General features: G+C 42.6%; 1 protein-coding gene across 3 annotated transcripts; it reads left to right on the top strand.

Moving 5' to 3' along the window:
* Positions 1-1,951: 1,951 nt before the first annotated feature.
* On the top strand, positions 1,952-59,401 carry BEND2 (BEN domain containing 2). 3 transcript variants are annotated; one of them, XM_070067226.1, is made up of 18 exons: positions 1,952-2,083; positions 6,328-6,474; positions 8,226-8,371; positions 19,725-19,820; positions 20,710-21,058; positions 27,488-27,616; positions 29,079-29,228; positions 31,952-32,101; positions 34,115-34,264; positions 36,636-36,761; positions 42,267-42,389; positions 43,856-43,954; positions 45,853-45,993; positions 48,698-48,898; positions 49,084-49,205; positions 50,955-51,174; positions 54,136-54,339; positions 56,628-59,401. In XM_070067226.1, the coding sequence occupies exons 1-18, from the start codon at positions 2,068-2,070 to the stop codon at positions 56,801-56,803; spliced, it is 2,745 nt and encodes a 914-aa protein (XP_069923327.1). In that variant the 5' UTR covers positions 1,952-2,067; the 3' UTR covers positions 56,804-59,401. The 3 variants fall into 3 exon arrangements, with proteins under 3 accessions (XP_069923327.1, XP_069923326.1, XP_069923328.1); XM_070067225.1 differs by having other exon boundaries at positions 45,850-45,993; positions 56,628-59,400; XM_070067227.1 differs by lacking the exon at positions 1,952-2,083 and adding an exon at positions 3,384-3,553 and having other exon boundaries at positions 45,850-45,993; positions 56,628-59,400.
* The last annotated feature ends 1,547 nt before the right edge of the window (positions 59,402-60,948 follow it).

The raw sequence follows: 60,948 nt of genomic DNA, 5'->3' as shown, positions 1-60,948 counted from the left end.
GCATTCAATCCCCAGCTCCACCCCTGATTCTGGCTTCTTGCTGTGTACACCCTGGGAAGCAGCGGATGATGGCTCAAGTACTTGGGTTGCTGCAAAACTTTGTGGAAGACCTGCATCGAACACTTGACTCCTGGCTTTCCCCCGCCCCTGCCCCAGTGGTTGTGGGTAATTTGGAGAGTGAGCCAGAGGGTGGAAGCTCTCTTTCTCCTTTTCTGTCTCTCCCTGCCTGTCAAAATAAGTACAAACTAAAAATAAATATTAATTAATTAATAAAAACAAAACGTACCTTTCCTTTGTACAAGTAAAGAAATTGTCACTTTTCTTCCAAAGGAGGAGAGAGACGGTGCTAAGAGTCAGTGTATGGGGCCAGTGTTGTAGCGTACAGGTTAAGCCATGCCTGCAACAACAGTATCCCATGTGGGTGCTGGTTTGAGTCTTGGCTGCTGCACTTTGACCCGGCTCCCTGGTAATGTGCCTGGGAAAGCAGCAGAGGGTGACCTAGGTGCTGGGGCCCCTGCACCCATGTGGGAGACCCAGATGAAGCTCCTGGTTTCTGGCTCCTGGCTGTTGTGGCCATTTGGGGAGTAAAGCAATGGGTGGAAGATTGATGTCTTCCCCCTTCCTGTCTCTCTCTGTAAATCTGCCTTTCAAATAAATAAAATAAATCTTAAAAAAAAAAAAAAGTCAGTGGGGCCAGTGCTGTGGCGTAGTGGGCTAAGCCTCCACTTGTGGTGCCAGAATCCCATGTGAGCGCCGGTTCTAATCCCGGCTGCTCCTCTTCCAATCCAGCTCTCTGCTGTGACCTGGGAACGCTGCTTTCCCAGGCACATTAGCAGGGAGCTGGGTCCGAAGTGAAGCAGCTGGAGCTCGAACCGCTTCCCATATGGGGTGAAGACATGGCAGACAGCGGCTCAATCCCGCCCCTCCCCACCCCGCACCCACTGCTAACAGCACCAGCCTGTGCTTTGTAGTTCGTATCATTTAATTCTTGGGATCTTGTGAGGGGAGTGCTGTTAAACACATATAAGACTTTGTGCTGCTCTGTAGGAACTTAGAAGGAGGGAGGTGTGTTGATTAGGATTTCTATTTGACAAAATAATTTAAGTGCTAAAAGGGATAAAAAGGTATCTTGCTGTGGGGTCCCAGTGGAGTGATTCATCCTTCTCAAGGGGCTGTAGGAAAGTGTCTTGGTGCGAGCATTATTAGACAGACATCCTACTGGAACAGGCCTTGAAGGTTGTAAAGAATTTCCAGATGCAAATGGAACCTGAAGTAGAATAACACAAGGAATATGGCCATGCGCTATGGGGGTTGATAGGCGTGTTGGAATCATAACTCTGCCACTAGCATTGTAGCTTTGAGCTCTCCAAGCCTCAGATTTCTCGTTTTTGAAACGGTTCGCCGAAATCGACTTCTTACGACAGCTTGAATAGGACGCCGGAAATGAGTTGTGGCGAGCGCTCGGTAAATCATAACGGGCATTCCCTTATGGAGGAAGAAAGCACGCCGCTTTTTTTTTGGAAAATGATGTAGCAAGAGAGCAGAGTAGCTGAAGTCTAGGGTGGCATGGAAGAATTAGTAGGAGTGATTAGGGGCACATGTTACGAGCTGTATTATTTTGGATTCTGTTCCTGAAGCCGGCATTGGATGTGCGCGTGCAGCCCTGAACGTTAGTCTGAAGTCAGCTCTCTAACAGAGCATTTTGTGTAGAGGCAAACATATACATAAATATATGCATGTAGGCATACACATAGTATACATTTGTGTACATGCCGCGCAAAAATTACACACACACATACAATCAGTGGAATGTGAAGCGGGCAAGGCGCCACACTTGGAACTCCTCCCCCACGTCTAAGACGTCTAAGACGCCACATTTGAATCCCTACCCCCCAACTTCTAGATCGCGCAAGCGCGCCCTGCACTACTGCGCAGCCGCAGAACCCTGAGCCTAGTAGGTTGGCCCCCCTTCCATTAGGCGTCTCTTTGTCCGCGGACGCCTCGTGGGCGTGACCCAGTAGGTACTCAGACGCCAAGCCTCAGTTGCTCTGGCGCCACCACCTCACGATGTCTGAACTACAGGGTAAGGGTCCCTCTCCTGAGCTACCCCCCGAGTTTCTGCTTCAAACTCTGATGGGATACGGGCGGTGCTGGTAGACGGTCGCCCGGACGGCTGCCGGATTGGCTGGTCTTTGGCGACGGCCGTCAATCGTTCTACGGCGTCGTACTTGGTTGATCAGCTAACTTTTGGGAACCCGGGTTCCAAGGGCGGGGAATGGCCCTGGGTGCAGGACGTCTCAGGGGTGCACGCGGTTCTAGTGGCCCAAAGTGTCTCCTGAGGCTGGAGATGATCACAGGGTTCCTGGCGTCGCGGGGATCGAGTTGGTTTGGGGCATCTCCGGCGCCTGAGGTGAATGAGGGCTCGCGGCGTCATGAGGGGATCGAGCTAATTCTAAGGCGCACGGCGTCCCGGGGCTCGAGGTGATTCTAGAGCTTGTGGCGCCCGGGAAATGGAGTTGGTCCTTGGGCACGAGGTGCCCTCGGGACTTGAGGTGAACCCGGGGCTCGCGGCGTCTCGCCCTAGCCAATCCGAGGGCGTACGGCGCCCCCCGGGCTCTTGAGGTGAATCTAGGGCTCACGTCGTTGCGGGGGCCTGAGGTGATTCTAAGACTCGTGGCGTCCCGGGATCGAGCGACTCCCGGCGTCCTCTCGGTTCGAGGTGATTCTAAGGCTTGCGGCATCCTGGGGCTTGAGGTGACTTTACGGTTCGCGGCGTCGCGGGGGAGCTGAGTGATCCTAGGGCTCGGGCTCGGGACGCCTCGGGGACTGAGGTGATTTTAGAGCTCTTGGTGTCCCTAAGACTCGAGGTGATCTTAGCGCTTGTGGCGTCCCAGGGGATTGAGGTAAATTTAGGGCTCATGGCCTCTAGGGTTCGTGGCGTTCCCCGAGCTTCCAACATAACTGGGGCTCAAGGTGGAACTAGTGCTCCTGGCGGTTTCGTAGCTTGCAGCGTTCAAGGGCTCTAGGTGGCAGGTGGCCTTGGCGTTCTCCGCTAGCGCTCACTGAGAGGCCGCGCCTTCTTCACCGGTATGTGGGCCCGCGCTTTTCAGAGCCTCGCGTGGCCATAAAACTGCAGCGGCGTCGGATCGGGGAAATGGAGGAACCAGCCATTTTGCCACACGTCGTACCGCGTGGCGAGTTCTGGGCGCGCTTGTTACTTTTTTTTTTTTTTTTTTTTTTTTTTTTTGCAGCTGCGGAGCCGGGTCTTAAGCAGGGAAGCGTTGAGACTCTGGGGGGTCTGGGGGGAGGGAGAGTGGGGAGGGGAAGGTGGGGGGCGTGGAGAGAATGTGCTGCGCCCTGCTCTGAAGCAAAATAATTTCTTTAGCTGCGAGAGCGAGTAGGTCCTTCCCAGCGTCAAGTTCAGCAGCGCCACGGTGGGGGGTGGTTTCGGTGGTTCCCACCGCCTCTCGCTGGGCGCCGGGGCTTGTGAGCGTTTGAGATTTGGCCACTTCGTACTGGTGCTGATTTTCAACCTTTCTCTTCCTTGCTGGAGGTGAGTGAGGGTTGAGGAAGGACCTAGACTCTCGGACTTTTAGAGTTTTCAGTTAAAAGAGTTAGGAAACTCAGCAGTTGATCTATAGAACGTGTTTTGGGACTGAGCTGCACATTTCGAAGCCTTGTTGGTTAGCAGTTGAGCTAGCACAGACAGGACGGGGGTGCGTCGGAAAGTTTGTGGGGTACCGAATTGAAGTCGTTTGATTTCGGTGCACCGTTTTCTGAATTCATGCCTTTGAGGAATCTTCCAAAAGTTCATTGAAATGCCCGCTATGGAAAAAAAAACCCTAAGTCTGGGCTTCAGTAGTCTTTCTCGCGTCGGAGTAAGCACGCGTTTGTTTGAATTCTGTTCTTCGACGACCGTTTTGCGGGACCCTCCTGCGCTCTCGCTGTTTTCCTGTAGATGAAGATGCAGGGGTGTTGGGAAGGAATTCGCGCGAATATTTCGAGCCTCGTTCTCTCCTGAAATGCTGCAAAACGCGGGGACCCCTGTAAAGCAGGGGAGCCTTGGGCGCGGGCTCCTGGGCCCGGCCCGTCCGCTGCGGGGCTCGGCGGGTAGAAAAGGCCGCAGCTGGGGCTGCGAGGGTGGCGCCCCTCCCTCTCGCTGCCTGGCTGCCCCTCTCCGGGTTCCGAGTGATCGTGGGTCGCAGGGAACGGGCCTTTGCGAGCCGCTTCTGGGCGCGGGGCCGGGGTGGAACGCGGGGCACCTGCGAGAGTCGTTTCGCGCCTCGCGGCTCCGGCGGGCGGCCGCGGGCGCCGAGCGGTGCGGGGCGCTGTGGGCTGCGTTCCGCGCCTCGCTCTGGCCGACGCGGTGGTCCCTGGAGTCGGCTGCGGACGAGGGCACGGTCGCGTGTGCGGGTCCTGCCCGAACGTGGAGGAAGGGATTGGTCAGCGCGTTGGCGCGGTTTGGCTTTCTCCAAACATTGGAGCGGTCTGGCTGCCGGGAGCGGCCGGGTGTCGCCTTGTGTTCCTCGAAGGGGCGCGGGGCTCAGCCCTCTTCTGGGCGACCCGTGCCCTATGCCGTAGGTCGATGGCAAAGGCAATGCCTGTGCCTTGGGTACGTCACCTTCAGAAAACTTACAAATGGTATAATATCTGTTAAAATGTGTATTATGGAGAGTTTTGTATACCTAAAGGAATTAATTGAAATTTTACACATTTACTGATAAACCGTAGCACAGTTGTGGATAGCTTTACTAGCTGAAGTTTGACGAACCTGTTGATATGCAAAAAGCTGCCTTAAAAAGAAATTTTCAATTTTTTTTTATTTTCGCCTGATGATAAAGTCTAAAATTTATTGTTAAATAAGTCTGGTGAAAATAATTTCCCTACTTAAAGATAGCCACCTAGATAACTACTGATGTTTCCTTTGGATCTCAAAGTTAGGATTATACTGTATTTTTCTATTTAACTCCCCTTTTTCTCTTTAACATTTTTAAAAAAGATTTATTTATTTATTTGAAAGGCAGAGTTACAAAGAGGCAGAGAGAGAGAGAGAGAGCAAGAGATATCTTCCATCCACTGGTTTACTCCCCAAATGGCCGTAATGGCCAGAGCTGGGCTGAAGCCAGGAGCTTCCTCCAGGTCTCCCACGAAGGTGCAGAGGCCCAAGGACTTGGGCCATCTTCCAATGCTTTCCCAGGTGCATTAGCAGGGAGCTGGATCAGAAGTGGAGCAGCCAGGACTTGAACCGGCTCATATAGAATGCCAGTACTGCAGGTGGTGGCTTCACCTGCTACGCCACAGCACCGGCCCCTCTCTTTAACATTATTTCACAAACATTTCTAATATCAATTAATGTTCTTTGAGAACATACTTCTCATTATTATTCCATCTTAGGGAAATGCCATAATTTATATAAGCTTTTCCTTATTTAACCCCCCTTTTTAGATATTTAGGTAGTTCCTAATGTTTTGCTGTTTTTGTTTTTTCCCATGAAGACAGAAGAGTGGATGGTGTTTGACCCACAGGTCAGACCTCTGGATATGGCTGACATCACATGATTTCCTTAGTACCATTTTCACAGTCTCCTCACATTAGCTAATTAATTTATTCTTCTGCTTTGATCTATTTCAAATGAATGCAGTGAGTCCCAATTACATTGTAATGTAGTTGTGATGTGTGAGTAAACACTTGAAGCATGTTCTTGCTTTTCAGACCAAGTTTAAGAAATACAAAAGCTCATTTAGATAGCTAATAGTTTACGTAATGTGTTATTTTTTGTATTCATTAAAATGATGTTCTGAATTGCTATTCCACATCTAATTTTTTTGTGGTTACTGATTTCATGTTTTGTGAGATTCAGTTTAAATGTAGTGTTTTATAACATTTACTTTTTCACTTTATTTCTGCAATATTAATTATTGTAAATAGTACTATTTTTTAGAGACTAGGTTTGGAATTCATGGTCATCCAAAGTAGCCATATAACATCGGGTTCATCATGTAGAAGTTAAAAGCACACGATAGCATGGGCCAGGTGGTCACATTTCTTAAATGAGAAGAAATTTACTGATTCAGTGAAGAAATTTATTGCTCTACAAAATTGGAAGTACTAGGAATGATACTCTGTGTGTATACATACATATATATCTCAAAGCTTCATTCCAAACAGTTTGTTAGCTGACTTGTAATGATTACAGACACAAATACTTAATGCAAATTTTCAGCTAAAATATATTTTAAACAATCCATAATCTTATAAAGTAGTTTCCTCTAGCAACTGTTTATGTAACGTGATGTCTGGTCTGCGCTCCTCTTTGCATATTCTTAGATTATATTCTAATTGTTGAAGACAACGAGAATAATATCATCTATTATTATGATGATGTTACGATGGAGGATTCTGAAGCAGAGTTTTTCCAGGACAGCTCTTCCAATGATGATGTGTCTGAACAACTAGATTCTGAAGACAGCGACGGTAACTATCAGCAGCCATCTTAAGTGTTATATAATAATTTTGTTAAATTCCCTTCTAGGGAAAAATTTGCTCCCTGGTCTCCATTTCTAGTAAGTGGACTAAATAGGCCCATAGCATTTGTGTTAGTTATTGCCAGAGGGCTAAGCTTCATGGTAATAATCACAGTATTTGCTTGTGCTTGCCTTTTGTCTTCACTTCTCCTTTGACATGTCTCTTTTTCTCCTTTGCTCTATGGGAGATCATCTCAGAAAGCATTGGAGAAAATATATTCTCTGTCTCTGAAAAATTATTTATGTCTGGCAACGCTAATGATAACTTTTTCGTGGCAAGACAAGTGAAAAGGTAACACTGAACGGACAGGAGAACAACTTGGGTCAGGAGCCCATGGAACAGGGGCCTGCTCTGTGGCGTGGCGTGTTAAGCTGCAACTTGTGGTGCTGGCATCCAGTACCAGAGTCCTGGTTTAAGCTCCAGCTGATCCACTTATGATCCAGCTTTCTGATAATGCTCTTGGGAGGGCAGCAGATGATGGCCCAACTACTTGGGTGCCTATTATCCATGTGGGAGACCAGGATGGAGTTCCTGGCTCCTGGCTTTGGCTGCCATTTGGGGAGTGAACCAGCAGATGGAAGATCTCTTTCTCTGTATCTCCCTCTCTTTGGCCCTGCCTTTCAAATAAATAAACATAAGTAAATCTTTGAAAAGAGAAAGAAAAAGACCACGGAGCAGGTGACATGATTGTCTATGTAGAAAAATCTCAAAGGATCAACAAAAATCTCTTCAAACTAATAAGTGATTATAGCCAAGGTTTTTTTAAAAGATTTATTTATTTATTTGAAAGTCAGAGTTACACAGAGAGAGAAGGAGAAGCAGAGAGAGAGAGAGAAAGAGAGGTCTTCCATCTGCTGGTTTACTCCCCAATTGGCTGCAACGGCTGGAGCTGTGCCGATCTGAAGCCAGGAACCAGGAGCTTCTTCCGGATCTCCTATGCAGGTGCAGGGGCCTACAGCTTTGGGCCATCTTCCAGTGCTTTCCCAGGCCATATCAGAGAGCTGGATCAGAAGTAGAGCAGCCTGGATTCGAACCGGCATCCATATGGGATGCAGGCACTGCAGTGGTGGCTTTACCCGCTACGCCACAGCGCCGGCCCCTATAGCAGTTTTAAGATGGGAGAGGTCTTTAAAAGTTCATGAAAAATATATATTATGAAAAAACTTATACATGTATTTAAAAATTTTTAATATTTATTTGAAAGGCAGAGTCATGAAAAGAGAGGGAGAGACAGAGCAAAAGATATTTTCCACCCACTGGTTCACTTCCCCAAATGGCCACAGCGGCCACAGCTGGGCCAGGCTGAAGCCAGCAGCCAGGAACTCCATCTGGGTCTCCCACATGGGTGACAGAGTCCCAAGCACTTGGGCCATCTTTGGCTGTTTTCCCAGGTGCATTAAGAGAGAGCTGGATCGGAAGTGAAGCAGCTGAGACTCATGGGATGCCGGCATCATAGGTGGCAGCTTAACCTGTTGCACCACAACACTGGCCCCTGATTTTGATTCTTATGCCTCGTTGCGGACACTATAGCCCTTTGGTTTTTAAAGACTCGTTCTAAATTGCTGGTGGAAGTGTTCTTGTTTTGTCATTGTGACATTTAACCAGGACTCCAATTGGAGGTGACATTCTGAGAGCATGTCTATATAAAGGTTATCGAGGTAGTAAGCTGTGAAGTGACTTCTGTATGTGTTGCTTTTCAGGAGCTGAAGATTTTGTAGCCCAAGAAAACCCAGAAGTTTTACCAGTAAACCATTCAGAAAATTTAAAAAGAGCCCACCCCAACTCAGTGGATGATAACCCACTGTGCAAAAAAGCACGATCATCTCTGCTAGGGGAAAAGTATACGGTTTGTACATTAAAATGAAAATCTTTCTTTGCTTTTTTTCTTTTATATTTCTTTGTTCAATTGAGTTTCATTTCATTTTATCTTTTAAAGATTATTTACTTGAAAGGCAGAGAGAGAGAGAGAGAGAGAGAGAGAGAGATGGATTTTCCATCTCCTGGTTTACTTCCCAAATGGTTGCAATAGCCAGGTCTGGGCCAGGCTGAAGCCAGGAGCCCAGAGCTCCATCCAGGTCTCCCACATGGCAAGGGACCAAATACTTGAGTCATTAGCTGCTATCTTCCCATGTGTATTAGCAGGGAGTTGGGTTGGAAGTGAACTTGAACCAGCACTCTGATATGGAATGCCAGTGTTGTAAGTGATGGCTTAACTCACAATGCCACAACATTGGCCCCTACAATTTATATATTTTTTATTAATTTTTTTGATTGAGTTTAAATTCATATGGTGAACTGGACATATCTTTAGTATACAGTTTGAAGAATCTTGATAAATATGAGGAGGCTTCAAAGAACTCATGGAAGACTAGAATGAAAAATAACGCACACTTTCTACAAGTTTTTTGAAGCTCCCTCGTATATATGCCCACACCCCTATCAAGATAGGAACACACTTACCTGGCCCCAGAAAGTACCTTCATGCCTCTTCCCAATAAGCCCCCATCTCTACTAACCATGAGGGGAATGCCATTTTGATGGCTTTTCCATCCTAGATTGGTTTTCTCTATTCTACAACTTTGTTAATAGCTTTGTAAAAATATAATTTTATTATATAAATTATAATCATGTCTTTTGTGTTCATTTCTTTTCCTTACTCTTTGAATGATTCATTTCTTGTCTTAGTATTTCATTCCTGTTTATTGCTAAGTCATATTCCATTGTGAATGTCCATAATTTATTTATCCATTCTCTTGGTGGACATTTGGGTTGTTTTCAGCTTTGGGCTGTTATGAGTAAGTCATTGTGAAAATGCTTAGGAAAGTCTCCTTGTAAAAATATGGTTATATTAAATTTAGGTAAATTTCCAGGAATAGAAATATTGGGTCATGGTGTAGATGAAAGTTTAACTTTATTGGAAACTGCCAAACTGTTTTTGGAAGTGTTTATACTGTTTTACATTCCTATCATATTTTGCTATGTTGATCTCTGAAGTTGAATAAAATAGATTACTAAACCATATATGCTAGCTTAACAGAAAATACATTTATTTGTTTATGTAAGGATGTGAATGTTAGTGTCACAATAAGTAACATAGGCAGTTCTCAACTTCTGTCAACCCCAATATCTTCATCTTTGGGGGTAAAAATATTAATTGCCTACTAAATATCATGGTTTATCTAAAAGCACTTTGAAAATCATGAAGCATTGTACACAGATAAGGTAGTAATATTGTGTTTGTAATTATTAACCTATTAATCTATATCAATGCCATATAATTTTGACTGATTATTAATCTATATCATGATGCATATAATTTTTTTATTAGACAGGCAGAGTTAGACAGTGAGAAAGAGAGACAGAGAGAAAGGTCTTCCTTCCGTTGGTTCACCCCCCAAATGGCCGCTACGGCCTGTGTGCTGCGCCGATCCAAAGCCAGTAGCCAGGTGCTTCCTCCTGGTCTCCCACGTGGGTGCAGGGCCCAAGCACTTGGGCCATCCTCTACTGCCTTCCCGGGCCACAGCAGAGAGCTGGACAGGAAGAGGGACAACCGGGACACTGGGACTGGAACCTGGTGTGCCGGCGCCGCAGGCAGAGGATTAGCCTATTGAGCCATGGCACTGGCCCCGATGCATATAATTTTAAAAGACAGAGTTACACAGAGAGGGAGAAAGAGAGAGAGAGAGAGAGAGAGAGAGAGAGAGAGAGGTTTTCCATCCACTGGTTCACTCCCAAATGGCTGCAACGCCAGAGCTGGGCCGATCCGAAGCCAGGAGCCAGGAGCTTCTTCCAGGTCTCCCATGCAGGTGCAGGGACTCAAGGTCTTGGACAATCTTCTACTGCCTTCCCAGGCCATAGCAGAGAGCTGGATTGGAAGTGGAGCAGTCGGGACTAGAACCGGCGCCCTTATGGGATGCCAGCACTGCAGGCTGGGGCTTTAATCCACTGCATCACAGTGCCGGCCCCAATGATGCATATGATTTTGACTATCTAGTGTTTGTAATGTGACGGTAGTTCAGGTAATTTTTTAATCATTTTAAAATTAATTAATTTATCTGAGAGACAGAGAGCTAGAAGAATAGATACAGAAATATCCTACCTGCTGGTTTACTTGTTAAATGCTCACAGTAGCTGGGACTGTGCTGGGCTGAAGCTGGGAGCTGAGAACTCAATGCAGGTCTCCCTATATAGATGGCAGGAACCCAATTGCTTAAGTCATCACCGCTGCCTCCCAGGGTCTGCATTATCAGGAAGCTGGAGTCAGGAGCTAGAGTACTAATAATTACCCTTTATCATGTATTTTGAAACAAAAACATTGACAACTACTTTGTATATTGTCCTGTCTCGTTAAAAAAATAAATAAATAAAAGGATGGGGCCAGCGCTGTGGCTCATTTGGTTAATCCTCCGCCTGCGGCTCCAGCATCCCATATGGGTGCCAGGTTCTAGTCCCGGCTGCTTCTCTTCCAGTCCAGCTCTCTGCTGTGGCCTGAGAGGGCAGTGGAGGATGGCCCAAGTGCTTGGGCACTGCACTCGCATGGGAGACCAGGAGGAAGCACCTGGCTACTGGCTTCGGATAGGCGCAGCGCACCGGCCGTAGCGGCCATTTGGGGGGGTGAACCAATGGAAGGAAGACCTTTCTCCCTGTCTCTTTCACTGTCTATAACTCTACCTGTCAAATAAAAAAAAAAAGGATTTAAGGTGATTTAAAGATAAATTTATTAAAAAAAAAAAAAAAAAGAGAGATGTTTAAGTGTTCCCTATCTTGTCCACAGAGTGTCACTGTTGCATTATTTGAAAACTCAAAAGCTTTATGTTTGGTTCTTTTTCATGGTTAGAAATATTTGCTTTTAAAGTAACTCTCGTGCCAGACTACTGGAAGACTAGTCTTTCCACCCAGAAGTTTAAGGAGTTCAACTTGAATATTTATGTAATGTTAAGTGCTAATTGCCAAATATGTTCACACTTACCATCACCAAGAAAACAATTTAGATTCTTTTTCAGCCTTTACATACTGTGGAGTTACTCTGAACACATGCTCAAGGAAATATTTCTTTCTCCTGAACTGGTATGCTTCTTTTTATCTGACAAGGATCTTCTAACCATTTTCTTTCCCTCTTTTCTGTATCTAACAGGACACTCATGTCATTTTTGTAGCCTATTTCATTAGCTTTTTAAATTCTTGAAGTAATTTTAGATTTATGGAAGGGTTGCTAGAATATTACAGAGTTTAATTTACATACACTGCACAGCTTCCTTTAATGTTAACCTATAGCACTTAAAATTAAGGTAATTGCATAAGTCTAGTAATCAAAACCAGGAAATTAACCTTGTTATAGCAGGATTAGCTGAACTACTGTCCTTGTTTAAATTTTGTCACTCCTTCTTCCTCTCCTCCATATCGTTATCCTTTTTAAAAATATTTTATTTATTTATTTGAGAGGTAAAATTACAGACAGAGGGAGAGATAGAGAGATAGATCTTCCATCCTCTGGTTACTCCCCAAATGGCTGCAACGGTCCGAGCTGAGCTGATCTGAAGCCAGGAGCCAGGAGCTTCTTCTGGGCCTCCCACACGGGTGTAGGGGCCCAAGGACTTGTGCCATCTTCTACTGCTTTTTTAGGCCATAACAGAGAGCTGGATCTGAAGAGGTGCAGCCAGGACACAAACAGGCACCCATATGGGATGCTGGTGCCACAGACGGAAGCTTAGCCTGCTACCTACAGCGATGGCCCCCATGTTTTTTTTCTCTTCCAGGATCCAGTGCAATATCCCACATTGAACTGAGTGGTATCTCATTAGTCTTGTCCATCTGTTCCTTGTTCCTTCCTCTTCTTTCATGACCTTGTCACTTTTGATGAATACTTGTCAGTTATTGTGTAAAATGTCTCTCAGTTTTGGTGTGTCTTATATTTTCTCTTGAATGGGTTAAGATTATATGCATTTTTAGCAAGACTAACAATGTTATCTTGTCACTGAATCTTATCAGAGATTTGTCTTTTTATTGGTAATGTTAACATTTATCACTTGGTTAATGCAGTATCTTTTGGATTTTTCCACTGTAAAGTTACTAGTTTTCCCCTTTGTGATGAATATCTTGGGTGGAAGGATACTTTGAGACTTTATTAATGTCCTGTTTCTTCTCAACCCATCTATGGATTTTATTTGCAGTAGTCATTACTTTGGTGATTCAGTTTCCCTCATTCTTTCTGTATTAATGGGAATTAATTTGAAAAGCACAGCTATGCTTTATCTCCCACTTATTTATTCCATATATATTTATATCAACATGGACTCATGGATATTTATATATTTTACTTTATTTTTTTAAAATATTTATTTATTTATTTGAAAATCAGAGTTACAGAGAGAGAGAGAGACAGAAGGAGAGGCAGAGAGTGAGAGAGGTCTTCCATCTGCTGGTTTACTCCCCAGCTGGCCAATCTGAAGCCAGGAGCTTATTCTGAGTCATTGATCAAAGTTTCCAGCTATGGCTATCAGGAGTTCTTTCTAGTTGGCTTGGCTCCTGTGGCCTTTTGACCTGCTGCCACCCTGTTCTTAGCCTCTCTCTCTCTCTCTCTCTCTCTCTCTGAGATTTATTTATTTATTTGAAAGGTAGGGTTTGGGCCGGCACCGCAGCTCACTAGGCTAATCCTTCACCTGCGGTGCCGGCACCCCGAGTTCTAGTCCCGGTTGCTCCTCTTCCAGTCCAGCTCTCTGCTATGACCTGGGAGGGCAGTGGAGGATGGCCCAAGTGCTTGGGCCCTGCACCCGTATGAGAGACCAGGAAGAAGCACCTGGCTCCTGGCTTCGGATCAGCACAGCACGCTGCCCGTAGTGGTCATTTGAGGGGTGAGCCAACAGAAGAAGATCTTTCTCTCTTTCTCTCTCACTGTCTAACTCTGCCTGGCAAAATAAAGAAAAAAAGAAGAAGAAAAAAAAAAAAGAAAGGCAGGGTTATATATAGAGAGGCAGGAGCAGAGAGAGAAAGAGAGTGAGGTCTTCCATCCACTGGTTTACTTCTCAGATGGCTGCAACAGCCAGAGCTGGGCCAATCTGAAGCTAGGAGCCAGGAACTTCTTCCAGGTCTTCCACGCAGGTGCAGGAGCCCAAGCATTTTGGACATCTACTGCTTTCCCAGACCATAGCAGAGAGTTGGATTGGAAATGGAGCAGCTGGGTCTTGAACCAGTGCCCATATGGGATGCTGACACTGTAGGCAGCAGCTTTACCCGCTATGTCACAGTGCTAGCCCCCAACTACTTTCTTATTTTTGACATCATGAGATGTTCTGGGATTATCTGTACCTTCCATGCCCCAGTTCCTCTCTTGAGAAGCCCTGGTTCCTTTTATTGGAGAAGGGTATTTAGAAACCAAGATTTGAACACTAAATGTGTTCATTGCTGCCCTTGTCTTGTTATTGATCCAACACCCTCTCAGAGAACAGAGCTAGGAAATAAATGAATGTATGCTAATCCATGCATATACATAAATCTATCTATATATATATATCCATCACTATATATAAAAACTATATCCATACTAATATCCAGTAGCTTTTATTTTCTTTCTTTTTTTTAAGATTTATTTATTTGAAAGGCAGAGTTACAGAGAGGCGGAGGCAGAGAGAGAGAGAGGAGTCTTTCATCTGCTGGTTCACTCCCCAGGTGGCCGCAATGGCCGGAGCTGAGCTGATTCGAAGCCAAGAGCTAGGAGCTTCCACCAGGTCTCCCACGCAGGGGCAAGGGCCCAAACACTTGGGCCATCTTCTACTGCTTTCCCAGGCCATAGCAGAGAGCTGGATTTGAAGTGGAGCAGCCGGGACTCAAATTAGCGCCCATATGGGATGCCGGTGCTTCAAGGCGGCAACGTTACCCACTACACCACAGCATCAGCCCAGTTTTTCTTTTTTTAAAGAAAAGATTTATTTACTTGAATGGCAGAGAGAGAGAGAGAGAGAGAGAGAGAGAGAGAGAGAGAGATGCTCCCTCCACTGGTTTACTCCCCAAATAGTCACCACAGCTGGGGCTGGGTCAGGTTGAAGCCAGGAGCCAAGAATTCTGTGGGGTCTTCCATGTAGGTAGCAGGGACCTAAGCACTTGGACCATCATCCATTGCCTCCCAGACCCACTAGCAGTGAGCTGGATTGGAAGCAAGGCAGCCAGGACTCAAATTGACTATCCAGTGTGGTATTTAGGGATCCCAAGCAGTGACTTACCCCACTTTGTTATAGAGCCTGCCCCAATAGTACCTTTTCTTAAATCTAGGTTCTTATATAATAATTTCATTCCTTATCCCCTTTATTAGTCAGCACTTTTATTTTTCATTCCCATATGAATGTGGCTTTTGGTTTTACTTTATCTCACTTTTATATGACTTCTGAAATCCTTTGGCATGTAGGTGATAAATAAAATCAATCAATATAGATAATTATTTAAAGTGTTAGTTTTCCAGTGCTTAATTTGGCTCCTAGCATTAAACATTGACTCCTTATTTTTATAATATTAATAGGAGAACAATGTATATACAGTTTCCTCTGATGAAAATCAAAACCAATGTATAAAATCATAATGTTGTTGTGAAGTATTAAACTTCTGCCTCTCAAACGAAGTTTTCTGAACTACTGAGCCAGGATTTTCCTTATCACCTTTAATATCATTGGATTAATAGAAATTTTCTTGTGTCAAGTTCCTTTTTCTTTTAAAGATAGATTTAAATTTTTGGATGACAGTTTGAGAGAGAGAGGGAGAGACAGAGAGAGAGAGGACTTCCATCTGCTGGTTCACTCCCCACATGGCAGCAATGATCAGGGCTGGGCCAGGCTGAAGCCAGGAGCCTGGAACTCCATCCAGGTCTCCGATGTGGGTGACAGGGCCCAAGTACTAGGGCCATTATCTGCTGCTTTCCCAGGCACGTTAGCAGGGAGCTGGATTGGCAGTGGAATAGCCAGGACTGGAACCAGCGCCCATATGGGATGCTGGCTTTGGTTTTCCCTGCTATACCACAACACCAGCCTCACGTCAAGTGCTGTCTGAATATCACCCCTCTGTGATAAACTTAGGAAATTCCTAGTTAGAACAATATTTCAAGGTGAAAAATTTGAAATAAAAGCACATTTTTTGGGTAGCTTTTTAAAAAACAGCTGCTCATGGGACTGGCATTGTAGCACAGCAGTTTAAGCCACTGCTTGAACTGCTAGCATCTCATATTGCAATGCTGGTTCTAGTCCTGGCTGCTCTGCTTCCAATTTAGCTCCCTGCTTAATGTTCTTAGGAAAGTGTAGATGACAGCCCAAGTACTTGGGCCCCTGCCATGCACATGGGAGACCTGGATGGAGTTTCTGGATCTTGGCTTCAGCCTGGCCTAGCCCTGTCCATTGTGGCCTTTTGAGGAGTGAACCAGTGAATAGAAGATCTGTTTGTCTGTCTATTTGTTTCTCTCTGTGTGTCTCTCCTTCTCTGTCACTCTGCCTTTCAAATAAATATTTTTTTAAAAAGCAACTCATAGCTGATGAAATGTAGTTAAGTCCTTTCCATGTAGATTGTTGAGTATTTAATTTCTCAATCTTTAAAGGAAATTGGTGGATTTGGATGAAATTTAATGTGTGGCTAAAACATATCTAGAATGTCTTAATTGAAACAAAATGGTACCTTACCCACTTTTTTTTAAAAGTCTATTTTACATGGTTCTGAGGCTTTGTTTTTATTTATTTATTTATTTATTTATTTTGAGAGGCAGAAAGAGAAGGAGGGAGAGAGAGGAAAACTGGAGAGATAGAGATCTCCTATTTGTTGGTTTGCTCCTCAAATGCCAACAACAGCAGGGGCTGGGCTAGGCCAAAGCAGGGAACCAGGAACTCAACTTGGTTCTCCCATGTGGGTGCCAGACCCAAGTACTTGAGCCATCACTGCTGCCTCCCTGGGTGAACATTAGCAGGAAGTTGGGTGGGAAGCTGAGGAGCTGGGATTCAAACCCAGGTACTCTGATATGGGATGTGTCCCAATCAGTGTCCTAGTCCTAGGTGCTGGGCCAAATGCCTGCTCTGAGGCTTTTTTTTTAAAGTTAACTCCTTGATAGAGATTGATGTAAAGCTTGTAATCATCAAAGATTTTGTGAGCTACATACCCCAAAGGTAAAGAAAGTTCATATAAAAGACAGTTTTTTAACCTTTAAAGTTCCTTGAATAAAATGAGCCAAGACCCTTTGAAAACTAAAAATGGTTGCAGAGACTTTCTCAGTGCCACTAGAGAGAGCGCAGCATTTACTGGGGTTCCTCTTACCCAGCCGGGAAGGCCCCATAGAAGTGCCCTGGAGAGGCAGGGAGGGGCTGCCCCCACCACTGTGCCTCTTACCTGAGCAGCCTCCATGGCCTAGGCTCACGATGCTCCTAAAGGGACCATAAGGCTCCTGTCCATCCCCTTCCTCTTAGCTGTCATCCTCCATCCTTGCCTTGAAAGCCAGGCTCCTTGAAGATCATTTATATTTTCTTTCTTTTTTTTATTAAAAATTTTTATTTTATTTATTTTAAAATCAGAGTTACACAGAGAGAAGAGAGGGGGAGAGAGAGAGAGAGAGAGAGAGAGAGAGAGAGAGAGAGAGAGAGATCTTCCATCCGTTAGTTTCACTCCCCAATTGGCTGCAACGGCTGGAGCTGCACTGATCTGAAGCCAGGAGCCAGGAGCTTCTTCCAGGTCTCCCACGCAGGTGCAGGGGCCCAAGGACTTGGGCCATCTTCTGCTGCTTTTCCAGGCCATAGCAGAGAGCTGGATGAGAAGTGGAGCAGCCAGGTCTCGAACCGGCGCCCATATGGGATGTCAGTGCTTCAGGCCAGGGCATTGACCCACTGTGCCACAGTGCCAGCCCCAATCATTTATATTTTCTATCTAAACTGTCTTTCTGTTTTCCTCTCTTTTAATCATAAAATTAAAACCAGCACATAATTTAAAGAAATCTCAGTGGCTGTAAGTGAAACATAGACTTCACCCTCTAAATGCTTGCCACAGCTAGGGCTGAGAGAGGCACAAGCTAGGAGCTCAGAACTCAGTATGGGTCTCACCAGAGATCACTTGCTGCTTCCTAGGGTTTCCATTAGCAGGAAACTAGAATTGGAAGTGGAGCTAGGACTTGAGCCCAGGCACCCTGATATGGGATGTGGGTGTGTCAGGCAGTGTTGTAACAGATGTGCCAAAAACTCATCCCTTGAAGTCATATCTTCTAAGTTCATTTGTACTGTCCTCTGGTCCCTCTCTGCTCAGTCTACCTGAACAATTCCTTCTTCATCAATGGTTCTTGTTCAGTGTAGTTTTGACTCAAAGCTGTGTGTTCATCTTATGCTGTTCTCTTCAGGTCTAGATTCATGTGTGTATCACCACCTGCTATATAACATTTTATAATATATACAAAATTGAATTTGTCATCTATGCTCCCAAACATGTTCTTTTCCGTATTTTTTTCTCTCAGGTTAACTGCATCATCTGCTTAATTATTTAAGCCATAAATCCAGACATTATTTATTTGGCTACTCCCCACTCTGCCCCGCCCAGCCCCGGCCCATCAGTCACCAAGTCTTCATGGTTCTCTGTGTTTAATATCACTGGAGACAGTTTCTTGTCTATCCTGACCACCACAACCTTGATTGAGGCCCCCACCATTTTTAATTTTGGACTTTTCTGAAAATGAGTCAGCCTCCTGTTTTGCATGAGTTTTGATTGTCTTCAGAGTAAAAAATCTAAGTGTGATACTGTTTGCCGATCTAGCCTCCTTGCCTAATACTTTGTCCTCTGAGGCTTCCACTTTGCAGTAAACTATAAGTAGTTCCCTAGATATATCATGCTCATTTGTGCTCTGGTGTTTTGAAGGTACTGTTCCCTTTGTCTTATGTGCCCTTCCACATGTCTTCACCTGGTCAGTGCCTCTCACTTTCAGTTCTCACCTCAGGCATCACCTTCTCTGAAAAGCCTGCCACAGCTGCCAGCCTGGGGCAGGTCCCACTCTCATGGGAGAGCTCAGGCTCCTGGTCTTCCCCGTGTTGTGGCACTGCTCTTAACAGCACTAATGACAGACCGCTGAGCACCGCTGGGTCAGTCATCACACTATAGCTCACTGTCAGTGGTAACACAACACCAGAGCCTGGTGCTTTTGTCCTCAAGACAGCCCTACGAGCTCTTTCCATCCTGATTCTGTACATAAGGGCATTGAATCACAGAGGAGTTGAGCAACTTGCCCAAGGTCACACAGCTAGTAAGCAGCAGAACGCTAGCCTCTGAACCCCGTTGTGTCCCCCAGCACCCGTGCCACTGCCCTCAGTGCCACAGGCCAGTGGCTCTCACACTTGCACACACATCACAGTCACCCAGAGGCCTTGTTAAAACCCACATCGCTGCCCCCACTCTCCCGGCTCCTGCATCCGTGGGTGTGAGTGGGCCCAAGAGTTTGCATTTCTCACAAGCTTGCAGGGGATGGGGCCACACGTTGGGAGTCATTGTTCCCGGCGGTTGGCACTTTGTTGAAATCTCCTCTTCTTGTCTCTCTCCTCTGCTAAGGTGACAGCTCCTCTGGGACGGGAGCTGGCTTTGATTATCGTCCCTGTTCCCAGCACCAAGCCAAGTGGTTCTGACAAGGCTGGGCCCTCAGTAAATGTTGATTACAGTGAATGAGTGAGGAAATGTTTCTGGCCTCTTATTTGAGTGTCTGTCTGGCCTGATGTTTGTGTACTTCAAGAAGAATCCTCGGGTTTTTCTCTGTCGCACGCCTGGTGGGTGCTGGAGGGGCAGTGCTCAGTGGTTTTGCAAGGTTGGTGTCGATCACCTGATTGAAAACCGCTCAGAATCCCGAAGTCACCTTCATCAGGTGCTCTTTCCGGTGCAGGGCTCCCCTGTCTCTAGCTCGTCAATCACGATGTGCGAGTGACTCTCTGGCCCCCCTTCCTTCTGAGAAGCGCGGTGCTTTGGAGCGCTTGTGGCACCTGCGCTTCCCAGCTTGTGGGCTCCTCTCCGTGCCTGCACAGGGTCGAGGAGGAGAGAGTCGGGGTCCTTCTCTCAGCCAGTGTGGTGCTGTGTCACCCCCAGCCAGGCACCAAGCAGCCGACCAGAGGTCTGAGGGCTCTGGTCGTGTCTAGCGGCTAAAGTCTGCCAGAGTGCTATCGTCACATGTCACTTTGCTTGTTAAATAGGAACTGCTAAAATATTTCTTATTGTTATAGGCTCTACGAGGACTTATTGAATACGTGAACAGACAAATTACCCAGCTTTGTGAAATTGTTTCAGAGATGCAACAATCTTCTAATAAACTAAAATGTGTAAGTGTTATGGAAACATTTTTATAACTTTGATAAACCTCTAGTTCCTAATGATACCAACCAATTTGAAGTAATAGAGAGTCAGCATGTTTGTGAGGCTAGCAAGTCTACTGTATACTTACTCCAGTAGCAGATGGAGGAATACAAGGGTTGGAAGGATGCTAAAATTTAGGTTTGATAAATTATGATACTAAGCATTTTTATGTTAATAATCATCATGTCTAAAATGTAATTGAAATGTAGGGTTGAAGAGGAATAAAAACCATGTAATCAAAATACAGCATTTACTATTAACAATGGTAAATGATGTTGCAGAGAAAGTAGGTATGAATGCTTTTTTTTTTTTTTTGACAGGCAGAGTTAGACAGTAAGAGAGAGAGACAGAGAGAAAGGTCTTCCTTTTTCTGTTGGTTCACCCCACAAGTGGCCACTACAGCCAGCGCGTTTTGGCCACTGCACTGTGCCAATCCGAGGCCAGGAGCCAGGTGCCTCCTCCTGGTCTCCCATGTGGGTGCAGGGCCCAGGGATCTGGCCCATCCTCCACTGCACTCCCGGGCCACAGCAGAGAGCTGGCCTGGAAGAGGAGCAACCGGGACAGAATCAGGTGCCCCGACCGGGACTAGAACCCCGTGTGCTGGCACCGTAGGCAGAGGATTAGCCTAGTGAGCCGCGGCGCTGGCTGGTATGAATGCTTTTACCAACTTTTTTTTAAACCAACTTTTTAATTTCCATTTTTACTTACAGTTGATTTATTCTAGGTTGTGACATTTTAGAGGTCATCTGTATTAAAAAAAAATCCAAAAAACAACTTTTGATTGTATATCCCAGGAGAAAGTCTGGGAGCCAAAGAAAAGATTTTAATTCACTCTATTCTCTTAACCCTGGACAGGGAAATCATAGCACATTGCCAGAGGAAAATCAGGAAGCCCAGGCTTGGGCTGAGCCTCTGGGTGGATTTCTTAAGCCCGAAGATTATCCTAAATTCCAGCCGTCAGACTCCAAGGACAGTGCACTGCTTCCCAAAATTGTCTCCACGTGTTCATTACATCTGTGTACCAAACCAGGTAGCACTGCTACCTCATATTTCAAAAATACTACGACAGAACACGAAAAAGTCTTACCACCAGGAGAAACCACTCTGGCAAATAACCATGATGTGAGGCATTGCCCACCATTACTGCAAAATGAGAGCATGAACCCACATACTCCATCATCTTTCTGCATTGTTTCCAATTCTGGTGAGTCTGAAATAGCACACATTATTAAAGGACATCCTTCATTTCCGATTTAAAAGAACATATCCTTTATGCAAACTAGTGCTAATTATTTTCTCAATTAAAAACTTTGTATTGAGATTATTATAGATTTACATGTAGTTGTAAGAAGTCATATAGAGAGATACCCTTTACTCTTCATTCAATATCTCCCCAGTGATGACATCTCATAAAACTATGGTTGTATTTATGTGTGTCCGTGAATTTAGTTCTGTACAGTTTTATCACATGAGAAGGTTTATATGCTGACTACCAGCCAAGATCTATGACATTTCTGTTACCACAGGTTCATTTCTATCACACAAGATTGATTTGTTCTTTTATAACCAAACCCCTCCCCTTTTGGTGGCCCTACCCACCCTCACTCACACATCTCTAACTCTTGGCAACCACTGCTCTGTTCTATAATTTTATAACTTCAATATTGCAATATAATTTGATGCATATAGTATATAACCTTTTGGTATTGCCATGTTTAACTCAACATAATTCCTTGGAGATTTAATCAAGTTGCTGCATGTATCAGTAATTTTTCCCTTTTCATGGCTGAATAGCATCCCATGGTATAGGTGTACCATGTGTAGCCGTTCATCTATTGAAGGGAATTTTTTCCCAGTTCTTGACTATTAGGATGAGGTTACCATGAGCATTGATATATGGATTTTTCTTTAACTGTAAGTCTTCAATTTTCTGATGCAGATTCCCAAGAGTATAATTATTGGTTATATGCTAGTTACATGTTTCATTATTTAAAATGTTTATTTAAAATTTTTCATCTACTTGAAAGGCAGAAAGAGAGAGAGAGAGAAAGAGAGAGAGAGAGAGAGAGAGAGAGAGAGATCTTGCCTCTGCTAGTTCATCCCTAAATACCCACAACAGCCAGTTATGGGCTGGGCTGAAGCCAGGATCCTGGAACTCCATATAGGTCTTCCAGGGGCCCAAGACCCTTAGTCCATTTGTCATCTGCTATCTCAGCATGCATTAGCAGAAAGCTATATAGGACACAGAAGTGCCAGAACTCTATTGGACTCTCCAATATAGGATACAGGCATTGAAAGTGCAAGTGATGACTTACCTGCTGCATCACAACACCTGTCCATGCATGTTTAGTTTTTTTAAAAAAACTTTATTAAGATATAATTGATGGGGCCAGTGCTGTTGCATAGCGGGCAAAGCAGCTGCCTGCAATGCCGGCATCCCATATGGGTGCCAGTTTGAGTCCTGGCTGCTCCACTTCTGATCCAGCTCTCTGGTATGGCCTGGGAAAGTAGTAGAAGATGGCCCAAGTGTTTGGGCCCCTGCACCTGCGTGGGAGACCCAGAAGAAGCTCCTGGCTCCTGGCTTCGGATCAGCACAATTCTGGGCCTGGCGGCCAACTGGGGAGTAAACCAAAGGATGGAAGACCTCTCTCTCTCTTTCTCTGCCTTGCCTTCTCTCTCTGTGTAACTCTGACTTTCAAATACATAAATAAATCTTTAAAAAATATATAATTGATGTCTTAGTCCATTTGTGCTGCTATAACAAGATATTAAAGACTGGCTACTAGAAAGAATTTATTTTCTCATGGCTTCAGAGGCTGGGAAGTTCTTTTCTTTATTTAATGAATATAGATTTCCAAAGTACAGCTTATGGACTACATTGGCATCCCCCTCCCCCCCGATGACTTCCCTCCCACCCGCAACCCTCCCCTTTCCCACTCTCTCTCCCCTTCCATTCATATCAAGATTCATTTTCAATTTTCTATATATACAGAAGATCAGTTTAGTATACATTAAGTAAAGATTTCAACAGTTTGCACCCACATAGAAACACAAAGTGAAATATACTGTTTGAGTACTCGTTATAGCATTAAGTCTCAATGTACAGCACATTAAGGACAGAGATCCTACATGAGGAGTAAGTGCACAGTGACTCCTGTTGTTGACTTTACAAATTGACACTCCTGTTTATGGCATCAGTAATCTCCCTATGCTCCAGTCATTAGATTCCAAGGCTATGGAAGCCCTCTGAGTTCTCCGACTCTTATCTTGTTTAGACAAGGTCATAGTCAAAGTGGAGGTTCTCTCCTCCCTTCAGAGAAAGGTACCTCCTTCTTTGAAGACCTGTTCTTTCCACTGGGATCTCACTCACAGAGATCTTTCATTTAGTTTTTTTTTTTTTTTTTTTTTTTGCCAGAGTGTCTTGGCTTTCCATGAGAGGCTGGGAAGTTCTAAAGCAAGGCACCAACAGATTTGATTGTCTGGTGAGAGCAGCATCCTGCAGAGGGGAGAAACACTTTCTCCTCACAAGGCAAGAGGGAGAAGGGCAAGTTTATCCAACACTGCATGGAGTCTCTTTCATAAGGGCCTTAATCCCATTCCAGAGGAGGGAACCCTCATGGCCTATCACCCCCTAAAGGGGTGTTTTGAAGGGAATACTATAGCAATTTATATGCAAAAATACTGCACATCTTCAATAGACACAATTTGAAGAGTTTGGACATACACATGTCTAGTTTCATAAGAAACTGATTGCTAGCCTGTGTGGCTGTACCACTTTACATTCCTGCCAGCTCCCTATAAGGGATACCATTTACCTGTATTCATGTTTCTGCTCTTTCTACTGTGCTTTCCTGTGATGCTGTAATGATGTTTACCACCACAGTCAAGATATAGAACATTCCCATTACTGAAACAATGCCTCATCTTGCCCTTTGATAATTACATTCACTTCCCTTATGTAATCCTTCCTTTCTAACGTACCCTGTCCTTAACACCTGTAATTATTGATCTATTTTCTGTGTATATTTTCTTTACTTCAAGAAAGTTATATTAAGGGAATCCTACAATATGTCATCTTTGGGTACTGGCACTTTTCACTCAACATAATTTTCTGGACATTCATCCAGGTTGTTGTATGTATGAGTGGTTTCTTTTTCTTTTCTAAAAAAGGCAGAGTGACAGAGTGAGACAGAGGGAGATCATCCATCATCCGAGGCTGGGCCAGGTAGAAGCCAGGAGCTAGGAACTCCATTCCAGTCTTCCACGTGGGTGGCAATGGACTTAAGTATTTGAGCCATCATTTGTTGCTTCCCAGATGGCACTAGCAAGGAGCTGGATTGGAAGCAGAGTAGCTGGGACTCAAACCTGCACTCCAGTGTGCATCCTAGGTGACAGCTTAACTGCTGTGTCACAATGCCCAACCTTCCTTTTTTGTTTTCTAAAAAAATTTTCGTTTATTTATTTGAGAGGCAGAGACAGAGAGAGCTCGATCCAGGTCTCCCATGTGGGTGGCAGGGACCCAAATATTCAAGTCATCATCATGTGGACCCAGGGTGTATGTTAGCAGGAAGTTGGGATCAGGAGCAAAGCTAGGACTCAAACCCAGCCACTCTAATATGGGATGTGAGGATCCCAATTGAGATCTTAATTGCTGCACAAATGCCCACTCTGCCTCCTTTTTACTTTTGAATTGTATTCCATGATATCATGTGCCACAATGTGTTTACAGTTGCCCATTTGTGCACAATTTGTCCATTGAAAGGACATCTTGTTTTTTTTTTTTTTTGTTTTTTTGTTTTTTTTTTTTTTTTTTCCCCAGTTTTTGGATATTAGGAGTAAAGTTGCAGTGGACATCCAAGAGCACGTCTTTACGTAGATCTAAAGTTTTCTTTTCTCTTGAAATCAATGGCAAAGTTGCCAAGCATTATGGTAATAGTATGTTTAATTTTCTAAGAAACTGCTAACAGTTTTCTAGAGTATGTACCATTTATGAGTGATGCATTTTCTTCACATCCATATTTCTGTGTTTTCCTTTCATCTTTGGTGATGCTACAAATTTTCTATCGTAAATTCCTTTGTATTTGAGTAATTTTCTTTAGCTTTATGGTTGTTTTAGATTTCATTCCTGTTAAATATGTCTTTGTCGGGACTGGTGCTGTGGCATTGCGGGTTAAGCCTCTGCCTGGGGTAACTGGCATCCCATAAGGGTACCAGCTTGTGTCCCGGCTGATCTCTTCTGATCTAGCTTTCTGCTAGTGGCCTGGGAAAGTGGTGGAAGATGGCCCAAGTGCTTGGACTCCTGCACCCATGTAGGAGACCTGGAAGAAGCTCTGGCTCCTGGCTTTGAATTGGCCTGGCTCCAGCCTTAGTGGCTATTTAAAGAGTGAACCAGTGAATGGAAAATCTTTCTCTCTGTCTCTCCCTCCTTCTGTCTGTAACTCTGACTCTCAAATAAATAAATAAATAAATCTTTTACAAAATGTCTTTATTTCCCCTATATTTTCCAAGAATAGTTTCACTGGGTATAGAATTTGCAGTTGGGGCCGGCACTGAGGCATAGCAGATAAAGCTGCTGCCTACAGTGCCAGCATCTGATATGAACACCAGTTTGAGTTCCAGCTACTCCACTTCTGATACAGCTCTCTGCTGTGGCCTGGGAGAGCAGTAGAAGATGGCCCAGGTGCTTGGGCCCCTGCATCCACGTGGGAAGACCTGGAGGAAGCTCCTGCCTTCAGATCAGTGCAGATCTGACTGTTGGGGCCAATTGGGGAGTGAATCAGCAGATGGAAGACCCCCCCCCAGCTTCTCTTTCTCTCTCTGTGTGACTCTGACTTTCAAGTAAATGAATCTTTAAGAAAAAAGAAGTTTATCTGCACAATTTTTTAAAAAAAGAATTTGCAGTTGAGAATTTATTTTCCATCAAAATCCTTATTACAAGTCAGTGATAGCTGTTTTCTTTTAAAAAAAATTATTTATTGAAATGAAAGGCAGAGTCACACAGAGAGAAGGGAGAGAAAGAGAGAGAGAGAGAGATCTGCATCCATTGGTTCACTCCCCAAACAGCTGCAAGGGCTGGGCAGGCTGAGGCCAGGAGCCAGAAGCTTCTTCCAGGTCTCCCATGTGGGTATAGGGGCCCAAGCACTTGAGCCATCTTCCATGCTTTCCCAGGTACATTAGCAGGGAGCTGGATTGGAAGTGGATCAACTGGGACTCCAACGGGTGGCCATGTGGGATGCCAGCACTGCAGGTAGAGGCTTCACCTGCTATGCTACAATGCTGGCACCTAGCTGTTTTCCATTTGAACTAAAAAAAAGTTTATATTTTCAGTAATTTCAGATCTATATGTATTCAGAAATTCAGTTTATGCTTTATCCATTTCCCTCAATGATAACATATTGTAACATTACGGTATAATATCACAATCAGACATTTGTAGACTGAATCCATGTTTGTGTGTATGTGTATAAACACATGTGTGTATTTAGTTCTATGCAGTATTATCACAAGAATTTGTTTATATATCCACACTCAGTCATGATACAGAAAATTATTACTACAAGTATCACCCATATTGCCTTTTATTAACCACAACCACCTCCGCCTGGTCTTTCCTTCTACCCTGTCCCATTCTAACTGCTGATGATCAGTTATCTGACTTAGTTTTCTGTAGTTTTGTTATTAGAGTGTTGTTTAAATGGAATCAAATGTTACATAACCTTTTCTTCACTAGATGGAATTTCCTCAGGGTTGCTATCAGGTGTTGTGTGTAGCAGTAGTTCCTTCCTTTTTGCTGTTGAGTACTATTCCATGCTGTTGATGACCAATTGTTGGCTCATTGGTTCATCTCGAAAAACATCTGGGGCGTTTCTAATTTTGAGCTATTGCAAGTGAAACCAAATGAACATTCATGTACTTGTTTTTGTGTAGGCATAAATTGACATGAAATTCAGGGTCATATGGTAATCTGTGTTTCGTTTTATAATAAACTGCAAAAATTTTTTTCAAAGGCCTGTTCCAATTTAGCTTCCAACCAGTAATGTATGAGATTTTCTCCTCTTTGTGATATATCTTCTTTCTTCTTGATGTTTAAAGATTCATTCTTTCATCATATCCATTTGGTATGAATATTTTCTTTCACCCTTTCTGAAAGGATGAGTCTAAAGGGGTAAATAATTTTACTTTTCCTGCATATAAGAATGTCTATTTCTTGTACTTTTTAAAAAAAGGATTTATTTTATTTATTTGAAAGGGTTACAGAGGTAGAGACAGAGAGAGAGGTTTTCCATCCGCTGATTCACTCCCCCAGATGGCTGCAACAGCCGGAGCTGTGCCAATCCGAAGCCAGGAGTCAGGAGCTTCTTCCGGGTCTCCCACGTGGGTGCAGGGGCCCAAGGACTTGGGTCATCTTCTACTGCTTTCCCAGGCCATAGTAGAGAGCTGGATCGGAAGAGGAGCAGCCGGGACTTGAACCGGCACTAATTTGGGATGCTGGCGCTTTAGACCAAGGCTTTAACCCACTGCGCCACAGCGCTGACCCTCTTGTACTTTTCTCAGCAGTGTTTTGCTCTGTGTAAATTCATGGTTGAGAATTTCTTTTTTCCTTAAGCACCTGAAAAATATCTTCTTCCTGTAGCGATGCCAGGAAGAGTAGAAACCACACTGCAAAGCAACAATCCGGAGGCAACGAGTACCCCAACTCTATTGAAGAATGACATTAACCAGTGCTCTGCACCTTCATCTGCTGGTATTTTACCTAATTTTGGTGAGTTTCAGATGATGCTTGTTACAAGTAGCACTGTTGAATCTGGACCCATCAGTACCCTTAGTGTAAGCTGGTTGTAGCTCGTTTTCACAATTACATTTTTTAAGTGACTTGAGATTCACAGGTATATGTCAGAAATAATACGAAGTGGTGGCCTTTACACTTTACCCATTTCTCCCAGCAGTAAGTAATCTTCAATGCTAGAGTCCAAAACACAGCCGGGATATTGACATTGACATGATATGCAGTCATGACTGAGCTATCTCTGGTTTTAATTGTGGTAGTTTGCGTGTGTTTATGTTTATTTCCATATAAATTTCTTACCTAGTATGTTTGATTCCCACCACTACAGTGAAGATATGGAGCGTTTTCTTTACCACCAGGTGGCCTCATCTTGCTCTTTTATAACCACGCCCACCTCTCTCAGGTCACTCTTTCCTTGTGACTGCCTGTTCCCTAATCCATGGTTAATAGTGGTCTTTATAATTTTTTTTTCTCAGTCAGCATAAATGCCTGAAGACTCACATAGGTTGTGGTGGGTGTCAATACTTTCTCACACTTTAAACATTATTGATTTATTTCCAAGCCCACTCCCCCCCACCTTGCCTCACACTCACATACATAGCTCTTCTGTCCACTGGTTCACTACCCACAGGCCCACAACAGCTGTGACTGGGCCAGGCTGAAGCCAGGAACCCAGACTCAGCCCAGGTCTCCTATGTGGGCATCAGGGACCCAAGTACTTGAGCCATCACCTGCTGCCTCACTACATGTGCATTAGCAGGAAGCTGGCTTGGAAGCAGAGCCATGGGTTGAACCCAGGCACTGTATCGGGTATGAGCATCCCAATGGCTTCTTAACCCTGTGCCAAATGCTTGTCCCGGTTCCTCCCTTGTTATTCCTGAGTAGTTTTATCAACCTGCCCTTTGATAGCCATACCACACTCTCTTGGGGAATCCCTTCCCTGCCCCAGTGGGTATGCAATATTTTTCTGTATTCATCTGTTGAAGGGCAGTCGTTCCCCTACCTCTGCCACCCCAGTCTTTGATACTAGGAATCAACTGCTATGAACATTCATGTACTGATGTTTTTACCAACCTAAATTTTTCCTTTCTCTGTCACAATTGCCCTTGCTGGTGCTTATAGTAATAGCAAGTTTTGTTTTACAGGAAACTACCTAACAGTTGTGCAGAAGAGTCTACCTTTTTACATCCCCAGTGGCAATATCTGAGCACACCCTACTTCTGATCTTTCTTTCCTCTGTTCTTCCTTCCTTCCTGCTGCTCCACGTTTCTTTACTTTATCACACCCTTTCTGTTTGAGGACTTCCCTTTAGTCTTTTTTATGGGTAAGTCTGCTAGAGACAGGTTCAGTTAGTTTTCCTTTGTATGAAAAAATGTTTCTTTCACTTTTCCCCAGTAGGATAGCTTCAACTTCTTGAATTTCTGTTCTTTTCCTTCAGGAGCTGAAAGAATTATACTTACAGAAGTGCCATACTCTGCAGAAAACGAGACGAGAGAGAATGCTCATAGAAAGTATTGTCCAACTTTCCTTGGAAATATTACTACCTCAGATGCTTCTTCTTCATTTCCGAATGATACTTCCAATTTTGGTGAGTTTGAAATGGTATCTATTATTATTGAATCTATTTCCATTGCCATTCTTAATGTTAAATCTTTGTGATTGCCTTTTTATAAATTAAACTTTTCATTTTGAATTGTTTCGGAACCAGAGGCTGCTGTCAGAAATAAAACAGAGAGATCTAGCAGTCCTTTATCCAGTTTCCCACAATAGTAATATTTTGCCAAAACAGTAAAATATCATAACCAGGATATGGACACCCATGCAATCCACATCTCAATGAGATGTCCTCAGCTTTCCTTGTGTACCTTGTGTGTTCAAGTGGGTGTTTAGTATTTGATGATTTCATCTTGTCCACCACCACAGTCATGATACAGAAAGTTATCGCCACAAGTATCACCCATATTGCCTTTTATTAACCACAACCACTTCCCCCTGGTCCTCCTTTCTTACTTGTTCCATCCTAACCACTGATGATCTGTTATCTGACTTCACTCTGTAATTTTGTCATTTGAATGTTGTTTAAATGGAATCAAATGTTAGTAACCTTCTGGGCATGCCTTTTCCTCAAGGTTATTACCTGGTCTTGCATGTATCAGTAATTCTCTCCTATTTGCTGTTGAATACCTTTCCATTGTGTTGATGTACAACGCTGCTCCTTCGATCACCCCTGGAAGGACATTTGGGGCATTTATAATTTTGAGTTATTGCAAATAAAGGCCCAGTGAACATTCATTTACTTGTTTTTGGTTAGGCATAAATTGACATGCAATCCAGGGTCATATTGTAATCCGTGTCTCAATTTATAATATACTGGTAAAAAGTGTTTTCCAAAAGGGCTGTACCATTTTTCATTCTCACTTATAATCTATGTTCCTCTCCATTTTGCATTGTTCCTTCTTTTTTCCTGATGCTCACTTATTCATTCTTTCATCATACCCTTTCTATATGAAGTTTTACTTTGAGCCTTTCTTTAAGGGTGAGTCTAAGAGCGGTAATTTTAGTTTTCGTGCATGTAAGAATGTCTTTATTTCTTGCACATTACTCAGTTTATTACTACATATAAATTCATAGTTGAGAAGTTTTTTTTTCTAAAGATTCATTTTATTTATTTGAAAGGCAGAGTTATGGGAGGGGGGAAGTAGAGAGAGGGAGAGACATCTTCAATCCACTGAGTTACTCTCCAAATGGCCTCAATGGCCTGGGCTGGGGCAGACCAAGGGCAGGAGCCCAGAGATTCTTCCATGTTGCCCACGTGTGTGCAAGGACCCAAGCATTTGAGCCATCTTCTGCTGCTACCCATGCACATTATCAGCAGCGGATCAGAAGTGGAGCTGCTGGGACTCAAAGTGGCACCTACATTGGATACTGGTATCGCAGGCAGTGGCTTTATCTAGTAGACCACAGCACTGGACACCCTTTTTTCCTTAAGCACCTGCAAAATATGTTTTTCTTGTAGTTATGCTAGGAATACTATAAACCAGCCTGCAAAACAATCCCGAGGCAATAAATGACCCAACCCTATTGGGAAATCACAGTAACCAGTGTTCTGCACCTTCATCTGCTGGTATTCTGCCTAATTTTGTTGAATTCCAGATGATACCTGTTACAAGTAGCATTATTGAATCTGGACCCATCAGTATCCTTAGGGTAAGCTGGTTGTAGCTCGTTTTTATAATTACATCTTTTTGAAGTAATTTGAGATTTACAGGTATATGTCAGAAATAATACGAAGTGGTGGCCTTTACACTTTACCCATTTCTCCCAGCAGTAAATAATCTTCCAAAACACAATCAAGATATTGAAACTGATGTGATTCACAGTCATTACTGAGATGCCTCTGGGTTTACTTGTAGTAATTTGTGTGTGTTTATGTTTATTTCCATGTAAAGTTCTTACTTGAGTAGGTTTGATTTTTTCCACCACAGTGAAGATATGGAGCGTTTTCTTTACCACCAGGTGGCCTCATCTTGCTCTTTTATAACCACGCCCACCTCTCTATCCTTTGTGACTGCCTGTTCCCTAATCCATGGTTAATAGTGGTCTTTATAATTTTTTTTTCTCAGTCAGCATAAATGCCTGAAGACTCACATAGGTTGTGGTGGGTGTCAATACTTTCTCACACTTTAAACATTATTGATTTATTTCCAAGCCCACTCCCCCCCACCTTGCCTCACACTCACATACATAGCTCTTCTGTCCACTGGTTCACTACCCACAGGCCCACAACAGCTGTGACTGGGCCAGGCTGAAGCCAGGAACCCAGACTCAGCCCAGGTCTCCTATGTGGGCATCAGGGACCCAAGTACTTGAGCCATCACCTGCTGCCTCACTACATGTGCATTAGCAGGAAGCTGGCTTGGAAGCAGAGCCATGGGTTGAACCCAGGCACTGTATCGGGTATGAGCATCCCAATGGCTTCTTAACCCTGTGCCAAATGCTTGTCCCGGTTCCTCCCTTGTTATTCCTGAGTAGTTTTATCAACCTGCCCTTTGATAGCCATACCACACTCTCTTGGGGAATCCCTTCCCTGCCCCAATGGTATGATCTTTCTTTCCTCTGTTCTTCCTTCCTTCCTGCTGCTCCACGTTTCTTTACTTCATCACACCCTTTCTGTTTGAGGACCTCCCTTTAGTCTTCTTATGGGTAAGTCTGCTAGAGACAGGTTCAGTTAGTTTTCCTTTGTATGCAAATACCTTTTTTCATCTTTTCTAGATGAAAGAAACACTCATGATTCAGCGTTATTTTTTTCAGGAGTTGAAAAAGTTGTCCTCATAGAAGTGCCAGAAGATGGAGAAAATGTGCTGAAAGACAGCTCTGAGACAAGATATTACCCAGCTTTATTGGGAAATATCGTTCCCACCAATGTTGATCCTTCATCTGGCACTGCTGTACCCTGTTTTGGTGAGTTTGAAATGCTTCATGTTCCAAGTATTGAATGTCGATTCAGCAGCATTCTTTAATTAGTTCTTTGTGATTGCTTTTGAAAAATTAAACTTCTTATTTTGAATTGTTTTGGAACCAGAGGCTGCTGTCAAATAATACAGACAGCTCTTCTGTGTTCTTTACCTGGTTTCCCTCTATAGTAATATTTTGCCAAAATATAATAAAATATCATAACCAGATGTCGACATCAATATAATCCACATCTTATTGAAATGTGCTCAGCTTTCCTTGTGTACCTTTGTGTGTGCAGGTGTGTGTTTGTCTCTAACAGGTTAGTGTTTGGCGTTTTCATCTTGTGAGTGAGGTTGTGTGTTTACCTCCACAGCCAAGGGAGAGATCACTTTCTGCCATGCCTAGAGCTTCAGATCACTATTTGATAACCACACCTATCTTTTTCAGGTCTCCCTTTCCTTCCCCCATTGACCCATCCCCATCATCTGGCTGCCGAGGAGCTCTTCTCCATCTTGTCTCTTCAGATTATATAAGTGGCATTGCACTTGAGATTGGCTTTTATCACTCAACTTAATTTCCTGGAAACTCACGTAGTAATAATTTATTCCTTTTATTGCTGAGCAGTATACTGCCTGTATACTACATTTTGTTTAACTGTTCACCTATTGAATAACATCTGGCTTTTTTTACTTTAGATTTTATATATTGGGAATAATGCTGTTGTGAATATTCATGTACACATGTTTGTATAAATGCAATTTTTCATTTTTTAAGATTTATTTTATTTATTTGAAAGACAGAGTTACAGAGAGAGGTAGAGACAGAGAGAGAGGTCTTCCATCCGCTGATTCACTCCCCAGATGGCTGCAATGGCTGGAGCTGTGCCGATCTGAAGCCAGGAGCTTCTTCCAGGTCTCCCACGTGGGTGCAGGGGCCCAAGGACTTGGGCTGTCTTCTACTGCTTTCCCAGACCACAACAGAGAGCTGGATCGGAAGTGGAGCAGCTGGGACTAAAGCCAGCACCCATATGCGATGCCGACACTTCAGGCCAGGGCTTTAACCTGCTGCGCCACAGTGCAGGCCCCATGATTTTTCATTTTTTTTAATTTTTAAAATTTATTTTTAATTTTTTGACTGGCAGAGTGGACAGTGAGAGAGAGAGACAGAGAGAAAGGTCTTCCTTTGCCGTTGGTTCACCCTCCAATGGCTGCCGCGGCTGGTGCGCTGAGGCCAGCGCATTGCACTGATCTGAAGCCAGGAGCCAGGTGCTTCTCCTGGTCTCCCATGCGGGTGCAGGGCCCAAGCACTTGGGCCATCCTCCACTGCACTCCCGGGCCACAGCAGAGAGCTGGACTGGAAGAGGGGCAACTGGGACAGAATCCGGCACCCCGACCGGGACTAGAACCCGGGGTGCGGGCGCCGCAGGCGGAGGATTAGCCTAGTGAGCTGTGGCGCTGGCCAATTTTTCATTTTTAATAGTTCCTTTATATTGATGAATCTCATGATATAAAATATGAACAATTCAGAAAAACTATTTGCCCTTTGAAAGACATCTATCAGGTTTTTTTAATTCTGTTTTTTGATATTGCAATCAAAGCTGTTATGAGCATTTATGTACTGGTTTTTGTGTAAATATAAGTTTTAATTTTTCTATCATGAATACCAAGAGAACAATTGTTGGGTCTTATGATAATAGCATGTTTCATTGTATGAGAAACTGCCAAACAGTTGTCCAGAGAGCTTGCACTATTTTGTATTTCCAATAGTGATGTAGGAGAGACCCAATTTCTCTGCATCTATATTTCTGGTCTTTCCATTGTGTTCCCTGCTCCTTGATGTTCCAAGATACTGGAATTCTTCTGTAATGTCTTTTCTCTTAGAAGATTTTCCTGTAGCTAAATCTGCCAGGGACCAAATCTTTTAATTTTCTTTTTGTGGAGATATCTTCATTTTCCCTTCTTTCCTAAAAGGTTATTTCGCCCAGTCTACAATTCATGATTGGGAGTTCTTGTCTTTCAGTATTTGAAAAAGTTATACTCATAGAGGTGCCAGGAAATGCAGAAGGAAGCCAGGAAAACAACCAGCAGGCAATGAATTGCCCACCTTCATTTGGAAATGACAGTGACCAAGCTGCTGCCTCTTCATCTGCTTCCATTTCTCCTGATTTTGGTAAGTTTGAAATGATATGTGGTACAGGTAACACTGTTTAACCTAGGCCCATTAACATCTTTAATGCAAAATTAGTGGCAGTTCATTATTAAACTTAACTTTCAATTTTGTGCTAATTTGAAATTTGTAAGAAATAATATCCTTTACACTTTGCCCATTTATCTCAACAGTAACATTTTCCAAAATGTAATAGAACATTACAACCAAGATGCTGACATTGATACAACTCACAGATCTTACTGAGGTTTCCCTAGTTTACTTGTATTAATCTGTATGTATGCATTTAGCTCCATTAGGTTTTGTCATAGGAGTAAGTTTGATATCTACCACCATAGTCAAGATACACATTTCTTTTCTGTTTTTAAAAGATGCATTTATTTATTTTAGAGGCAGAGTTACAGATAGGGACAGGGAGAGACAGAGAGGTCTTCCATCTGCTGGTTCACTCCCCAAATGGCTGCAATCTGGGCCCATCCAAATCCAGGAGCCAAGAGCTTCTTCCAGGTCTCCCCCGTGGGTGCAGAGGCCCAAGCATTTGAGCCGTCTTGCACTGCTTTTTCTCAGGACATTAGCAGGGAGCTGGATTGGAAGTAGAGTAGCCAGGACTTGAACTGGTGTCCACATGGGATGCCAGTGCCGCAGGCAGAAGCTTAACCTAATATGCCATAGCGCCTGCCCCAGATACACATTTCTTTTAACAGCAGGATGTCTTTTTTTTAAAAAAAAAACTTTATTTATTTATTTGAAAGGCAGAGTTACAGAGAGGCAGAGGCAGAGAGAGAAAGTCTTCCATCTACTGGTTCACTCCCTAAATGGCCTCAGTGGCCAGAGCTGAGCAGATCCAAAGCCAGGAGCCTGGAGTTTCTTCTGGGTCTCCCACATGGATGCAGGGGCCCAAGGACTTGGGCCATCCTCCACTGCTTTCCTAAGGCATAGCAGAGAGTTGGATCAGAAGTGGAGCAGCCAGGGCTCAAACTGGTGCCCATAAGGGACGCCAGTACTGCAGGTGGTGGCCTTACCTGTTACAACCACAGTGCCAGCCCCTCATCTTACTTTTTTATAGCCATCTGGCCTCAGCATAATTCTCTGGAGATTCATCCAATTTGTTGCATGTATCAATAGTCCTTTCTTATTGCTGAATGATATTCCACAGGATCGATATATTACAGCTTGGTTATCTGTTTACTTGTGGAAGGACATCTGGGTTGTTTCTGAGTTTTGATTCATGAAGTAAAGTTGCTGTGACCTTTCACATTTAGGTGTCTGTGTAAACCCAAGTTGTGATGTGTCTTGGATAAATGTACAAGAGTGCACATACTTGATTGTATGGTAATTGCATGCTTAGTTTTATAAGAAGCTGCCAGGTTATTTTTTAAATTATTTATTTATTTGAAAGGCAGAGTTACAGAGGCTGGGGTGGGGGAGGAAGTCTTCCATCTGCTGATTCGCTCCCCAAGTGGCAATGGTCGGAACTAGGCCAGTCATTTGACGCTAGGTGCCAGGAGCTTCCTCCAGGTCTCCCACGTGGGTGCAGGGGCCCAAGGACTTGCGCCATCTTCCACTGCCTTCCCAGGTGCATTAGCAGGGAACTGGATCAGAAGTGGTGCAGCCGGGACTCAAACTGGTGCCCATATGGGATGTTGGCACTACAGGCGGTGGCTTTACCCACTATGCCACAGTGCCAGCCCCAGAAGCTGCCAGGTGATTTTTCCAGAGAAATTGTACCACTTTGTATTCCTACCAGCCATATGTGAGTGATCCACTTTGTCCACAAACATTTTTTTTTTTTGACAGGCAGAGTGGACAGTGAGAGAGAGAGACAGAGAGAAAGGTCTTCCTTTGCCGTTGGTTCACCCTCCAATGGCCGCCGCGGCCGGCGTGCTGCGGCCGGCGCACCGCGCTGATCCGGTGGCAGGAGCCAGGAGCCAGGTGCTTTTCCTGGTCTCCCATGGGGTGCAGGGCCCAAGCACCTGGGCCATCCTCCACTGCACTCCCTGGCCACAGCAGAGGGCTGGCCTGGAAGAGGGGCAACCGGGACAGAATCGGGCGCCCCGACCGGGACTAGAACCCGGTGTGCCGGCGCCGCTAGGCGGAGGATTAGCGTAGTGAGCCGCGGCGCCAACCCACAAACATTTTTTTTGAACTGCTTTCGTTTTTTTCTTTTCCATTTTGATGCCCCAAGATTGACTCATCTTTCTTTTTTGTTTGAAGATTTCCCTTTAATTATTCTTAAAATGTATAACAAGCACTTCGAGGTTGCCCTTGTGTGAGAATGTATTTCCCGTTTGGTCTTGAAGGGTTGTTTTGCCTGATACAGAATTCTGGTTGAGATTGTCTTACTTTCCAGTGCTTGAAAATATTTTATTTATAGAAATGCTGGAAGAACTACAGGGCAACCTGGAAGCAAGCACTGAGACAGCAAGTCATGCACCATCATTGGGAAGTGACAGTGACCCAAATGCTTTCTCACCAACTGACTGCCTCCTTTGCAATTTGAGTGAGTTTGAAATGATACTTATTACTTGAAGTACTATTGAAGCAAGACTCTGTGAGACCTGGAATGTAACATAGTGGTAGCTTTTTGTAATTAAAGCTTTTATTTTCAGAAAAATTTAGCTGCAGTGTCATCATCATAAATACTACAGAGTTATCCTGTGTTTCCATTCTCTAGTTTTCCCCAGTGGTAACATCTTACATCCCTGCCTTTCAAATAAAATGAAAATATAGAAAAATTTAAGATTTAGTTTTATAAGAAACTGACAAATTGGTTTTCAGTGTGGCTATACCATTTGGCATCCCTGCTAGCAGCATGTGAGTGGCCCGGTTTCTCTGCAGCCATATTGCTGGTTTTCCCCTTGTTCACAGTTCCCGAGGCTCCATTCCTTCTGACATGTCCTTTCTTGGTGAAAAATTTCCTTCAACTATTTTTTGAGTGTAAATCAGATGGTAACAAATACTTTTGGTTTTCTTTTGTCTATGAAATATCTTTCTTTTTACATCATTCCTGAAAGATAGCTTCACTGAATGTAGAATATGTGATTGAGAGTGTCTTAGCTTTTTGTCTCCTTTCTTTTCCCCCACCCATCCACTCTCCCACCCTCCCTCTGTCCTTCCCCTTCTTCTCCCTTCTTCTCCCTTCTTCTCCCTCCTTCTCCCTCCTCTCCTCTTCTCTCCTCTCCTTTCTTCTCCTCTCCTCTCCTTTCTGTCTCTGTCTTTCTGTTTTCCTTTGTCTCTTTTTCTATTGTCCCTCTCTCCTCTCTGCCCCTCTCCTATCCCCCCTTCTCTTCTCTCTCCTACTTTCTCTCTACCTCCTCTCTCTCTTTTTCTTTCTTTCTCTTCTTCCTTTCCTCTCTGCTCCTTCTTCAGCCTTCCTACCTTCTTTCCTTTCTTTCTTGTTTCACTCTCTTTCCTTCTGCCATTCTTTTTATCTTTTCCTATTTATTTTTTATCCTTCCCTCCTCTCCTGTCCCTTCATCTGTCATCTCCTCATCTCTCCTATCCTCTCCTCTCCTCTCCCTCTCTCTCTGTCTTCCTACCTCCTCTTCCTTGCTTGCTTGCTTCCTTCCTTCCTTTTCTTCTTCCTTCCTCTTTCTTTCCTTCCTTTCTCTCTGTGTATTTTTGTGTCTTTCTCTCTCTCCTCTCTTTCCCTTTCTTGTGTCTCCTGTTTTCCCCATCCTCTGTTGTCCTGTCTTCCCCTCCTCTCCTCTTCCTCCCCTTCTCTCCCCTTGCCTCTCCTCCCTGCCACTATCATTTCCTCCTCTTTCCATGCTTCCTCTCTTCTCCTCTCCTGCCTTGGCCTCTGCTCTCCTCTCCTTACCTTCCCTCCACACTCTTTCCCTCCCCTCTCCTCCCTTCTCCTCTCCTCCCCTCTTTCTCTCTCTACCTTCCTTTCTTTCAGATTTATTTATTTGAAAGTCAGAGTTACAGAGAGAGGGAGAAAGACACACACACACACACACACACACACACAGATCCTCTATCCGCTGGTTCACTCCCCACATGGCTGCAAAGACTGGGGCTGGGCCAGGCCAAAGCCAAGAGCCAGGAGCTTCATTCAGGTCTCCCATGTGGGTGCAGGGGCCCAAGTACTTGGGCCATCTTCTGCTGTTTTCCCAGGCACATTAGCAGGGAGCTGGATGGAAAGTGGAGCAGCTGGGACACCAATCAGCACCCATATGAGATGCTGGCATCACAGGTGTCAGCTTTCCCCTATATGCCACAATGCTGGCCCCTCTTTTCCTTCTTTCCTTCCTTCCTTCCTTCCTTCCTTCCTTCCTTCCTTCCTTCCTTCCTTCCCTCCCTCCCCCCTCCCTCCCTCCCTCCCTCTCTCCCTCCCTCTCTTTCTTTTCCTCTATTTCTCTTTCTTTTCCTCTCTTTATCTCTCTCCTCTTTCTTTTCTCTTCTTTTGTCCTCTCCTCTCTACTCCTTTCTCCTGTCCCCTCCCCTCTCCTCTCCATTCCTCTCCTTTCCTTCCTCCCACTCTCCTTTCCTCTCCTCTCTTTTCTCTCTCCTTCCTCCCTCCCTCCTTCCTTCTCTCCCTCCCCTCCCCCTCCCTTCCTCCCTCCCTTTCTTCCTTCCTTCCTTCCTACCTACTTTCCTTTCTCCCTTTGCTATTTGTTTCTTTCTCTTTCACTCTCTCCTTCTCTTTCCTCTGCCTTCCTGTCCTCCTCGCCATTCCCCTTCCCTCTCCTTTCTGTTCCCCTCCCTTTTCTGCTTCCCTTCCCAACCCCTCTCCTCTCCTCCCTTCCCTTCCCCTCTTCTCCCCTAGTCTCCCCTCCCCTCTCCTCTTGTACCCTCTGAGATCCTCTCCCTCTCTCCTTCCTTTCGTTGTTGCTTTCTTTCTCTCATCCCTTTTTCCTTTCTCTTTCCTTTGTCTCTCATTCTGTCCTCTCCACTCCTGTCCTCCCCTCCCCTATTCTCTCCTTCTGTCACCTCTCCTCTCCTCCCCTCCCCTCCTCTTCTCTCCCCTTCCCTTCTCCTCCCATTTCCTTCCTTCTTCTCCCCTCCCCCTCCTCTCCCCTCCCTTTCTTTCCCCTGCCCTATCCTCCACTCTTCTCTTTCCTCTCTTCCTCTCTGCTCCTTTCTCTCCTCTCTCTCATTTCCTGCCCTCTCCTCCCTCCCCTCTTCTCTCCCCATCCCCTCCACTCCTCTCACTCTTTCTCCTCTCCCTCCGTTTTTCTCTCTCCTCTCTGTTTCCTTTTGTCCTCCCCCTCCCCTCCTCTTCTTTCCCCTCCCCTCTCCTCTTGCTCTCTCACTCTCTTTCTCTTACTTTCCATCCCTCCTTTCGTTCTCTCTGTCTTCTCATTTTCTCTCCTTCTCTTCTTTCTCCTTCAGCTGTCTCCTGTTCTCCTTTGTAATGTCTCTTCTCCTCTAATCTTCACCATTCTGCTCACCTCTTCTGACCTCATCTCTCCTCTCTACTCTCTGTCCCTCTCCTTCTTCCTTCCTTCCTTCCTTCCCTCCCTCCCTCCTTCCCTCCCTTCCTCTTTCCCTCCCTTCTTTTTTCTTTCTTTATTTCTGCTGTATCCCCTTTCCTTTCCTCTCCTCTCCCTCTCTTTCTCCCTTTCCTCTTTTTCTCTCTTTTTTGCTTTTGCTGTTCATTTCTTCCTTTTTCACTCACTTTCCCGTTCTCTCTCTTTCCTCTCTCTCCTTGTACTCCCTGCCCTTCCTCTCCCCTTCACTCTCTCCCCTCTCCTCTCTCTTCCCCTCCCCAACCACTCTTCCTTCTCACCTCCCTTCTCTTTCCTTCCCTTCCCCTGTCCTCCGCCCTTCCTCCTCCTCTCCTCTTCTCCCCTCTCTTTCTATCCCCTCCCTTTCTTTCTCTTCACCTCCCCTTTGTCTCCTCTCAGCTCCTCTCCCTCTCTGTCTCCCTCCTTCCTTTCTTTTCCTGCCTTCCTTAATCACTTTCTCTTTTGTCTCTCCTTCTGTCCTCCCCTCTCTTTTCTCCCCTCCTCCTCCTCTCCCTCTCTTTTTTCTTCTCTCCCTGCTTCGCTCCCTTCTCTTTTTTCTCTTCTCCTTCCCCACCTCTCCTTTTCTCTTTTCTCTGTCTCTCCTGTTCTCTCCCCCCATCTATCTTTTGGGACTGTCTTTGAAACACTTTTTTCATCTCTTGAGTCTTATGTCTCTAGAAGTTTTCCAATAATATTGATCTATGTATTGATATATGGTTATGATTTCTTTTAAAAAAAGATTTATTTTTATTTGTTTGAAAGAGTTACAGAGAGAGGTAGAGACAGAGAGGTCTTCTATCATCTGGTTCACTTCCCAAATGACTGCAACAGCCAGAGCTGGGCCAATCCAAAGCCAGGAGCTTCCTCCAGGTCTCCCATGTGGGTGCAGGGGTCCAAGGACTTGGGCCATCTTCTGCTGCTTTCCCAGGCACATTAGCAGGGAACTAGATTAGAAGTGGAGCAGCCAGGACTCAAACTGGCTCCATTTTCCTCTATTTTAAAATTTAAACTCATTTTATCCCTCTCACCCCTCCCAGCCTCTAGTAATGAACATTCTGTGTTTAGGTTGAGCTTTTTAAAAAAACCTTTTGGATCCCATATATAAAGGAGAACATGTGGTGTTTGTATTTCTGTGTCCAACTTATTTCACTCAACATAATGTCCTCTAGTCGCATCTATTTTGATGGTATTGATAGAATTTCATTCTTCCTTAGTGCTGAATAATATCCCATTATGCATATGTAATATATACCACATTTTCTTTATACATTCATCTGATGATGGACACTCTGCTTGACTCCATATCTTGGCTATTGTGAACAGTGCTGCTATAAACATAATGAAGCAGGTATCTCTTTGATACAATAGGTTCAAGTCCTTTGGGTATACACCCAGTAGTGGGATTACTGGATCATATGGCAGTTCTATTTCTATTTTAAAAGAAATCTCTGTGCTGTTTTCCACAGTAACTGTACAAATTTACATTCCCACCAACAGTGTAGAAGAGTTCCCCTTTCTCCACATCCTTGCCAGTGTTTATTGCTCTCTGTGTTTTGAATAATAGTCATTCTGACAGAGGTAAGGTGATATCTCATTGTGGTTTTTTAAAAAAGATTTATTTATTTATTTATTTATTTGAAAGTCAGAGTTACACAGAGAGAGGAGAGGCAGAGAGAGAGAGAGAGAGAGAGAGAGGTCTTCCATCCATTGGTTCATTGTCCAATTGGCCGCAAAGGCTAGAGCTGTGCTGATTCGAAACCAGGAGCCAGGAGCTTCTTCCGGGTCCCCCACATGGAGTGAGCTATCTTCTACTGCTTTCCCAGGCCATAGCAGAGAGCTGGATTGGAAGTGGAGCAGCTGCGTCTCAAACCATCACCCATATGGGATGCCAGTGCTTCAGGCCAGGGTGTTAACCTGCTGCGTCACAGTGCCGGCTCCCTCATTGTGGTTTTGGCTTACATTTCCCTGATGGCTAGTGATGTTGACCATTCTTTAAAAAATATATTTCTTGGCCATTTTTATTTCTTCTTTTGAGAACTATCTATTGAGGTCCTGTACCCATTTCTTAACTGAGTTGGTTGATTTGTTGTTGTTGTTGAGTCTTTTGAGTTGCTGACTTATTCTGGATGTTAAACCTTTGTCAGATAAATGGCTTGCAAATATTTTTTCCCATTCTGTTTGATGTCTCTGCATTCTGTTGGTTGTTTCTCTTAATATGCAAAAGCTTCTGAGTTTGATGTAATCTCATTTCTCTAGTTTAGCTTTTGTTGACTGAGCTTTTAGAGTCTTATCTAAAAAGTCATCAGCTGTACCAATGTCTTGGTATAGCTTGGAGTGTTTCTCCTACATTTTCTTCCAGCAGTTTCATTGTCTCAGGTCTTAAATATAGATCTTTGATCCATCTTGAATTGATTTCTGTATACGGTGAGAGGTAGGAATCTAATTTCATTCTTCTACATATATGTATGTCCAGTTTTCCAGCACCATTTACTGAATAGACTATCCTTTCTGGAGTGTCTTCTTAAAGCATTTAAAAAATGTTTTCCTTACAGACATGTGGACCAAAGGAAGAACCGGCGTGAAAAAGAGCTCTGGGATGGCAGACTGTCCGTCTTCAGTGGAAAATAATAGTGATAACGATACTCATTCATTTTTGTATATGCCTGCGTGTTTTGGTGAGATCGAAATGATACATATACAAATAGCATTTTAAATCTATGTTTGTTAGTTCCCTTAGTGCAAACTAGTGGTGACTTTTCCTAAGTAAAAATTAATGAAAAACTAAAAGTTGTTTTGATAAACTCATAACTGTACAAAATTTCTCCAAAGAAAACATGTTGCAAAACTATATAACGTGTCAAAATCAGGATATTGACATAGATCCAATCCATACATATTATTGGGAGCTCCTCAGTTATACTTGTATTTGTGTGTTTACCATGTGTATGTGTATCCCATTTTGTGTAATTTCAGGACATGGCTTCCATCCCAATCAAATTACAGAACATTTCCATCACCACTAGGATCTCCACTTACTGCCCTTAAAAGCCATAGCCACCTTTTCCTTCTCAGTTGCCCTGGTCCAGCCCTTGGAAACCACTAATTCACTCCCCATCTTTATAATTTTGTCATTTTCTGAATTTTATGTAAATGAACTCCTATAGTAGACAGATCCCATTTGGGGTTGGCTTTTAAAAATCACCCAACACAATTCCCTGGAGACTCAACCAAGTTGCTGCATGTATCAGTAGTTCCTCCTGTTTTATTGTTGAGTACCATCCCATGGTATGGATATGTTAGGTTTGCTTATCTTTTAGCTCATTGAAGGACATCTAGGTTGTTTCCTATTTTTAGCTACTAGAAGTAAAGGTCCTGTGAACACTTGTGTACAGGTTTTTGTCTTCATTTCTCTGAGACACTGCCCAGAGTGCAGTTGTTGAGTCTTTGGCAATTGTATGTTGAGCTTTCTGAAAGCTGCCAAGCTATTTCCGGAGTGGCTGTTTGATTTTCCATTCTTACCAGCAATGTATGAGTGACCTAGTTTCTCCACAAGCATATTTCTGCCTTTCTGTCATTCTTTCTTTCTTCCTGGTGCTATAAGATTCCTTCCTTCATTCATACCCTTTCAGTTTGAAGATCTTCCTTCAGCCATTCTTTTTTTTTTTTTTTTTTTTTTGAGATTTACATAGATTTATTAGAGTCAAAGTCCTCCAGCCAAAGCAGCCTGCAGGGGGGCTTCTAAGAGAGGAAAACCCAAAGAGACTGGAGGCAGTGGGATTTTTAAAGTACAATTTTGAGGAAAAAAAACTTGACAATCAGATTGGCAGTTACCAGGCAGGGACAAAAAACCATCATCTGAAGTGGAGCAGTCGGTACGCCAACCGGCACCTATATGGGATGCCGGTGCTGCAGGCCAGGGCTTTAATCTGCTGCACCACAGCATTGGCCCCCCATCCTTTAGCCATTCTTTAAGGATAAATCAGCCAATGACAACTGTTTCTAAAAGTTTTCCTTTGTCTGAGAATGCTTCTATTTCTCCTTCATTCTTGAAGGATAGTTTTGCCTGATAGAAGGAACTTGGATATGATTTCTTGGCTTTCAACACTTGATAATGTTTAACATATTAAAATGTTCAAAACAGGACCCATGCCATCTGAGACAATGAATGACTCAAATCTAGTGGAAAATGATAGTAACCAAGATAATGATTCAACACCTGTCTCCAACAACTCGGATCATGGTGAGTTGGAATTATATATATTATAAGTAGCACTCTTTAATTTAGATTCTTCAACATTCTTAATATTAATTCTTTGTGATCACTTTTTAAAAAATTAAGCTTTTCATTTTGAGATATGTCAGAACCACATGCAGCTGTCCGAAATCGTGCAGAGAGTTCTTGTGTACCCTTTGCCTGGTTTTCCCCAATAGTAATATTTTGCCAAAATACAGTAAAATATCATAACCAGGATATGAACATCCATGCAGTCCACAGATTTATTCAAATATACTCAGCTCTCCGTGTGTGTGTGTGTGTGTGTGTGTGTATGTGTTATGACTGTATTTAGTTCTCTGCAATTTTATGACATTTTTTGGTTCACTGCAGTCATGATCCAGAATTGTCTTTTCACTTTCAGGAATCCCCTTGTTGCCTTTTCATAACCATACCTACCTGCTTCATGTTATTCCTTCACTGGCTTTATCTGCAACCCATTCAGCAGCAAGTGTGTGCTCCCTATTTATATTTTTGTCTTTGCAAGGGTGTTTTATATAGATTGACTCATATGGCACATAACTTTCCAGGATTGCCTTTTACCATTCAGAATAATCCCCTGGAGATTCATCCATGGTTTCTGTGTGTATCAGAAGACCCGTCTTTTTTATTACTGAGTAGTATTCCATGGTATGGATGTACCATGGTTTACTTATTCACCTGTTGAAGTACATGTGGATTGTGTGCTGTTTTGGGTTAGTCCAAGTGAGGCTGCTGTGAGCACTACTATGAAAATACGGATTTTTCATTTCTTAGTGATAAATGCCCAAGAGTGCAATTGCCTGTTGGGTGGTATGGTATGGTAATTGCATGTTTGGTTATGTTAGAAAAAACTATTAAACTGTTTCCAGAGTGGTTGTATCATTGTACATCCCCCTGCCCACCCCAGCAATGTAGGAATGTTTCAGTTTCTCTGCATACTTAACAGTATTTGTTGTTTTCACTAGTTTTTATTTTAGGCATTCTGATAGGTATATGGTAATGCAAGGGTACTTCAGAAAGTACATAGGAAATGGAGTAACAAGATGAATTTATTTTGATGCAAACATTTTTGAAATGCATACATACTTTTTCCCTAATACACATTTCCGTGAACTTTCTGAAGAGCCCATGTACACATGTGAATAACCATAGTTTGCTGGCATTAACTTTTTACCATTTGGAGTGGAGTGTTTAAAATTTTAATTCCACTTAGGTCTCTTTACCCTTCCTGCTTTTTAATCCATTGTTGTAGCTATCAGATTTTTTTCATTTTTATTGCAGTCATCCCATAAGGATTTAAGATGCCAATGATGCATATTTTTCTGTTCCTTCTTCCTTTTTGTTGCTGAGTAGTAGTCTATGGTATGAGTTAGCCGCAGTTTGCATCAGTGTTCACCTGTTGAAGGACATCTGGATTGTTTTCAGTTTCTGTCCATTACAAATAAAGCTACTAAGAGCACTCAGGTGCAGGTTTTTATGTCAACATGAACATTTATTTCTTCAGATAAATGCCCAAGAATAAAATTGTTGGTTTATGCAGTAATTGCAGGTTTAGCTTTGTTAAGAAACTGCCAAGCTGGGTTCCAGTGTGGCTGTTCCATTGCCCATGTCCCTGACAATGGATGAATGATCTAGTGTCTCTGTGCGCCTATCTCTGCTCTTTCTGTTCTCTCCTCCTTCCTGAAGCTCTGGAATGCCTAGTGTCTTTGGGACCTTGTTGCTTGCAACTCTTCCTTTAGCTATTCTTTAAGAGTAGGTCTGCTGGTGCCGAATACTTCTGTAATTTTTTTTTTTTGTCTAAGAGTGTGTTTATTTCCCCTTCACACATGAAGAAGCCTGGCTGGAAATAGAGATTGCAGTTGAGAGTTCTTTTCTTTCAGAAGTTTTACCTACAGAAATGACGGCAGAAGCAGAATCTAGCGCTGGAGATGGCGCTGACACAGTGAACGGCACAACTGGATTGGAGGAGTACAACAACCAATATTCTTCCTTTTTGTTGTCTATTTCTCCCACTGCCAGTTTTGGTGAGTTTGAAATGACACATATAACACATAACCCTATTTAACCTCTCTTTATCAACATTTTTGATGCAAACTAGTGGAAGCTGTTTGTTTCCTATCTTGAAGGCTGGTTTTAGGTGATGTTTTAAATACTATCTACTATCTGCCAAGTGCCACTTATTGCAAAGGCACTGTGCTAAGCAGCTGGCATGTATCTTCTTCACTTACTCTCATGAGATGACTCCATGATGCAGGTTCTCTAATGGCCCCATCCCTTAGCTCACAGAGTTGGTGAGTGACACTTGGGTCTCTCCATTCTGGGCCCCTCTAAATTTCAAGCTTTTGTTTCTCTCCGGTGTGCTGTACTGCCTGCCAAGTCACAGTACAAGCCAAGGAGACCCCAGGCTCTATGGCTTCTAAGGGCAAGCCTTTCAAATTAGTGTCTTTGTGTCTTGACTTCCAAGCAGCTAATCTCTTACTCATGACCTAGAGCAGAGGCCAGAAAACTTTATCATAACTGCTGACTCCTGCTGTTGTCACAAGAAGGCAGCCAGAGACCAGAGGCAGAAGGATTTGATGTGGCGTTGTGGGGGGCGGGAGGCCAGTGCAGGGATCCACCTGTGGACTGTGCTTTGCTGACTCCTGGCTGACAGCAGGGCTTTTGCCTTTAAATTATTTTGTTTCACAAGCTAGAAGAAACTTCAAAACTTGGGCTCTTTGTGTGGCAGTGGGCACTGTTGGTAGAAGTCTAAGTTGGTGCAGACATTCTGAAGGGTAGTTTATATAAAATCCATAAAAGGATTTATGTCAGTTGACTCAATAATCCCACTTGTACCTAAAGGTATCATAGAAAAATTCACTTTAAGACTTTGATATGAGAATGTCCTTTATAGAATCATGAATAGTTGGATGCAAACAAATGAGCAAGAATAGGGAATTAGTTATGTGATTTCTGATAGTTCTGCAGCAGGTAAGGCAGTGAAGTATAGTGGCTAGGAGGGTGGGCTTTTGAATCAGGCCTCCTGGGTTCAAATCCCAGCTCACTGTCTTAATGATATGGTGACTTCCAGCCACTTTCCTAACCTAAACATCAGCTTCTTCAGCTGTGAATGACAACAATTTTAGTACTTACTTTATAAAATTGTGAGGTTCAAATGGGACAATACATGTCAAGTTCTTAAGACAATGCCGAGAAAACAGTGTAACACAAATCCACCTGTCAGGAAAGTCATGACAGGGATATGAACTCAAAAAAAAAAAAAAAACATGGAGAATATAATGCTATAATGCTAACTAAAAAAGCAGGTCACACACTGTACCTAAAAGATGATTTCAGTGTTGGGTTTAAGAAAAGAAATAGAAAAAAGAATGGAAGACATTAGCAAAAGATTGATGGTTCAGAACAACCCCCTTATGAACAGCCATACTTAGATTTTAAAACTGGCTCTATAACTAGCAGTGTTGACCTTGTTCAAATAATAGCTTCTCTGGGCCTCAGTTTCTTCATCTGGTAAGTGGGAATAATGATAGTTATTAGGAAGATGAAACTGAGCTTATAGATGCAAAATATTTTTAACACAGTGCCAAATATATAGTAGCTACTCAATAAATGCTAGCTGCTTGAACATTTTATTTTTTAAGAGAAAGATTTATTTATGTGAAATTCAGAATTAGAAGGCGGGAAGAGAGAGAGAGAGAGAGAGAGAGAGAGAGAGAGAGAAAGAGTCAGTCTTCTATCTGCTTGTTCACTCCCCTGATGGCTACAATGGTCAAGGCTAAGCCTGGCCAAAGCCAGGAACCATGAGCTTCATCTGGATCTCCCATGTGGGTGGCAAGGGCCCTAACATTTGGGCCATCTTCTGCTACTTTTCCCAGGCCATTTACAAGGAGCTGGATAGGAAGTGGAGCAGCTGGGACCTGAACTGGTGCCTATATGGGATGCCAATGTCACAGGTGGAGGCTTTACCCATTATACTACAGTGCTGGCCCCTGAACATTTTCTTAATCATCCCCACCCCTGCTTTCCAAATTGTCATCCAAGAACCTATACTCACTGAGTAATGTAGCTCTGAATGTACTTGAAGAGTGCTAAAGGGTACAGTGGGAATTCAGAGGAACACATTTACATACATACCTGCAGCCTAAGAATTAAATTTCTTTGAGCCAGTGAGCAGATTAGCTCAAATATAACAAGTTCAAGAATAGCAAAGGGGCTGTTGCTGTGGTGTAGTGAGTTAAGCTGTGGCCTGCAGTGCCAGGATCTCATATGGGCACCAGTTCGAGTTTGGCTGCTCCACTTCCGATCCAGGTCCTTGCTAATGTGCCTGGGAAGACAGTGGAAGATGATCCAAGTGTTTGGGGCCATGCATCCAAATGAGAGAGCTGATGAAGCTCCTGGCTCATGGCTTTGGCCTGGCCTGGCCCCAGAGTGGCCATTTCGAGGTGAACCAGTGGATGGACGATCTCTGTCCTTCTCTCTCTCTGTAACTCTGCTTTTCAAGTACATAAATCTTAAAAAAAAAAAAAAACTAGCAGAAGTGAAGAATGACGACAGATAGGTAGACAGCATCAGAGACCTGTTTAAGGACAAGGAAGGAACAAACACAGAAAACAATTTACCCAAGTAGAAATTTGTGAATTTGAAATCAGACAGTTGAATTATCTTGGGCACTTTCATGGTACCCTAGCATGACAGTAACAAGGATTTTCTTTTTCTCTGTTTTTAAAGCATACCTTGGTGATCCCAAAAGAAATGTCAAGATGCTTAATATTCATTTGTCGGCTGCACAAAGGAAGTCCAACCCTAAGCAGGCAGCCCGCTACTTGGTTCGTAATTTGTTCCCCAAGGAAACCTTGATTGGCAGCTCAGTGAGTGCCAATTGCCGAGACCGCCCACGGCTTGATCCCAATAAAATGGCTGCGGTGAGAGGTATGTAAAGCTACTATGGGGGTCTATTTTTTTTTTTTTCATTTGATCGTATGATGAATGGCATTGGCAGTTAAAGAAATAATGATGGAGGCTATGTGAATCTTCAGGCTGTTCAGTTGTTCACCTGTTTGATCCTCATTTTAACTTTGTTCCTAATCTTTCTGAATACGTTCTGCTGTCTGCAGAGTTTCTGGCCACAGTTTTTCCCAACTATGATTTGAGTGAATTTGGAAAAGAGTGGAAAGCCTGTATTTCCAATGTTGCTTCTCTGATCCGCTATTTAAATTCTGAAGCCAAAAGAAGGCAGGTAAGTAACTTTTCATGGTATCTGCTGCTCAGGTCTGTGCTGTACACAACTCTGGAAGTGATAGCACGATGCCCAGATCTTTGGGGTGTGCTAAAGATCTCATTTGTGTGGTTTCCCAGGCAGGAGATGTCTTTTCCAAAGCATGCTGTTTATTTCACTTTTTGGTATTAATGCTCTATAAAACACCCTAAAGATAAATCAAATACAGTGTTAAAGTTAGTATATTTGAAACCAAAGGCTGTTCTAGAGAAAAGTTTGAGCTACAAAGATACTTGGCGAACCTCTCTCAGTATCTAACTGAGTAACACCAAAAGGAGCCGGCTGTGTTTGTTCTCCGGCTATTTCCATGGCAGCTGGGGACTGCACAGGAGAAAATGCACACCCTTCATTACTTGTTCACTTTTGGTGATAGCAGGACTGGTTGACAAAAATGCATGTCATAGAGCTAACTTAGGGCAGATACTTCATACTCTCTATAGTCCGATGGTAGCAGGCCCCTGGTTTCTCCCCATCTATCCTCAACTTGCATTAGAGATCCTCATTCATTCTCTTTCTCTTCCTTTTTACCATAAACAGGCTACTAGAGAGGATTGCCAGATCCGTTGTCTGCTCCTGATGGAGCCTTTAACTTCACAACAGTTCCTACTTTCCCCCAAGCTCTCTAAACACCCCATCTCATTCTCACCATGTCTAGTCACTCTTGTGTCTCTCCAGTAAGTTCATGAAAACTACTTGCCAAGAATATTTGTAGCTGAGCTTATGATTTCCTGGTAAACGGCTGGGTTTCAGTGATAACTCCAACACCATCTGTCTGAAACTGAATCTGCTTATTTTTAACATTCCGTTTTATAGTCCTCAAAAATTGCACCCTAAACAATTTGAATGTCAAATTAAGATGCTGCCTGGCAAATGGTAATTTGCATATTTGCTTAGGCGTCAAAAGAGAAACAGCATCTGCCAAGGGCCTGCTGTGTGTTTGAGGAGGAACAGGATAGGTCCTTGCCATTCAAAGTGGGTCTGCAGCCCAGCAGCAGCCATGGCAGCCCTCCACTGCTGGAAAGCTTAGGAGAAATGCAGAGTCTTGGGCTCCACACCAGACTCACTGAGGCACAGTTCACATTTTAGCAAAGACCCTAGGTTCCTTGCCCCAGTGATTTGAGTGCACGTTTAAGTTTGAAAAGCTGTGACCCTAGAGCTGGGCTTGTTAACCCGAGGCCCGTATTAGAATCATGTGAGACACTTAAAAAAAAGTTCCTGGTGCCTAAGCTCCCTGTTCCCACTGGAGGTTTGTTTCAGTCTGCTGAGGATGGGGCCCTGTACAGCTGTTTTTTAAGCAAAGATCCCTAGGGTAATTCAAACGTGCAGCCAGATTTGAAAGCCACCAGGAAAGGAAAACAAGCAAAACATTGAAAACAGAGCAAAAGGTGTCATCCTCCAGAAACTCATCTGTTCATTTACTCATGAAATATGTATCACACACTTATTTGTGGCAGTGAGTCTCATGGAGTTCATTAGACAAAGCTACCAAGTTCCTTGAGAGCCAGCAAGCCATGCCAGCCTGAGGAAGAATCCACTCCTCTATTTCTCTTCCCATGGCATTATGGTCCCAAATGTTCCTGTGGCCTCAGCCAACCTTAGCAGAGGCCATTAGCTTCTGTAGCAACCGAGGGGCCCTGGTAGGTGGGGGAGTATGTACCTCTTTTCTCACTATGGGACTTGGTTTATCGATGTGCTTCTTTGTTTCGACAGAACAATGGTGGTGGCTGTAAGCTGCCTGGTACACCAGCGTCTGCAGATTGGAATGCTGGAGGGGTCAGGGTGCCCAGTGAAGGCGGCTTTCAGTTTCCTCAGAGTTTGAATGTTCCAGAAACAAGAGAAACTGGGAATTCTGTGCCTAACAGGAATGGCATTCCTGAAGAAATGGGAAGCCTTTCCATTAATAATACAATCTACTCTACTGAAGTGCTGGGTGAGATGATTATTATTATTATTTTAGATTTATTTATTTGAAAGAGAGAGAGAGAAGGAGGGAGGTAGAGGGAGATTCACACACACACACACACACACACACACACACACACAGATTTTCCATCTCCTAGTTCATTCTCCAATGGCTGCAACAGCCCGGTTTGGGCCAGACCGAAGTGAGGAGCCAGGAATTCCATCCAGGTCTCCCACACGGATGCAGGGTCCGTCATCTGCTGCCTTCTCAGGCGAATTATCCAAGGAGCTGAATCATAAGTGGAGCAGCTGGGACTTGAACCAGCACTCCACTATGGGATGCTGGTGTTGCAATTGGCAGCTTAACCCGCTGGGCCATAATGCTGGCCCCTGGGTGAATTTAAAAAATGAGTTCTAGGGTGGGCATTTGGCCTATTGAGCTGCTGGTTAAGACACATCTTGGAGTACCTGGATTTGATCCCCAGCTCCCTGCTGATGCAGACCCTGGGAGGCAGCAGGTGATAGCTCAAGTAGGTGGGTTCCTCCCATCCATGTGGGAGACCCAGATTGGGTTCTTAGCTCCCAGGGTGGTCCCAGCCCTGACCTGGCTGCTACAGGAATGTGGGGGAGTGACCAGTGTATGGGAGCCTTTCTCTGTTTTTCTACCTCTCAAATTAAAAAAAAAAAAGATTTTAAATCAAATAAATAAATAAAAATAAATTGTCTTGCTGCTAAATGTTGAATCTGGGTGATGCGCTTATGGGGTTCATTGTACTGTTCTCCCTACTTTTATGTATGATTGGCCTTGTGTATTCACAGTGTTGCATCTTCAGATTCACCAACTGCAAATTGAAACTATTTGGCAAAAAATTATAAAGAGCAATAAGACAAAAAAATGTCATGTTTACATTGTATTAGGTAATGTACGTAATACAGAAATGGTTTAAAGTATAGAGAAGGATGGATAAATATTATATGCAAATACTGTACCATTTTATATATGAAACTTGACCATTCATGCATTTTGCTATATATAAGGGGCCTGGAATCAATCCCCTGAGGATACCAAAGGCTGACTGTATGTTTGAAAAATTTCACAAGAAATCAAAACAATTTACCCTCTTATATTAGCGAGTTAACGGAATCTAGATGCTTAGGTCTGAGGCGGATGGTTTTTGGCGTTCAGCTGAATCCGTTATTTTCCCTGCAGAAACTATCTCCTTGCCAATTCAGCTGAGCAGTGTGAGCTCTGCCAGTGAAGGGGAAGGAGCCAGAGGTTTTTGTTCTGTGTGCCCGGCCCACCGCACATGCTAAGGCCTTTGGCAGGAATCCATGAATGCCATTCCTCAGAATGGTGGCCCCTGCTGCTGGCTGTCTAGCAAAGGTGCATCTATCTGACTGTCCTTAAAGTGGCACCTGTGGTAGCAAAACTTAATTCTGTCTCCACAGTCCTAAGTAGAGTATTACCTGGAATTCTGTTCAAACTGAATTGTTGAAATGATATATCTTTATAATATATTTTTTATATTATAAAAGTAACCTAACTACCATATCTGTTAAGGTTGTAATGAAACAACAAAAATCACTGGACAAATAGCTCCTGTATTTAAAGAAGCATCGAAGAAACCCAGCCTCAGGCGGGCAGGAGCCACAGCACCCCAGGCTATGGGGAAAAAAATAGATCTTGTGTGTGGAACTTGGGTCACAAGGTCTCCATCCTGACTTGGTTGCTAGGTGCTCTGGGAGCCAGGCAGCCACCAGTTTGTGTGTAGTTGTTAACACTCTCTCATTTTAAAAATTGGAAAAATATTTCAAAGGGGGCAAAAGCTCCTACAATCAAGATACCTTCAAAAACTGTTGTGGCCCTTTTCATTTCCTTAAGGTTTTTTTTTCCCCTTATGAATGTTTTGAAATGTGGTCACCATATAATTACTCATCTTGTCAATATTATAATATGTGTTTGTTTTTCCTCAAGAATCTACAAGCTTCATGATCATTGATATAAATAGGTTTATAACATTCTAGTGAGTTACTTACTATACCCTGATTTATTTAACTCATCTTTGGTTTTTGTTGTTGCTTTGGTTGTTTTGTTTGAAGTTTTTTTTTTTTTTAAGAGGATTATAAATCACATTGGGAAAAATTCACTTCATTTGGATAACTTTTTCCATATTTTGGATTTTTTTTATATTAGGTTCTCAGAAATTGAATGACCAGGTTAGGGTATTAATCTTTTTTCTGACCTTTGATAAATAGCAAGGTTAATCTCCCAGAGTCAAGTCTTTGGACCCATTGAGTGAGTTCCTAATAATTTAATCTCTCTTGCTTAAATGTGGAATCTGTCAAAAAAAAATAATAGTTTTCAAATATGGTCAATTTGGATTAGTGTGGGCCAAAGAGAGATGATGTAGATTCAGTTGTATTGTAGGGTTGAGAAATGAAATCAAACTTAAAATTATTAATTTTTAATTCAAATAATATACCTAAAATATGATATCTAGGGCAAATCAGCAGTCTGTTGCCTTTTAAATGGGTTTAATACTAAACAGAAAACCTACATTTAACAATTGTAAATGCATTGTTTCAGTAAGAGTCATGGTGCTTATGTGTGAAAAAGCCCTTCTTATAAGTAGGGAAATAATGCATTAAAATTGCTTAGAACTTGCTACTAAATGTAATTTTAAAACTTAATGTACACCAAGAGGTAGCAGAATACTGAGTCTTCCTCTTGAATGATGGGAGTATATGTAATCACAGTAGCAGTATTTTCTGCCTCATTTCTCATGCTGTCTCAATCCACTAAAAATTTGAGCCTTCAATTCTTTTAACCTGAAATTTAAATTTTAATTTATATTTTATTTAATTTAATGAAACATTTTAAGTTTTCAGCCTAAAAATTTGGAAAAATTTACCTTTCTGTTACAGTCTTTAAAAAAATACCACCTAACATCTGCCATGAAAATTAACATCTTTCTCTTTGCTCTTCTAGAATATTTTGGAAATCCAAATAGAAATATACATGTACCGTCTTCGTTAATCCATGCAGCAAAATCCAAGGCTCGCCCAGAGCAGTCGGCCAGATTCCTCATTCGCCACCTGTTCCCAGAGGAAATCTTGGTCAGAAGTAACGTCTATGGAAGTATTACGCAAGGCATCTATGCCCTTGACCCTAATAGGATTAATGCTCTCCGAGGTTTGTTCTCCATAGAGTATGTCAGAATAAATAAGAGGCCAACTGTGTTAGAGAAGAAAGGCAGGGAGAAGAATTCATTCGGTTTGTGTATTTTTTGAGGAGAGTCCCTTATCACAGTATAACAAGTAGCAGGTCCATGAATTGTACTTCTCTTTGCATTTGGATTCTTAGGGCTAATTGCTCTGTCTTGAATGGCTTTACTAGAACGGGAAGGGCATTGTTAACGGTGGCTCTGTGCTATGGCCTGCCATGGGTATGGAAACTCAGTCACCTTCACTGAAGCTTTCTTAATTCACACAAGTTTGAACAGCATTACAGCAGGTTACTTTGCTAGACTTTTCCTTGTGCACATTAGCATAGTGTAGTTTCTGTGATGTATATAAATGAAGTGTTGAAGCGCCCAGAAACAGTTCGGTGAAGCCTTACATTTGGACAAAGGAGGAAGCAGAATTTCTTACTTATATCACAGGTGCCCAGCAAACATGTAGCTCTGACTTCCAGCCTGATTGCAGTTAGTTCCTCTTTGGTTCTTCTCTTCACATCACACACTTTCATATCCAGCACATTGGAACAGCAGTGGGGCATCAGACGAAACTAAAGAAACCTGGTTTACAGCTCCTTTTGTAACCATTTGCCCTATCTTAACCCAGGTACTGTCAAACTTTGTTTCCTACTGCAACCCATAAGTAAGAAATACATCTCACTTTGTGACACAGCACATGTGTGTGATTTTTATACAAGCTAGGGAAAGTTGCATCCCAGTGTTTTCTACTCTATGATATTCCTTTTAAAATTGCTGCTGTCAGTGATTTCACCTTGTAGTCCGTCATTAATCACAACTTAGAATTTGAACATCTCTGAGCAAACCAGCCAGGCAAAACACTCACACTCAATTCCTCTTACCTGATGGTACGAAGTTTATAGTCAGTTTGGAAAGGAATGTGTTTCTAGAAGAAGTAATGTCTTTCTAATTGAAGTTTTTTAATGTGAGGCAAAAAGGTGACTTTTATAATAAGTTCTTTAATATCTGAAGTAGATCAATTCCTTAAAATTGGTGAAAAATATTTTTCTACATATTTAATACTCTATTTATTTATTGAATCATTTTAAAATCAAGATGACATCTTTTGCAGTAAAAAACAGTCAGCATATTTTAACAAACTTCCTGTAAGACCCGAAGTTCGATTGCTTTGGAGAAGGGCAGTTGGGAGAGTTATTTCAGCAGAAAGAAAAGAGCAGTCATTGTTTTCCCAAGAGACAGAGCCAGGCCCAAGGAGTAGAAGCTGACAGGAAAGCATATTTATTTCACTTTAATATAAGGATAAAGTGAACTTGGGGAGCTGGAAGAGTCAGACCAAAGGCTGGGAAAGCAGGCTGAGAGGAGATAGCTGCACTAGTGGGACATCTAGGTTGATGGCCTCTAACGTAACTTCAGTGACTGGATCACTTCATTACAATCTATTGCAATAGAATACAGCAATGTGGCAAATGCCCATCTGCATATTACCAGTATAGGCACTTAGCCTTTTGTGTTCCAGGTTTTTTTTTTTTTAAAGAGTAAAGCACTACTGCTATAATTACAGTTCCAGCCCATCATCCCTTTCCCTGCTCCTCCTGCTAGAAGTAATTCTAGTCCAGGATATATCATTCCTGTGTATATTTGGTGTTTTTGTTACTTCTGCTAGTAGATCCATAAATAACATGTGATACTGTTCTTTAGTGGTTTTAATGGACATAAATGGGAGTTTAGCCTTTTGTACTTTTTTTATCACTCAACATTATGTTTTTGAGACATGTTCATATGTTTTAACACTGACTGGTATCCCATTGAACAAAGAAACCAATCTATTCTTCTATATTAATATCATTTCTTATCCTAAGATTTTGTTATTTGGGGGAACTCTTCTGAAAATTGGTGGTCAAAAGTTACCAAGACTAGTAGCCAAAGGTGTTGATTCCGTATAGGGAACTATGGGGGGACTTCAAAAAGTCAATGGGAAATGGAATTTAAAAGGATGAGTTTATTTTGGTGCAAATTTTTGAAATCCATGCATAGTTTTCCACAATATACCTTTTCCATTGGTGTTTTGAGGACCCTTCAGATACATTCTTTGGGTTTAAAAGATTTGTATTTGTTCAGCTCATTTAATAATGGGTACAGTCCATGAGTTTTAGTTAATTAAAGTCTTAATGACCCTTTTACAGACAGAGAATTAAGGTTGAGTACATTCATTTCTCTGAGAATTCACTTCTAAGTAATTGTGATGTTTTGGGATTTTTACCACCAGAATTTCTCCAAGATGCCTACCCAGGTTTCAATCTGTTGGAAAATGAGTATCATTGGAAGCTGTGTGTGGCAGCCATCAACAGCTATATCCGTGTCCTTCGCCATGACCTCAAGAGGTTCCCAAATAAATCCTACCAGCTTCCAGGATGGGGGCCAAGAGATCCCAGCTGTAACTGAGTGAAGCCCTTGAATGTCAACCAGCCCATTTCTTGTTTGTTAACATTTATAGTGTTCTGTAAGTTTCTCAAGTTAAAATCCCAAAGTTAGCCTCTTATGGCAGAGTAGTTTCACACTGATACCTGGAGAAATGGCAAAATTCCTTTTCTGCCCAAAAGGGAGGCACAGTTGTGGTCGGAATATGTGTAATGTGTCATCTCCAGGGCAAGGTGACAGGTAGTGGGCAGCATACTGATAAAAGCCCGTGACTGAGGGAACAGTGTGAAACTGCCAGCAGTGGTTTTCATTGCTGTTGGAGTGTAGGCTGAGAAAAGTGTGCTAAGCACTCAGGCAGCATGTGAGCATTTGTGAAGTGCATGCAAGTAAGCAGGCAGAGAGCTGTAGTTACAGAGGCAACCCATAAAGCAAAGTGGCTTGCATGGAGTATATCCCGAGTGTTTGCCAAGTGAATCTAGCTACAGAGCTCTAGATCTCAACTCACCCGCTTTCAAAGGGAGAGAGGGTTTCCACAGGGCCAAAACCTGTCTACCTCCTTTGTAGGGTCTACATCACCATGCTCAATCTAAGCTGTCGAGAGAGGATACCTGTGTCCTTTTGATTTATTCCTACAAGAACAGCATTCTTTTTCTTACCTCATGATAACATTACTCAGGGTACGTGAATACAGATATGGTTTTGGTGCCATTGAAGTAATATAAACTTAAGAATACATTACTATGAATAGAAAAAATCTGACCAAATTCAGACATTAACATTATTTGTGGTTTCTGAAATGTCTGAGTGAAGGTTTTAATGTATTTGCATTTTTGATAGATTGAACTAGTTGAAATACTTAAACATTTGAATCTTAGAAAGTTTAAATAAAAAACATGATCTGAACTTCAATTGTAAAAAAGTAGCCTTAAAGGGTGTTGGCAGAATGATTAGGTAATTAAGAAAAAACAGTTTCATTTTGTTCATGAATAGGATTTTCTTTTTGACCAAGGTTTTGCATGTCTTTTTAGCCATGTGAAATATTGTTAAAATTTCATTGTCTGAAATTTTGTATTTAGGACACACTTTGTCAGTTGTAATATCATCTTTCAGCTTTCAACCCAGCAAACAGTCCTCAGTTACATTTGCTTTGCAGCATTCTTAGTTATTGTTCAGAAAGTAAATCTGCTCCTTGCAAGTGTACAGCCCTTAGTTGTGGCCATTTGCTTGTGAGCCATGGCTATCTTAGTTAAGTGGTATTAACATCAGAGGTCTTATAGTAGAGCAAGAAATTTAAAAGGAAGTAATGGCAGTCCGTCAAAAAATATAATTTGTGTGAAAATTGGCAAGTTATTTTTTCCATGACTTGAAATAGTTTAAGCTACTTTCATGGGACCAATTTGTAAAATGGACACATATTTTCATATGTGATTATATCTTTTAAAAGTTAAATTCAGCTTTTAGAGTATTTTAGTGGCATATGAGTCTATACTCACATAGTTTTGTAGAAGAAAAGTTATAAAATGTAAAGATTCTTCTATAGGTAACATGCCATAGTAGTTGCCTTTATGGTATTATTTCTGAATAACATCTGGTCTTAAAAAGTAGATAATTCAAAAAATCTTCCATAGAGAGAATAAAAAGGTTTTGACCAGAGTTATTTAGATGAATTCATTTAGGATAATCTTTGGCTTCACCACTCAGGTTCACAGGTAATTTTTTTGCAAACTGATAATAGAACCAAAACAGCACATTGTACCTCAAAATATATACAATCATTATTCACCAACCAAAAATTTATAAAATAATATTATCTCCTAGGCAGAAATAAATTTCACATTGTATATTCAGATTTCAAGTTTGATTCAAATTATATAGGATTTGAAATATTCTCTGGACTAATAACCAGTCTACAAAAACAAAACATATATTTACAAAAGTTTTCCAAGACTTATCTGGTTAACATTATTATGTTGGTTGCTTATATGAGGGACTTCAAAAAGTACATGGAAAATGGAATTAAAAGATAAGTTTATTTTGATACAAAAATTTTTGAAATTATGAAGTTTTTTCACAAACTTCCTGAAGATCCTTTGTGTGAGTAGTTTACAGCAGCCCTGTCCAGTGGAACTTTCCACAATGAGAGAAATGTAAATAAGCACAGAAAAGAAGTTTGCACTGTTCCCTGTGGTCCGTACTAGGCACACGTGGCCACTGAGCACCTGAACTGTGGCTAATTAGGCAGAGGAGCAAAGCTTGAAATTTGATCGCTAAACTTTTACTTAATTAAAATTCGAAGATAAATAATCACAGGTGGATAATGGCTATGTTAGATGACCCAGTTTAGAATTCACTTTATTTTTTTAAAAGTATTGAAGATGGTTCCCATGGTTTGGATCATAATGTATATCACTTCTTTAAAATCACATTTGATTAGGCAAAGTAAATTTTGTTGGGATGTGTTTCATGTTTTATTTTAAACTAAATTGAACCTTTTCTTTATTCAGAATCTCTCAATTTAATTGTTATTGTATTAGTCCAATGTTAAACATTTTAAATGCTTGTCCATAAGACTTGTTTTTGCTGAAAACATTTATCTTTAATATTGTTATTTTCCAAATAAATGTGATCAATAAACACTTAAAAATATTCTTGATAAGATGCGTGGTTTGTTTCTTTTAATGAACTCGTACAACTTTTACTAATGTTATCTACAGTATTTTATATTAATGGTAATGCATTTTTGGCCAGTTTCAAAAATGTGGCAAAGCTAGAATGTTTGCTTGCTTCTTTGATAAGCAAAACAATAGTTTAACTGGTAACAATAACCAATGGCTGTGGTGGATGCAATTATAAGGATATTGAAAACTCTGGAAGTGCTTTGTCCTTCCTGGGTAAAATATAAGTGTTATTAAAGGATAATGCCATTTTTATGTTTTAATAGTCACTTCAGTATATATATCCTGTATATATATACTGTTTATATATATATACAGCATATATTATATATATATATGCTCTTACTGTGCACTGAGCGCTTTATTTCATTCATGCATTTATTCATTCAGTGTGTGCCCGTGGAACGTTCTGGGTGAGAGCACTGTCAAGATAACATTTTACTTAGGACTAAGCACATGAAGAAAATAAAAACGGAGATATGGGGTGGTTGAGGAATCACGTTTCTTGGTTCACACTACACCAGCCATGGGGAGGAGGAAAGCTGACCACATGGGCAAGCCTGGAGAGAGAGGGGTGCCTTCAGTTCAAAGATTACTGAGCACCTGTAGGAGGTGCTCCCAGCTGAAGATTGAGCCCCCGGTCCTTGCTGCAGGAGGCCTACAGGCTTAGGGAGGGAAGAAGCAATCAATCAATAATTTTTCTCAGAGTGGCAAGTGCTATGGATCTGACCAAACAGGCTGAGAGTCTCTTGAGAAAGGAAGACCTTTGAAATAGATTGCGGGCGCAGCCTTATGAAGAGGTGATAGTTGACTCAGGTCCGAAAGGTGAGGGAGGGAGCCAGAACTGGGGAGAAGCAAAGACCTTAAGGTATGAGTGTGCCTATGGGCTGCACGATGGACTTGGACTTCACTTTTTTTTGAATATTTATCCATTTATTTATTCATGGAGATTTCTCAGAGATCTGGAAATATAGTCCTACCATATGACCCAGCCATTCCACTCCTGGAAATTTACCCAAATGAAAAGAAGTCAGCATACAAAAGAGTTATTTGTACCCCTCTATGATTATTGCAGCTCAATTCACAATAGCTAAGATATGAAATCAACCCAGATGTCCATCAACTGATGACTTGCTAAAGAAAATGTGCTACACACACACACACACACACACACACACTATGGAGTACTACTCAGCCATAAAAAAGAGTGCAGTCCTGTCTTTTGCCACAAAATGGGAGCGACTGGAAAACCATTATGCTTAGTGAAATAAGCCAGTCTAGGAAAAATGAATATATGTTTTCTCTGATATGTGGTAGTTAATATAGAATACCAAAAAATGTAGGAATGAAATGGTCATTTTGGGATACGATTATTGTTTTTATCCCTTGTTTATACTCCTGTGGAACTGTGTTCTTCCTACTTTTTACTTGTTGAGTATTATGATTAGTGGCGAATTAAGCCTGTGATACAGAGTGGATTGAAATTATAGCTTT

This window comes from Oryctolagus cuniculus, chromosome X, assembly GCF_964237555.1.
Source record: "Oryctolagus cuniculus chromosome X, mOryCun1.1, whole genome shotgun sequence".
In the NCBI taxonomy this organism is placed as follows: Eukaryota; Metazoa; Chordata; class Mammalia; order Lagomorpha; family Leporidae; genus Oryctolagus; species Oryctolagus cuniculus.
The sequence above is the reverse complement of the archived record's forward strand: the minus strand, read 5'-3'. Positions and strand labels throughout refer to the sequence as shown.

What these genes read in the sequence shown, in the direction of transcription:
- BEND2 (XM_070067225.1), top strand. An exon ending in TGCTAGGGGAAAAGTATACG is followed by an intron (nt 8,372 to 19,724) that starts GTTTGTACATTA and finishes TTATTGTTATAG; the next exon opens with GCTCTACGAGGACTTATTGA. An exon ending in TTCTCCCACTGCCAGTTTTG is followed by an intron (nt 45,994 to 48,697) that starts GTGAGTTTGAAA and finishes CTGTTTTTAAAG; the next exon opens with CATACCTTGGTGATCCCAAA.